This window comes from Ictalurus punctatus, chromosome 17, assembly GCF_001660625.3.
Source record: "Ictalurus punctatus breed USDA103 chromosome 17, Coco_2.0, whole genome shotgun sequence".
Classification (NCBI taxonomy): Eukaryota; Metazoa; Chordata; class Actinopteri; order Siluriformes; family Ictaluridae; genus Ictalurus; species Ictalurus punctatus.
Window position 1 is genome coordinate 13232965 of NC_030432.2, and position 59748 is coordinate 13292712.

General features: G+C 37.1%; 2 protein-coding genes across 3 annotated transcripts; both read left to right on the plus strand.

Moving 5' to 3' along the window:
* Window positions 1-5291: 5291 nt before the first annotated feature.
* Window positions 5292-26939, plus strand: eml2 (EMAP like 2). Of its 2 annotated transcripts, XM_017491102.3 has the most exons (22): window positions 5292-5497; window positions 9256-9441; window positions 11315-11441; window positions 14804-14908; window positions 17966-17994; window positions 19770-19899; window positions 20132-20281; window positions 20990-21059; window positions 21271-21381; window positions 21534-21629; window positions 22029-22163; window positions 22275-22374; window positions 23249-23403; window positions 24045-24170; window positions 24285-24416; window positions 24672-24739; window positions 24918-25006; window positions 25193-25290; window positions 25381-25468; window positions 25562-25657; window positions 26041-26171; window positions 26266-26939. In XM_017491102.3, the coding sequence occupies exons 1-22, from the start codon at window positions 5428-5430 to the stop codon at window positions 26389-26391; spliced, it is 2418 nt and encodes an 805-aa protein (XP_017346591.1). In that variant the 5' UTR covers window positions 5292-5427; the 3' UTR covers window positions 26392-26939. The 2 variants fall into 2 exon arrangements, with proteins under 2 accessions (XP_017346591.1, XP_017346593.1); XM_017491104.3 differs by lacking the exons at window positions 5292-5497; window positions 9256-9441; window positions 11315-11441; window positions 14804-14908 and adding an exon at window positions 15769-15918.
* Window positions 26940-33867: 6928 nt separating this feature from the next.
* On the plus strand, window positions 33868-55409 carry gpr4 (G protein-coupled receptor 4). Its single transcript, XM_017491763.3, has 2 exons — window positions 33868-34018; window positions 52210-55409. The coding sequence occupies exon 2, from the start codon at window positions 52641-52643 to the stop codon at window positions 53811-53813; it is 1173 nt and encodes a 390-aa protein (XP_017347252.2). The 5' UTR covers window positions 33868-34018; window positions 52210-52640; the 3' UTR covers window positions 53814-55409.
* Window positions 55410-59748: the final 4339 nt, after the last annotated feature.

Genomic DNA, 59748 nt, shown 5'->3' on the forward strand with positions numbered 1-59748 from the left:
TATATATATATATATATATATATATATATATATATATATATATATATATATATTTGTCTGATATATATAAATATATATCAAATAAAAGCATATAAATGATTATTACATGAATGAAGGCACCAGGATGACTATTATTTTGTATGCTGAGAAAGAATGGCTGACATTCCCAGTGCTTAATATCTCCTTTATACCACCCACATGAGAAAATCGACGACACTTCAATTTCTTACAATCTGAAGACAGTGTGGGGGAGGTCACCTCATAACAACGTTTATTTACCAGGCTTACACTGGTGATCTCATTACTGTGGGATTAATGTGAAGTAGATCAGGGTTTAAGGCCTATACTTACCCCCATATAATAGTGAATTTAAAGAAATTATTAAACACTTTAAATTCTATGTTCATCCAGGCATCCCATGGGCCGGTCTGTAAAAAAAAAAGGAAATGGTGGGATGTGTCAGCCAGGGTGCTATGGAAAATATCATAGCTGTCAAAATGTGGCCTAAAATTATACTGTTATTCTTTGAATGTTTTTCAAAGCACAGGAACATATTTAAGTTCACTGGTGTTTGTACAGACTTCAAGTGAATCACATTATCCCTAACACAGATGAAATGCACACACTGTCCATCATTCATGCAGCATCTGTTACTATATTTTCTTACATGATTGGTATTATGTGAAGCATTAATAACGTGAGAAATGACTCATGAATGACCCAGTAATGTGAATTTTTTGGTTTATTCATAATCAAGTGAGGCATTTCCTATAGGACAGCCACTTTACTTCTGTCTACTGTCTAAATACAGCCATACGGCTACTTTGAACTTGAATAGCTTGCTAGTTATTACATTTCATTCCAGCATCTACACACTTACACTGGGTCATAACAGTGATATTGTTTTGCTATTTGATTTTCAAATACAAGGCAACATTATTTTTATGTAAATGAAAACACACTGGGAAACCTTCATAAGTAAACACTGCCATGGTATCTTCCAAATATACACACTCTGACATAAGTCATTTATTCTCATAATAGATGTACACTCAGATGTGGAGAGGTGCATAAATCATCTACAAAATCAACACACACATATCATTCCAGTGAAACTGACTATAGGATACTAATTATGTCAAGGTTTCAAAGCAGCCTTGCTGAATTAAATTACGTGGTGTAGAGCACTGAATTTCAAATAAAATGCTATTTTCAACAGAACTAAATATAAAAGTTAAACATGTTCTGACAGCTTAGAGGCTACAGTGGGAGATGCCAGCTGCAGTATATACTGTCATGAAGCCACAAAAGTTCTTGAAAAAAAGTCTGATAAGCCTGACATTTGATATGAATTTCAACTTTTGTTTCTAGATGTGTTAAACAACTGAGAACATGGCACCTTTGATGGCAGATCATTTCATTTTTAAGTGAGCAAAACTACTGGAATAGATTGTCTTAATGTAAATTAAAGTAAACAGCACTTAATATTTGATTGTAAATCCCACTAAGTCAGTGACCCAATAACATCACCAAACTGTTGCATTCTTCTTTTGTGATGCTTTTTTTTTGGTGGGTGTTCTCCCTTCAGCCTCCTCTTCAGGAAAAGAAGTGCTGCTCAATTTGGTTAAGGTCTGGTAATTGACTTGGCCAGTCTTCCACTTTCACCTCTGATGAAGTCTTCTATTGTTTTGGCAATGTGTTTTGGGTCATTGTCTTGCTGCATGATAAAGTTCCTCCCAATTAAATTAGATGCATTTCTCTGTAAATTGGAAGACAGCTTGTTTCTGTAGACTTCTGAATTCGTTCTGCAGCTAACCATCATGTGTTACATCATCAGTAAAGATTAGTGAGTCCATTCCACAAGAAGCCATGCAAGCCCAAGCCAGGACACTACCTCCACCATGCTTGACCCATGAGCTTGTATGTTTTGGATCAAGAGCAGGTCTTGTCTTTCTCCAAACTTTGGTCTTTCCATCACTTGGTTTCAGAACTTTTGTGGCTCATTTCTATATCTCTTTATCTCTGACTATTCTCACTGCTGATAAGTGGTTTGCATCTTGTGGCATAGCCTCTATATTTCTGCTCTCAAAGTCAAATGGTGGATTGTGATACATTCACCCCTGGCCTGTGGAGGTTGTTAGTGATGGCACTGACTGTTGTTTTGGTTTTTTTTATTCACAGCTCTCAAAATGTTCTTTTCATCCACTGCTGTTGTTTTCCTTGGCTGACCTGTTCAGTGTCTGGTTGTTAGTTGTTAGTGGTTTCTTTCTTTTTCAGGACATTCCAAAGTGCTATATCGACTATGCCCAAAGTTTGTGCAATGGCTCTGGTTGGTTTTCCCTCTTTTTACGGCTTCAAAATGGCTTGCTTTTCTCCCATAGACAGTTCTCTGATCTTTATGTTGGTTTATCCTTTTTAACAACAAATGCAGTCTTCACAGGTTAAGCCCAGGCCTCAAAACAAGAATAGACATTTAGCGATATTAATTGTTTAAATAATCACTCTAACAGGGCACACCTGGATAACACAAAATACCTGACTGTCACATGTTCCGCTATTTCTGAACACTTGAAAAAATGTGTGGGTTCAAACAAAATGAACCATCCTAAGTTGTTTAACACATCTATATGTAAATATCAGGAAATTAATGCTGAAATTCTGATCTATCATCTCATATCCATCTTTTGAGGTCAAACCCAAATGTCTTTAGTCTATCGCAAAAACATCAGAATTGGCCTTGCCAATACTTTCTAAAGGGACTGTAATTGGTTTATATGTTATGGAGCTGTAATTAATTGCAGTTACGTTTGTGTTGATTTTAATATTTGTCATCATAACGTTTCTCTCAACCCCAGAGTGAAATCAGGTATTTGCTATTCATAGTCCTGTACAGTGCTGGCACACAATTCACATTAGTACTCACATAAACTGATAACACAACAAGGTAAGATTTATAAAGTTTCCCATACACATACATAACGGTCTTACCTCAGAGAACTAGTGGCATTATGAACCAGAATCTATTTCCAGCTTGGCTCTGGAAGTATGACTCACAACACTGTCATAATGTCTGTCGCGCCTAGAAATAGAAGAAAAAATAGAATTTGTATTTTTTTATTTTTCCAGTCATCAGACTTTAATTATATTTCTCATTTTTTACTGCCTAATTTCTTGATGCACAATTGTTCTTCCCTTTATTGTGTAAATTCTGCATAAAATAGAGTCTTAAATGAATACTTCACATTGTAAATAAATTAGCAATTTGAAATTAAAGCTTGACTCTAGTCTATTGACAGAAGTCATCAAAACTTGAAGAGGAAGTGAAAATCAGCACATAAAGACAAACACATTCCTCTTTTGTCTTCCTTTCTTCCACCCTCCCTTTTTAAGCAACATGTCAGCTTGTGAAAGTGTCATGAGATTAATGATCCATTTGCCTGCAATGGGGCCATAAATATCCCATTAATCTATTACTCATATGAATCCATCCCACCATAAAAACCTGAACACATAATGTGTAGTCCAGGTCAATAATACAAGCATTCAAATTATACACAAAGATATAGCTGCTTTTGTTCATTCATTCATTCATCCTCATTTAACATTACATTATATTACATTACATACATTATATATATATATATATATATATATATATATATATATATATATATATATATATATACACACACACACACACATATACATACATACATACATACATATATATATATATATATATATATATATATATATATATATATATATATATATATATATATATACATATAACATTACATATATTAACAAAACATCTTAGGGAGTTTTTCCTTGCCATCGTCGCCATTCAGTGGCTTGCTCAGTTGGGATAAATTCGCACCTTTAATATCTGTATACCATGTTGATATTTCTGTAAAGCTGCTTTGAGACAATGTCTACTGTAAAAAGTGCTATACAAATAAAAAAAAAATTGAATTAAAATTGAATTAAAATTCATTCAGATACCACACAGTGGAGTATCTGATGTGACTTTATTTAAGAATGCTGTGAATGGATCAGTTTACTTGTTTGTTTATCTATAGAGTTATTAAATTAATATCATAGAGTGATAATGTGTATCATTGGCGTATGTATGTAGCTTATTTGAGAGGATTTGTGGTTTGGTAGCTTTAACAAGCACAACACTGCCTTTTAGTGTTTATTTGGCGGTTAAACAATTCCTCCGTTTTGCTCTGTCCTGCCCCCTAGTGGATAATTCACAACAATACCTTATTTTCACACATTTAAAAGTTAAATTATCACGTTGGCTGGAAAACGAGACACTCAATTTTTATTATAATTATTTAAAATTATAATTAATAGAATTACAGGTTGCACATGTTATTCACTGATGACCAATTTATATAGCTTTTTAAAATAATAATATATGTTAATAATAATGATAATAACAATATATTAAGCTAATAAAAATATTGATTTATTTTATTTTACTTTATTTTTTACAATGACTGTAGATACAAGCCCAGTTTTACCCACTGTTTCATTTATCTTAACAAAAATAGAGCACAGAAACGTATCTATAATACAGAAATATAGACCTTAAATAAGAAATGTAAGCTTAAATAATTCTGATTTTATATTACAATTGTCTTCATACGAGAGAAAAAGGAACAGACATAACACACGATAATAACTGAAGACATGATAATAACTTAAGTAAAATCTGTGACATTCCTGTCAAATCTTGTGAGATTCTTTGTATATTCTCATCTGCTAATGGCCATAGATTAAATTTAGATTTGAAATCAATAAACAAAAATAAAATCAAAATAATTGCCTATAGGTTAAGTTGGCTAGGCATAAGGATATAGCCAAAGCGATAGCAAGAACCATACAAGTTTGCGTCCTAAAGAAGATGTTTACCGTTAGTGTCCTCCTGTTAAAGGTGAACCATACAGTGTGTGTGCACGTTATAAAAATATCAACATCGATTTTTCATTTAAAGGCAACACATGAATAATCTAGCCTATAACAGCATTATTTACCGGCGAACATATGCTAGTCTACTTGCGTGCCAAACAACTAAATTATCATGTGTGGAGCAATCCTGCAGGTAATTTCACTATATATATATATATATATATATATATATATATATATATATATATATATATATATTAACTAGACATTCTTAGATTATAAACTGGAGACATGTAACAGGAAGCGCGTGCCTGCGCTCCTTCCGCACGCACATCCAGGCGGTGCGGCTGTTGCCATAGTAACGCTGAGCAGGTAGTCGCGAGCGTTGCCAGGGAAGGTGTTGAAGGTTCCCGCGGAAAGTGACAGACACTCGGAGCTAAGAGACTGGTTATTGTACGGGAGGTATTTGTCGGTATTTGTTTTTTGGGTGGAGAATAAGAGAAAGAAATGTCTGAAAGAATAGCCTCGTGTGGCAACCTGTGCGATAAGAGCTCCCTTCTTCTTCGGTATTGTAACGGTAAGTTTTGGCACGAGAGAGAGAGTGTGTGAGTGTGTGTGTGTGTGTGCGCGCGCGCGCGCGCGCGCATTCATAGTGAAGGTGCCCAGCTAGCTCGTTCGATAGCACACACTGACTGTTCTTTGTTACACTGTTTCACTTAGTGTCCTAATACAGCATGAGCTTGCATTTCCCCCTATGTTTAATCACTTGATTAGGCAAAGCGAAATGCACAGGGCGTGCAAGCCATTATTTCATATCTGATATAGTTTAAATAGCATATAGGCTATAGGAAATATGGAGCCATTCGGATTGTGTCTACATGATACAGCAGTAGAGATTATTTATTAATAGAAACATTTGTTTAAATGACTGGTATTTCGCGTAGGCTAAATGCAAACGACAGAATCATCCCGTATGATATATTTACATATTATGGCTTTGTGTTGAGATGGTTGTTGTTAGCCTGCTCAGTTGCTACAACATGAAGATTTCGATCACTGCTTTAAAATAAAGTGATTATGTGGCTTATGACAGCTGTGTAGGTTTTAAAACGAGCACGAGTAGCCTAATATGAGACAAAATGATGCAAATGCTATAAGTCAAGGGGTTATCCTATATGTTATGAAACATGCACCCAAGAGCAGTTTGACGCGGTAGCTTAGTACTGTTTTGTTTTGTTTACACTTTATACAATAGTCCCTATCCACCTCAACAGATCACCTACAGCACACATACTTACAGTATACAGCCTCCAAAATGAAAAAAAAAAGGTTAGCTCTTTTATTACTATGTTCAGCTTTGATATAGTGTACTTGAGATATTTGAGTATGATGTTATGCATGCAGAATGTAGCCCTGGAATATTTAGACAGTTGAAGCAAATCCTTCATAATATCAACAATGTTCAATGAATGCATGATTTCAGTTGTTTTCCTTGTACAGTCACATTCCTGAATCCAATGTGTGTCCCAAACCAGTCTGGAGATATAAGAAATTGGCCTTATGGTAAAATATTGTGTCATAATACTTGAAGGCATTTTCATGATACACAGTATGTACTTTGATAGTCAGGTTTGCTCACAAAGTGCCTGCAATCCAGTCTGCCACAAAAATTCAAAAATAAAAATATTGGCTTGACTGATATTATTGCTTAACATCTACAAAAAGAAATGATTTAATACAAAAAGCATGATGGTGGCTTAGTGGTTAGTATGTTTGCCTCGCACCTCCAGGGTTGCGGGGTTCGAATCCCGCCTTGACCCTGTGTGCACAGAGTTTGCATGTTCTCCCCGGGCTTCAGGGGTTTCCTCTGGGTATTTTGGTTGCCTCCACCGGTCCAAAGACATGCGTTGTAGGCTGATTGGCATCTCCCAATTGTCTGTAGTGTGTGAGTGTGTGTGATTATGCTCTGTGTTGGGTTGGCACCCCATCCAGGGAAGGGTGTCCCCCACTTTGTGCCCTGAGTCCCCTGAGATAGGCTCCCCGTGACCCTGTGTAGGATAAGCAGTACAGAAAATGGATGGAATAGGTCAATGTTATAAGAGTATTGACACTACTTATTCTCTCAGAATTTACTCATGATTATTATATTATATTGTCATACTGCTGGGCTCTAGTAGATCCATATCTTTTGTTAGGTGAATAAACCACCTGTCCTGGACATACATTTGGTGCAAACCAAAGTATCATCTACATACACATGGATGTTAAATATATTGTAATTAATTTTTACTCTTGATACCTACAATTATACTCATTGGTCATTTTATCAAACAGACCTCCAATATAATCCATCTGCTGCTATGCATATTTTCTCAGCCCCCCACTACCTTTTCCACCGGGGTGTAAGAAATGGGTAACCACTGCCCGCTGACCAGATATTATTTGGGGAGGGCCATTCTTAACATAGCAGTGAAACTGAAATGGTATAAGTTTATTAGTTGGAGCAGTGTTGCTGGGGTTTTAATCACTGCTCGTTTGAGAATAGTCTACCAAACAAAAAATATGAAACATCCATCAGAACAGTCATCTTGTGGTCAGGATGATTAAGACAAGCTATGCAAAGAAAAAGATGAGCTATAATCTCTAACTGCACTGCTAACAGGTGCACCAAGCTATGTAAGCACATAATAAAGTGATCATAGTGTGTACACACCTTACTATGTCAGTTTCACTGCTGTGCTAAGAGTGGTCCATCACACAAATAATCTTTGGTCAGTAGTGGTCTGTTTCTATCAGTGGGTTTCATTGTTTACAGATTGTGCAGCAGATGGGCTACAGACATTGATTACTTAGGTACAAAGTGCATATTTGTGGTAGAATTCTTTGCTAAAATGATTAATGAGTGTAGCTCCAAGGTAGGTATACCTAATAAAGCGGCCACTGAATGTACTTAACACGGTGACCAGTTTTTATGTATTTTGTCACTGTGACAGATGGTTAGAATGAATGACAGATGGGATGCTCGGATTAACAGTAAGCCTATAAAGTGAAACTAATGTAATGCAAGCAAGAACACAAGGCTTTATATCAGTCAGTTATTTGCATAATGGCCAAGGAAATATTACATAACAAATCCCCTACATGACTTATATTTCATAAATAAATACTACATCATACATTCTTTACATTGAAATTGAGACAAATAAACCTCCCCAAGTATTGATGAATAAGCCTGTTTTTTGTTATCAAAAATGTTATATATGGATGAAAGCTGCTGCTCAGTGCACTTCCTGGTAGTGCCTGGTCACTGCATCATTCAAGTCTGGAACTTTTCCAAGCCTCTCCACTTCAGACAGGAGCAGTTATATAGTCTGCTGCATAGGGAATGGCAGCAAAGAGCAGTATCCTGTTACAAGCAGCTTTGCAGTGGGCAGAGAGTGGTTGAAGGAGGGGGTGGAGGGGACGTTGTTAGGGCGAGGAGCAGGGAAGGTCCAGACACAGAATCAGCTATCTAGAAACAGGAAAGGAGGGAGCAAGAAGCTGCTGGCAAAGACCCCCAGAGAATCCGTAAAGAAAGCAAGCTAGAGCACGATCGGCTGTACCACTGACTGACTGTCTGACACATTTTAGCCCTGAGTGGAATGGCAGGTAGGAGGGGACCAGTCACCTTTTAATGAATATTTCAACAAGCTTGCTCACTGAGCCTTGACTTTCCTCTTGTTCTATTTTGTGCTCTTGCATTTCTCTTTCCTCTTCTCTGAGCCGCCCCTCCTCTCCATCGCATTGTATCCTCTGTCCTGGTGTCCTTGCATTTGATGTACTTACCACATGCTTAAAGTACATTTCAGCTGTGTGCTCTGTGTGTTAGCAGGTGCAGGCACCAAACAGAGCTTTATTAGGCATGTAGGCTGCAGATCATAAAATTTTCCTTGCAAACAAGCAAGCCTTGTTTTCGCTCTAAGAATATAGAGCTGGCTATTGTTTTGTTTTATTTTGTTTTTAGCAAATTGGCATAATTGTGAAATGACTAGAATACATTCTAAGTGTTACTCTTTGCAGTAACTGTTTTCTTTTAAATATTATTTGCTTATTGTTTGCATTTTCCTTTAAATCGGTCCCTTGTTTTGTTGGACAAATCAGCTTTGTTGTAGTTCTCACTTGCCATTGTTATAGACATTCGCCATGTTGCCCACTGCTTCTTGTCTCATATTTGAATAAGTAATCACTATGTTGTCTACATTTGTAGGATACAATATCCACACATGAAAATGTATTATCTACTTCCCAGTAACACCAATTATATGTTACAATTATGTATCTCTCTGCCTTTTTTAGATGATATCCTGTCCGCAGGGAGTGGCATGGAGATGGATGACCGTCTGTCTCACCTGGAGCAGAGGGTGCAGCTGCAGGAGGATGAGATCCAGCTATTGAAGGCTGCTCTAGCTGATGCACTACGTAGACTGGGTTACTGCGAGGAGCTCACACAAGCCAGCAGCAGGAAAGGAGCACCCACCAAAGGTCAGCACTCATCATGACACTTGCTTTTAGCTTTACCTGTCTGGGGCATGGTCCTACCTGCTAGCCAGACACAGTGACAGCAATAATAATGTATCTTAGACCAAAAGGAACATTTCTTAATTTTTCTGGTACTAGTTGCAGGAGTGGAAAATACTTGATTAATTGTAATCATTACTATATTTAAGTATTATTTTGGGGGTATTTAAACTTTACTTGGGTATTATGGAAATTGAATGCTTGTACTCATACTGAATTACATTTGCAATAGAAAATAAACGTACTTTTTGCTCCTTTAATTTTTATTTCGACCTTCAAAATACTCGTACAAATCTCAAAGTTCTCTTATTTTCTCATCTAGCCAACAACCGCATACTATCAATCAAATCTCCTGCATACACTGATCAGCCATAGCATTGGAATGTGTTGGAAGCAGGAAAAATGACAAGGGCCAAACTGTGCTGGCTAGACAACTGGGTCAGATCATCTCCAAAACGCCAGGTCTTGTGGGGTATTTTCGGTATGCAGTGGTTAGTACCTACCAAATATGGTCCAAGGAAAGACAACTAGTAAACTGACGACAGGGTCATGGGCTCCTTTTCCATCTTGTCTGATGCCACAGAACTACTGTAGCACAAATTGCTGAAAATGTTAATGCTGGCTATAATAAAAAGGTGTCAGAACACACAGTGAATATTCTTTAAAAATCAGTTTAGCATTTAATCAAATTTATCAATGTAGAAAAAACTATCAAGAATCATGCCAGTTTGTTATCTGTGTTGACCTTGTTATGCTACAAACGATAGTTACCGCTTTAGCTCTCTGTGTGCTTCTGAAGATGGTTAATCCACTAGACTGCAATGTCGACTGGGGCCATTTACACGGCAACGTTTTCAACTAAAACGGAAGACTTTTTATGGCGTTTGGCTGTTCAATTACACAACAACAGCGTTTTGGGGCCTGAAAACGTAAAACTTTTGAAAACAGGTTTCAAAGTGCAAGTTTTTGAAAATGATGCCGTTATCGTCTTCATGTAAACATACAAAAACTAGAATCTGTGAAAATGATGATGTCATGCACACACGTATTGCGTGTTCAGTCTAGAGGCATGCATGCTTGTACTTAAAAACAACGCTAAAAAAGTAGACGCTGCTGAAACTCCTGCTTCACTGCTGCAGCGTCCGGTGTAAACTTTTAGCAGTGCAGAGCTTACAGAGCTTACAAACTGCAGTTTTGTCGTCATTGTCACCCAATTCAAAGTAATTCCACACAAGAGACATCTTCTTTACACACAGCCCGAATTCGATGTGTTTTCCCACCCTCTTTTGATTGACAGGATATAATCGGCCCTGATCATCGGATGTTTTTAAACTAGTGTGAAAAACTGCCTTCATCAGCTGATGCCGATTATTGGCTGATTACATCAGTGCATCTCTAATTGAAATCCTTTTCAAAACACTTTTCAAAAATGCAAAAAAAGGAAAAACTTTCCCGTTTTTAGTAAATCCTTGTCATGTAAACGTACCCAAGATAAGTAATAAAGTTACTTCACGTGAAAACAATGTTATAACTTAAAAAAGTTTATACGTTTCTGTATGTTTTAAACATGATATTTTAACAGTCTCAACAGTTAAAAACATTTAAACAGTAGGAGTTTCACACTGTCTATACATTCACTCAAGTATAATTCCTCATTACTTTTCCACCCCTGAATAGTTGCCTGTAATTTTTTCTTAGCATGATTAAGGGCATGGTTTTAAACCTGCATTTATTGTTATGTCTACAACTGTTGTATGTAAAACAGACTTATATCATCAGGTTTGTTCATTTACTTATCTTACATGCTTTTACCTCTGTTGCTGCTTCCTGGTTTCAGTTCGTCAGATTCTACAAGCCCTTCCATCCAAGCCTTTAGCCAATGGTTATATTGATCAGAAAAGGATGGGGGGCTTCCCATCCTCACCTTCCTCTCCTAAAAAGGAGGTCCTAATGTCTATCAAAAGGTAAAATAATTTAAAAATGTAAAATAATTTTCAGTGCAATATTATTGTTTTTGTTTTTTTGTTTTTTTTAATAAAAAGAACACAGAATTTTGGACACACCTGATTAAATCCTGTGTTGAACTGAACTGGAGATTAAAGCAAAAAAAGCAAACAAGTGCTCAGTATACTGTACAGTATGTGAAAACGTCTTTGAGACTGTTCAAAAGGTGATTATATTATGAAGCTGGTGTGGAGGATGCCAGGAGTTTACAAAGCTGTCATCAAGGCAAATGGTGGCTATTTTGAAGGATTCAAAATATAAGATGGTTTTGATTTGTTTAATAAGTGTTCATTCATTCATAATCGGTAACCATTTTGTCCTGGTCAGAGTCGTGTTGAGTCTGGAGCCTATTCTGGGAACACTGGGCACAAGGCAGTAGTTCACCCTGGATGGCACAGCAGTTCACCACAAGGCACCATGCGCGCGCGCACACACACACACACACACACTCACACACTTGTTCACATCTAGGGTCAACTTTAGCGTCACAAATCCACCTACTGGCATGACTTTGGGAGGTGCGAGGAAACCAGAAGAAACCCACACAGACATGAGGGGAACATTTGAAACTCCACACAGACAGTAACCTGATCTCATGTTTGAACTGGGTAACCTAGAGCTGTGAGGTAGTAACAGGGAATGTAAGGGGAAAAGAGAATTCTGTGATTAGGTGTGTCCAAACTTTCGATTGGTTTGGTCAAACTGTGTGTTTCTGTTGTTATTGAGTCTCTATGTATTGTTGATTTGTTAGAAATTGGCAGTTTGCATAAATTGCTATGATGATCGTGATGATGATTGTGATTGTGATGATGATGATGATTATTAACGGTAGCAGCAGTAGTAGTAGTAGTAGTAGTAGTAGTAGTATTAGCAGCAGCAGCAGTAGTAGTAGTAGTATTAGCAGCAGCAGCAGCAGTAGTAGTAGTAGTAGTAGTAGTATTAGCAGCAGCAGCAGTAGTAGTAGTAGTAGTGGTAGTGGTAGCAGTAGTAGTAGTAGTGGTAGCAGTAGTAGTAGTAGTGGTAGCAGTAGTAGTAGTAGTGGTAGCAGTAGTAGTAGTAGTAGTAGTAGTAGTAGCAGTAGTAGTAGTAGTAGCAACAGCAGTAGTAGTAGTAGCAGGAGTAGTAGTAGTAGTAGTAGCAGGAGTAGTAGTAGTAGTAGTAGCAGCAGCAGTAGTAGTAGTAGTGGTAGCGGTAGTAGTAGTTTTAGTAGTAGCAGTAATAGTAGTAGTAGCAGCAGCAGCAGTAGTAGTAGTAGTAGTGTTAGTAATAGCAGTAGTAGTAGTAGTAGAAGCAGCAGCAGCAGCAGTAGTAGTAGTAGTAGTAGTAGTTTTAGTAGTAGTAGTGGTAGTAGTAGTGGTAGCTGTAGTAGCAGCAGCAGTAGTAGTTTTGGTGGTAGTAGTAGTAGTAGTAGTGGTAGCGGTGGTAGTAGTAGTAGTAGTAGTAGTAGTAGTAGTAGTGGTATTAGCAGCAGTAGTTGTGGTAGAAATAGTGGTAGTAGTAGTAGTAGAAGTAGTAGTAGTAGAAGAAGTAGTAGAAGTAGTACTAGTAATAGTGGTAGCCGTAGTAGTAGTAGTAGTGGTAGCAGTATTGGTAGTAGTGGTAGCAGTAGTAGTAGTAGTAGTAGTAGTGGTGGTAGTGGTAGTAGTAGTTTTAGTAGTAGTAGTGGTAGTAGTAGTAGCAGTAGTAGTAGTAGTAGTAGTAGTGGTGGTAGTGGTAGTAGTAGTTTTAGTAGTAGTAGTGGTAGTAGTAGTAGCAGTAGTAGTAGCAGCAGCAGCAGTAGTAGTAGTAGTAGTGGTAGCAGACGTAGTAGTAGCAGCAGCAGGAGCAGCAGTAGTAGCAGTAGTAGTAGAAGTAGTAATAGAAGTAGTAGTAGCAGTAGTAGTAGTAGTGGAAGCGGTAGTAGTAGTAGTTGTAGTAGAAGTAGAATTAGTAGTATAAGTAGTAGTAGTAGTGGTAGTAGTAGCGGTAGTAGTAGTTTTAGTAGTAGTAGTAGTAGTAGTAGTAGCAGTAGTAGTAGCAGCAGCAGTAGTAGCAGCAGTAGTAGTAGTAGTAGCGGTAGTAGTAGTTTTAGTAGTAGTAGTAGTAGTAGTAGTAGTGGTAGCAGTAGTAGTAGTAGTAGCGGTAGTAGTAGTAGTAGTAGTAGTGGTAGCAGTAGTTTTAATAGTTTTAGTAGTAGTAGCAGTAGTAGTAGTAGTAGTAGTAGTAGCAGCAGCAGCAGTAGTAGTAGTAGCAGCAGCAGTAGTGGTGGTAGCAGTAGTAGTAGTAGTAGCAGCAGTAGTAGTAGCGGTAGTAGTAGTAGTAGTAGTAGTGGTAGCAGTAGTTTTAATAGTTTTAGTAGTAGTAGCAGTAGTAGTAGTAGTAGTAGCAGCAGCAGCAGCAGCAGTAGTAGTAGTAGCAGCAGCAGTAGTGGTGGTAGCAGTAGTAGTAGTAGTAGCAGCAGTAGTAGTAGTAGTAGTAGTAGCGGTAGTAGTAGTAGTGGTAGCAGTAGTATTAATAGTTTTAGTAGTATTAGCAGTAGTAGCAGCAGTAGTAGTAGTAGTAGCGGTAGTAGTAGTAGTAGTAGTAGTGGTAGCAGTAGTTTTAATAGTTTTAGTAGTAGTAGCAGTAGTAGTAGTAGTAGCAGCAGCAGTAGTAGTAGTAGTAGTAGCAGCAGCAGTAGTAGTAGTAGTAGCAGCAGCAGTAGTGGTAGTAGTAGCAGTAGTAGTTGTAGTAGCAGCAGCAGTAGTGGTAGCAGTAGTAGTAGTAGTGGTGGTAGTGGTGATAATAGTAGTAGTAGTGGTAGCGGTAGTAGTAGTTTTTGTAGTAATGGCAGTAGTAATCCTCCTCATCATCAGAATCATCATTGTTGGTCTTGTGTTGTATGACATAAGTGCAGTGATTTTCAGTACCACCTAAAGGTGGCAGTATTGAGCAATAAAACCTGAATGTGTTGACAGGCCTGTATGCATACTCCAACCTGCAGGATCTTTTTTTTTTCTTATTCAAATAAAGCATACAACAGCCTCTCTTTTCAGTCAAAATGATCTATTTAGTACAATTTTAAAAATTGTTTTTTCAGTTCATAATACATCTGATCAAGTTTAAGTGTGTCCGGACTTTCAGATACTAGATAACTGTATGTAACTATACTATATAACAGATACTATATAAAAGTGACTGCAGTGTTTTAACCCCTCCCTCCTCCTTTTTCAACTGTCAGTGTGTTTTCCTTTCTTGCATACTCACTTCTGCTCTTTTTAAGCCCCTATGAATTATATATATGTGCTGTGTATAATACCATGCCTGTGCTTTTGTGTCCCTGTTCTCACTTCTCATCTGTCAGGAAAAGCATGTCCACAGAGCGTCTGTCCACAGCCAGGAAAGAGATGGCAGACACACGCAGCAGAACCACCTCATCCAGCAGCTCTACGTGTGGCAAAAGAGACAGGTAAATAGTTAGCCCATTTTGTGTGGCAAGTAACTTTTGTTTCCTTTTTGTTTTTCATTTCGGATAATAAGAAAATGTATCTGAGCACATCATCCTGTCATTATATGAATTGAAATGTGGGGCTTTTTGTAGAGCATCTGATGTCAAAAGCATCTCTGTGATAATACCTGTGACAAGAAGATTGCATACTCTTTTTTTATATACAGTGCTATAAAAAGTACTTTTTGAAGTACTATATTGTTCTGTAGAAGTATGTTATACTTTTGTCAGAAAGGTAGTATCAAATATAGAAGGATTTTTGTTACATTAATGTTAGCAAAATAAAACTGATGATAAAATTATAGTGCTGCATAAATTAACTTTGTTGGCTTAGTATTTAATACTGACATATCTTCTTACATTTGTCTGTCTTCTCACAAGCTGTAACTTAATTATGCATTTTAAACATGTATCCTGGATACACTGGGGCAAGTTGTTTGGCTAAATCAGGATTAGTTACACAGTTTCTTATTATAAACATGTTTGCAATCATTGTTCTGGTTTTATTTCACTTAGTTCTGCGGTGGGGGGAAAAACAATGGTTTGGCTCTTGGTAACAGAAACCACAGGCAGTTGATCAAATTTCACAAGGTGTGTATGAGATAGGCAGCTAAAGAGTTAACTCTCACTAAAGAATACGTCAGGACACCTGCACATTGTTTGAGCAGTGAATAATCCAGCTGGATCATAGGGAAGCTCTGTGAAATCGTTTTTTCCCTGGCCAGCACCCTCTTTGAGAGGTTCTCCTACCAACACAAAATTCAGCATAACACTGCACCGAATTAACAGAGGGTGTGTTTATGGGCGGTCATTCAGAAAGAGGAAGTGCACTGCTATTGGCTGGATAGAGTCATAGTCCAACACGGTTTAAGTTGTCTCACACCAGGAACTTGTTTGTTGCCCGTTGGTTTTTACGGTCCTGTTATCCGCATTACCACTCAAAAGAAAATTACTATGAAGAAATCATCCAGGTAAACATTTTTTTTTCTGTTTTGGTTTTGACATTTTCAAGGATTTCAACTTTACATTCTCTCCAAATTTTGGCAGATTTAGCAGATACACAAGCCAAAGTGGTGTGTTTTAATTTTGGTACTGTCTGTTAACATGGCTTAAAGTTATTGGAACATTACTGAAGTTACTGTTATTGGAAAGTGACTTAAATATACCCTTAAAATAAAAAGAAGCTGTAAAACGTCCATTGAACATTTTGAAAGAGTTACTCTTGTAGACTAACAGTGGCATAAACAAAAATGGCTGCATAATTCCTTGACTGTGTATTTGAGGGAGCCAATCTTTTAATATCTAGTTGTTATTCAGACACGGCTGTACGTCCTACAGTAGCATGTTAAAACCAGGGATTGAACTGTTTGATTTTTCAGTTCATGTCTGAGTAAAGATGTGAGACTAAATATCAAAAGAGTGGCTTCCTCAAATTCACAGATAGATAATTGTGCAGCCATTTTTGTTTATCTTCAGTGTGGAGCCAAATGTTCGCTTTGATTACCAGTTGACCTCTTTCCTCTGCTATATAAAAGTAGAACATTATGGGTTAAGATGTTGCTTCAGGAACCCAATGTTTTGTTTGTATTTGTAGGTAAATAAAATATTCCTAACATTTTTAGATAACATTTTAGGAAATGCAGTGTTGAAGTTTCCACTTTGGTTCTAAAAGCCCTGCTTGTGGTTGTAAAGAGACTTCTGATGTAAACACACTTAATGATGGGTGATTCACTGGGGAAAAACCTCTGCATGTTACCATCTGGTATTATTTGTTTATTTGTAACGTCAGGCGCATGCAGAAACCTTGTTGCATGCAATACGCTGTGTGCAGTTCCTTCAGTGTACTGCTAGTATTGCATTCTGTGCAGATTGATCCTTCTCCACCCCCACATATCCAAATGCATTAAGCATATTGATTTCCTCCAACACACCCAAGCTGATGGGAATTCTGCCAGAACAAATAAACCTCAAAATGGCTGAATAGAATCCTGCTCGCATCTTCTCTTTCAATGTTTTTGTGTCAGTAGCTTACCATGTTGGTGGATTAAAGTCAGTTTTTCTCTTTTATCTTCTTTGTACTGCAGACCACCTCTGTTCACTTAGGATGCATATGTCACATTTAATATTTAAAAAAAACTTTTTTCACTTTTACTCTATATTCAGTTGGATTTACTTTACTGTATTGTAAGAGCAATGTTTTAGTCAGCAGCATGTCAAAATTTGCTTTGGAAGAATACTGGCTTCAGTGCTGCCTGATTTGATTAAAGCCCTGCCTTAATTAAAGGTTTCCATGGAGTCCTAGACAGAATGGGCCTGCATTTAGAAAGGGCTGTAGTAAATCTACATTGTAAGACACTGCCAATAGCCACACTCTACTTTATTTGCTGATTTCTTAAAATATATCTTGCATTTTTTTAATGCATCATCTTATACTAAATAATTTGTAGTTCTTCTAAAACTGAAAACATTGGCTTCAAGTTCTTTTGCTCACTGCTGCTGTGTCTTATTGATTTTGATGCTAGCTGTTAGAAGCAGCCTGGCAATCAAACCAGCATTTAACTGCAGTTTTACTGACAAGGGGGAACAGACACTGGGACATTGCTTGTGAAGATGACTTCCTCTACACACGCACGCACAACCACGCACTCACAACCACGCACGCACACAGAGAAGCATGTTTTGCTACAGCAAGTAGGGCCAGGGGTTCAATCCTACATACATTACCTTTTAAAAATAAGCAAAAGAAAAGAAGCTGTACAAAAACCTTCATATATTGATAATGATATGGGCTGTATGTATAGACGTATGTATATTTTCTTTGTGTGTAATCAGCTGCTCACCACATCAGTGCATTAATGGATACTTGTGATTTAACAATAAAGGATGAGCTTAATAAAATATTCAAGCTCCACATTTAATGATATTTAATGAAGCTGCTAGTAAGAAGTTGAATATACAAGAAAATATCATTCATGATGTATAGATAGCTAAAGTTTTTTTGCTTTTGTTGTCTTTCAGTAAATCCAAAGAGTGCACCCTCAATGCTGGTAAGTCTACAACCAGTAGGAGTTTAATTCCACTTTGATGCTATACACTAGAAGTTGTCAGACTGGTTCTAGACCCTACTGCTTTCATATATTGACACTGCTCTCTGAAACCACCACACAAATAATAGTGAGAATCAGATGCAGCTGCTTAACTAACAGACATTTATATGATGTTCAGTCAGCAAAGTAAGAAAAAAGGATTGTAGATGTCCTGTAATTAGGTGCGTGTATCATATATATATATATATATATATATATATATATATATATATATATATATATAAAAATAATGTGTGTGTGAGAGAGAGAGAGATAGTGTGTATATATGAGAGAGAGAGTGTGTGTGTATAAAATAACACACAGTATCTCACAAAAGTGAGTACATCCCTCACATTTTTGTAAATATTTGATTATACCTTTTTTATGTGACAACACTGAAGAAATGACACTTTGCTACAATGTAAAGTGGTGAGTGTACAGCTTGTGTAACAGTGTAAATTTGCTGTCCCCTCAAAATAACTCACCACGCAGCCATTAATGTCTAACCCGCTGGCAACAAAAGTGAGTACAACCCTACGTGAAAATGTCCAAATTGGGCCCAATTAGCCATTTCCCCTCCCCGGTGTCATGTGACTTGTTAGTGTTACAAGGTCTCAGGTGTGAATGGGGAGCAGGTGTGTTAAATTTGGTGTCATCGCTCTCTCTCTCCCTCATACTGGTCACTGGAAGTTCAACATGGCACTTCATGGCAAAGAACTCTCTGAGGATCTGAAAAAAATTATTTTTGCTCTTCATAAAGATGGTCTAGGCTATAAGAAGATTGCGAAGACCCTGACACTGAGCTGCAGCACGTTGGCCAAGACCATACAGCAGCATGATCCCAGCATGTATTCCAGCAGGATAATGACCCCAAACACACCTCCAAGACGACCACTGCCTTGCTAAAGAAGCTGAGGGTGAAGATGATGGACTGGCCAAGCATGTCTCCAGACCTAAACCCTATTGAGCATCTGTGGAGCATCTTCAAACGGAAGGTGGAGGAGCACAGGGTCTCTTGCATCCACCAGCTCCGTGAGGTCGTCATGGAGTAGTGGAAGAGTACTCCAGTGGCAACCTGTGAAGCTCTGGTGAACTCCATGAGCAAGCGGGTTAAGGCATTGCTGGAAAATAATGGTGGCCACACAAAATATTGGCCCTTTGGGCCCAATTTGGACATTTTCACTTAGGGGTGTACTCACTTTTGTTGCCAGCGGTTTAGACATTAATGGCTGTGTGTTGAGTTGTTTTGAGGGGACAACAAATTTACACTGTTACACAAGCTGTACACTCGCTACTTTACATTATAGCAAAGTGTCATTTCTTCAGTCATATGAAAAGATATAATCAAATATTTACAAAAATGTGAGGGGTGTACTCACTTTTGTGAGATACTGCGTGTATGTATATGTATGTATTTGTGTGTGTGTGTGTAAAATATATATATATATATATATATATATATATATATATATATATATATATATATATATATATATATATATATATATATATATATATATATTATAATGTGTATGTATTTATGTGTGTATGTATTTTTTATATATATATATTATGTCGTTAGCCAATTACAGTAAATTCTAATGAAATGAAAATGCTATCAAAGAATTTTTTTATATTAAGGCCTACAGCAGTAGTCTACATAAATGTAAATGATTAAAGAAAAAAAAAAAAGTTAATCTGTTCACTTGAGCAGCTCTTTGCTCTCTATTGAACAGAGGATGGGTACGTGAGGATGTTCCTGCGTGGCCGGCCAGTTACCATGCACATTCCTGACCAGTTGAGGGAGAGCTACAGCCTTGACCAAAAGGCAGCACTGACAGACCGCAAGCTTAAGCTTCAGTGGGTGTATCCTTGATCTGTAGCTCATTACTTGTTACATATTAATATGCTGCCAAGTGTGGCTAATGTAACTTCTTTTTTTTTTTTTAAAGGTATTTTCAACCTTTTTTATGCTCATCCTTTTTATTATATTTTTCAGATCGGCCACATTGATTAAACATCATTTTAGAAATGTTTTAATGCATGTAGTGTTCCTATGGTACACTTCTCATTTATGTTCCTTAACACAGTCTGTCAGTTATGGCTACAGGGGCAGAGACTGCCGCTGTAACCTCTACTTGTTGCCTACGGGAGAGATTGTCTACTTCAATGCTTCCGTTGTTGTGCTGTATAATGTGGAGGAGCAGCAGCAGAGACACTACCTGGGCCACAACGATGATGTAAAATGGTAAATATCTACAATAAATGCAGAGATTGGCCTTCATTGTACCAAAGGATACACTAAATATGTTTGATCATGGAACAGTTTTGTCAGTAAATCGCAATCTGTTACCAAACAAATCCACCTTCCATAGCCAATACAAATTAACTGCTGCTGTTATCGCTGACAGTGCTGATATCTTGATCAAAATTGTAGATCATGTAAGCTCTACTTTTTAATCTACTTTTATCCATATACATGGAGGAAGGAAGTGAAAATGCCTTCGGATATAATTTGCATCCAAATGAGCCCTGTGAATTTTTCCCTTTTACTCATGACATCTTTCAGTAGGCTCCTATCTGTCAGATAAGTTAAATCAAACAATATCAGTACTGTATTCAAATGGGCTTAGACAGAACATATGACTTCTATAAGAAATGTCTGTTGTGCCTAGCAAAGTTGATAGCATTTTATTTAATGCGGATGAGGTGGATATCTTGCTTTTTATTTATTTACTTCCTTTTTTTTTGTAGTTTAGATGTTTGAATCAAATTCAAAACTGTGCACATTTTAAGTATATTATGGATATCTCTCACTATATTTATGTCCTTGAGCATTGATTGTTAGTGGGTTTGTCTCAAAGTTGAATGTTATAGCTCATGCTTTTATCCTCTTGGAGATGGAGCTATATATATTAACTGCCTGTCTGTGACCAACTCAATGTTCTCTTTGTAGCTTAGCCATCCATCCTGACATGGTCACCATAGCAACAGGACAAGTTGCTGGAACAGAGAAAGATGGCAAAGTAAGACTTTGGGTTTTTTTTTTTTGTTTGTTTTTTTAAACCAGAATTGTGGTGAGTAGGCTCATTGAAGGAAACATTTTCCTACTTACTGAAGAAAAATAAAACTTTAAGCTATGTTTAAATAAATTACTCATCAATGCTTAATACAAACCTGTATAAAATTTAGGTATGTGTATGCCACTAACTAGTTTTTCTTACTTTCTCTGATAAGCTGTTAGCTCCTCATGTTCGTGTCTGGGACTCTGTTAGTCTGAACACACTACATGTGATCGGGTCTGGTGTATTTGACCGTGCTGTCACCTGTGTGGCCTTCTCCAAATCAGTATGTTGAATTTACACTAGTTTATCCCAGCTGTAAATCACTGTTTTAAATATGACTTGAATCATACATGTAAAGGTGCATTACAGATTGCGATAAGTAATTTGTTTATAAGTGCAAATGTGAATGAATTATGTATCTCTCTACAAATCCAGAATGGTGGTGCCTATCTGTGTGCAGTTGATGATGCAAATGACCACATCCTATCTGTGTGGGACTGGCAGAAAGAAAAGCAAATTGCCGAAGTGAAGGTGAGATGAGGATGATAAACTACAATGAGGAGCATAGAGAACAATAAACTATTGCTTATTTAAAAGTTCAAATCATACTGGTTTGACATTTTGAAGTAAAAATGGGGGAATATGAGCTGTAATAAGTTGGCATAACTGAAATAATAAATATAAAGTGGAGGATAATTTCCTGCACTAGGTCCTATGGATTGTTGTGATCATGGGGGAGCCATGTCATGCTCATTTGAGTAGAAACCAGTGCATTTATGGCTGTTTGGCCTGTTTTATCTATGTAAACCAAATTTGATTTTGATTATGAGCCTGCATTTAGAAGGGAAAGGCCTTTAAATATGATCAGTCTCCTGAATGGAAGCTCAAGAATTGCCACAATGCATCCAATGTTTGCTCTTTATGGTTCAGTGCTCAAATGATTCTGTGCTGGGAGCAGTCTTCCATCCCATGGAGGCCAACCTGATTGTCACCTGTGGGAAGTCTCATATCAATTTTTGGACTATAGAGGGGAGCACTCTAACTAAGCGCCAGGGACTGTTTGAGGTTTGTGAACTTCTCCGTATTTGATGGATATTACGGTTTCCTATCCTGCGTATGTTGCATCTGTTTTTAAGGAATTTCCATTAATTGACTTATTGATATTTTTTTTTTCAGAAACATGAGAAACCCAAGTATGTGCTGTGTGTCACCTTTGCTGAAAATGGTGATGCAATAACAGGGGACTCCAGTGGAAACATCTTTATTTGGGCTAAAGGTTGGGAAACCATTTTTGCATGCCAAAGGAATTTCTAACCCTGGCTTTAGTTTTTTTTTTGTTTTTTTTTTTCTTTTTTTTTTCTTTTTTAAATAAATGAAGCGCAGTGCATGTCCTTCAAAATGCTGTATGAAAAAACAAATAGAGTATTGTCAGTATTCTATAGTATTATTGAGAGAGACATCAAACAAAGTAAATACTCGGGTTGAATAATAAAACTTTAAACATCAAACAATGCAAACTGACATTCCGCATTAAAGTTCAATACATAAGTCACTAAACATGGGTCATTGAAGTTCAAAATAAACTGTTAAAGTTACAGTGCAGGAGGGATAGAAGAACTCATGGCTTAGATGTCTCCTTTGGGCTGCAGGTACCAGAAGGCAGTGATGTGAAGAGTTATTGGCTAAGATGTGTGTTTCCTTAGATCCTCTCACAATGTTTGGTGTAGTTTTAGGTGATGTTCATGATGACCCACCTCCTTCTGAGATACTCTGTAGTTTGATACTGTATTGTAGCCTGTAATGGTAGTGGTCAAACTGGACAATTGAAGATTTTAAAAAAAAAGGTCTTAGATGAATCTGTGTGTATTGTAGCCTCAGATTCCTGTTGTTGGTTAACAGGAGAGGAATCATTTTGTCCCTAGTTAATAAAATTAGTGATCCTCTCAGTGGTAGATCTACTTTATCTGCCCCCCATTTAGGAGGTAAGCTTCTCTGTATGTTGGATCATGATCATGAAAGAGAATGACCACGAAGTATTTCAGTTTATGCAAAAACGGGGCATATGCAAATCGTATTTGAATAACAAATACTGTTGGTGGAGAAGCTGCTTCTTCATGATCTTTCATTTGATGGTGGATTTTGACGGACAGGTGGTAATAGAATCAGCCAGGTGGTGGCAGGAGCTCATGAAGGCGGGATCTTCTCCCTATGTGTGCTGAAGGATGGCACACTGGTGTCAGGAGGAGGGAAGGATCGCAAGGTGGTGCTGTGGGATCATGAATACCACAAACAGAATGAGATGGTGGTAAGGCAAACTTAATGTGTATAGTTTATATCCAAAAGCCTCCATGTCCCAGAACTTCTTCGCTTAAATAATCATAGCTGTAGTCCTAAAATAGTTTAAATAAATAAATAAAGACAAATGTACTCCAGATATTATTGTACATATATATTTTATTTATAATAAACAATCCCAAAATTTTTGGGAAAAAACCCAAAAGTGGCTGGAGAAATAGTGAGTCCCAACTTTTTTGAGACGTGTTGTGGCCATCAAATTCAAAATTACTTTTTCCTTAAAATGGTACATTTCCTAAGTTTAAATATTTTATGTTTTCTATGTTCTATTGTGAATAAGGGTTTGAGATTGCAGATCATTGCATTCTGTTTTTATTTACATTTTACACAGCATTCCAACTTTTTTGTAATTGGAGTTGTACTACTATTGAAAGTCCTAAAGCATTCAATTTAACTTGAGCATGCATGCAAACCTTTTTTTTAATTATTATTTCTTTTCTTCTCCATTTTTTCCCTTCACAATATTTTAGATTCCATTTAGATTTTCATGAGCATGCATTCCATAATACACCTGGTTACTGTGGACATTCATTGGATTAGAGATTAAACTCATAAAAGACCGCAAAAGATGATATTTATGCTTTTATACAGGTTCCTGAGACTTTTGGGCCTGTTCGCACTTTGACTGAGGGAAAACAAGAGGAATTATTTGTGGGAACCACCAGAAATGCCATCCTGCAAGGCTCCTTCTCTGGTGCTCTCTCACCCATCGTTCAGGTTCAGTTGAAATATATGTATAATATATACAGAAGCAAATATTTGAATAATTGAGAAACATAGCATTATCCTTCCCCATACACTGTTTTCTGTCTCTTAACGCTTGCCTGATAGGGTCACACAGATGAGTTGTGGGGACTGGACGTGCACCCCGGCACTAAACAGTTTGTGACATGTGGTCAAGACAAGCAGGTCTACCTGTGGGATGTTACCTCCCACCAACCTCTGTGGAGCAAGACCATTGAGGTTTTATTCTTATACGAACAAATATATTCACTGAATCACTGTGATCTTTCCAGTACATCTGCGTTTTAGAGTAGATCTGTATTTGCTGGGCAGAAGAACTACTACAGTGTTTGTGATGCATGTGTATCTATATGAAAAGACATGATTCCTACTGGACCACTACCATGTGTTATCTTTGCATAAAGTGTATTGTCTCTGTTGCTGTTCCCTGCTATATTTATCATATCTTTGTTGTTGATGTCCCCTGACCTCCAGGATCCTGGTCGTTCTGCTGGCTTTCACTCTAGCGGCACTGTGCTTGCTGTGGGCACCATGACTGGAAGGTATGACTGCACATGAGGGTTTCATCATGCAGCCAAAACAAGCACAATCTGAAGTGTTTCTTAAAAAAATTAAATAAAAGATATATATAATATAATATATTTATTTTCTTCTTTTTTTAAATAAACATCTGGTGTCAAAAGAGTCAGTATGAACAGTGTATCTTTGTTCATGCTATAGGTGGATGGTTCTGGACACTGAAACCAGGGATCTTATTTCTATGCACACAGATGGGAATGAAATCATCTCCACTGTCAAGTACTCTCCAGGTCTGCAATATTTAGTTAGTTAATAGTTAGCCCACACAACAATGAATGCTTAATACAGCATATGCATTGTGTATTGAATAAAAACAAAGCAGTGAATATAAGCAAAGACCTCATACTGCATTTACACTGACAGTCAAAAGAATGTACAGTATGTTCTGTGTTCAAATCAAAGTTTCTCTCTCCTAGATGGAGCATACCTAGCTGTAGGATCTCATGATAACTTTATTTACATCTATGCTGTGACTGAGAATGGAAGAAAGTATAGTCGAGTTAGCAAATGCACCGTGAGTTTTATTTGAGTCATATTTAAAAAAATCTGCATGATTCCTCCAGTTTTAATGCCAACCAGTACTCACTGCTGTATGTCTCTTCAGGGGCATTCCAGCTATGTTACGCACCTAGACTGGTCCACCAACAGCCAATATATTGTCACAAACTCAGGAGATTATGAGATCTTGTACTGTGAGTTGCTTTGTCAATCTGTGGTCTTCATATAGTAATATGTAATGTGGGTTACATTTGATCTTCTACTTCTAATTAATCTCTGTTTAAAAGGGGAGGCCTCCAGTGGGAAACATATTACAAGCGCAGAGGTAGTACGCAACCTGGAATGGGCCACTTCGACTTGTGTGCTCGGATTCAGTGTGTTTGGTGAGTCAGATCACTCGATAATAAGTTATGATCCCATTACATCAGTGGTTTCTCACATTTTTGGAAAACAGTATATAGCAACTAGTAAATAAAATTAACTTTCTTATTGTGAGATTGCCTGTATTAGAAGAATTACATGTTAACAAGGGTTAAAGTAGTTAGCTACTTGTTACCTATTCTTGTCTGGAGACTTTTCCTGAAAATTATTTAGATATGACCCTGTAAAACTGTCTTCATAAATGTATAATGTTGAGATTGCATTGTTAGGCCTTTTTTTTTTTTTTTTTTTTTTTTTTTTTCTCCTCCTTTAAATTTAAAGAAACTGATTAATTTAAGACCCTTTCTGTATCATGAAAATATTTTCCTCTGTCTCATGTTGCTAGGCATCTGGCCAGACGGCGCTGATGGCACAGACATCAATGCTGTTTGCAGGTCAAATAACCGTGGTGTCCTGGCTTCGGGAGATGATTTCGGCAAAGTGCGTTTGTTCTCTAACCCCTGTTCTCAGCCAAGGGTAAGCTTCCTGCACTCATCTGTGCAAACACATTAACACATGCTCTAGAAATGTAATTCGGTTTGTAAAATTTGCTTTCTTCCTTTGCTTTCAGGCACCTAGTCATGTATACGGTGGGCACAGCAGCCATGTAACCAATGTTGCCTTTCTCCATGATGACAGTCAGCTCATCTCTACTGGAGGGAAAGACACCAGCATTCTTCAGTGGGCACTTGTCTAATTATGCCTGTGCAACCCTGCTACTTATTTACTGTAGCTTCCTGCCCACCAGAGGGCAGCACTGCTGTGCCTACCCTGCATCCATAATGTCCTGTCAATCTTTAGTCTACTGTGTGTGTGGTGTATGGGTGTGTAATGTTCACCTTAAGTGCTGGTCTGTGTCTGGGACCAGGTTTTTTTTTTTTTTTTCTTTTCTTTTTTTTTTTGAAAGCAACTACTTAAACAGGTAAAACTGGTGATAATATTCAAGGATCAGTTGTTCCCAGCAGCTCTTGGCCTAAACTGTATTGCGTATCCTGCTAATGCATGACTGAAGTGAGCTGTAGTGAAGCAGAAGAGGCATGACCTAACTGTTCAGCCATATATAAGCCTAGTAAGAAAGATTTGACCCCTTATAGAACCATTGTATATTATCCAGTTACTGAGTGGATATGATTTGGAAACTACATGGTGATCAGTGGCAGTTAGTGCTTCATATTTATCTAGGAGTGAACCTAAGATGTGCTTTGCCTTCATTTTGTTAATAAAGTTTATACTGTACTCACATTACCTTACTTCTCTTAAAAAGTGACTGGTACATCTTTTGTAATCATCCTTCAGTTATTCAGCTTTGTAATGCTGTTAGTAGAAACATTTTCAGGGATTTGAAGAGGAATGTGTAAGTGTAGTTTCCTCTATCAAAATAGATGTATGGAAAACCTATTTCAAATGCAAAAAAAAATAAATAATTTTCAATAAAACTTTATGGCACAGTATGCAAGACACATTCTTTACATCCATAAATTTAAAACTATAATCATGATACAGATACTGTGCTATCTGTGTAACTTGGTCCACTTCTCCAGGACCATTGAGCAACATCTCTCATATTTACAGACAACATGTAAAGGCAGCCAGAATCATCATAAGGTAAGTCTGAACAACAAACATCCACCCTCAAATTTTCCAGTCAAATTTCCTTTCCTCCTGTTTTCATAAGGGTGCTCAAAATATTGTCCAAACAGGTGTGTATTTTACTGGAATTTACAATAACAGACCTTATTACTTGCACATTTTTGCATTTGCCACTCAAATCTTTTCAGTTATTTTCAATCAGAGAGCCATAAATAGGTTCATAAACTTCTCGGAGACTTGCAAAGGCTTCAGAATTCCCGTTTAATAAATGACTGTTTGAAAATGTGAACATCTTACTTTCTCTTGTTCTTTCACCTACACTCATTATTAAGTGGTTGCTAATGTGAGTGGGGACAGAGGTGAGATTTCATCAAATTGCTTAATGGCTATTTTAGTGAGTATATTATGCAATATGTAAAGTTCATTCTTAGAACTCACCGGCATCTTCACTGTACTATAAAGGCCACAGCATTCATCTAGATCAAGAAACAATCTATACAAAGTGCTAAATAGCAGGTAGCTGCTGCAATGCTTTTAGTCTTCAAAGGAAAAAAAAAAGCACATCTCCAATGATGGGTTGCTGAGCAACACTGCAGTGAATGTTGGTGTCTCGAAGCATCTGTGTGTGGGAACGCTAATCCTCTACAGTTTACAGACTGTAATCATGATGCATGCTTTTTTTGGGGAAATAAACATTTGATATCTTTTTACAACAAAAATGTTAGAAATGAGATAGGATAGATGGTGCTTCCTAAACACCTCTGTGGATCGTCCACTTTGTAAAGTGTTTAGAGCAAGATAAAAGGAAAACCTAATCTTAAAAATAGACCTGCTTTTAAAGCACACTACGGAAGAGCTGTAATAATTTTCCTGCCCAGCTTCCTTGCTTCGTCTGTTCGCTTCTCTTTGAAATCAAAATAGAATAAAGCTACAAACAGGCATGCACTTGGATATTCATTTTTGGCGATACATTGTTTTCATTTGCTCTTTGTGCATGTCTTTGTCTGAGATGAAATGGGGACCAGCAAAGAAAGCAAATCTTAAAAAAAAAAAAAAAAACCCTCTCCAGTTACCTTTCATGACAACATTACCATTTTATTTTAGAATTATTTTCATGGGACACCAAATTCTTAAAACAATCTCAAATTTCTTGTGTGCTTCTCCTCTTGTATTGGGATTGCCCTGTGATTCAGTGGCAGTTGACATAAATGGAAAGAAAAGCAATCATTTGTATAATGGACTCAAAGCAAAGTCCCCAGCCATGTTTCACTCGTCCACTGTAGTAAGCTCTATTTTGCTATAAAGATGGACCAAGATGTGCCTATGAGATGTGAGACATTAATTTCCTAGAGAAACATTTCTGGCAAATGGGTAGCACTAGCTCTGAGTTAGTCATCAGTCAATTGTTAATTCAAAACCTAGGACCACTAGAGAGCCGCTGTTGTTTAGATTGTGTTCTCTCTAAATTATAGGTTAGCTTGGACGAAAGTGTTTACCAATTTAATAATAATAATAATAAAAATAAGCACAATGAAATTCTTTTTATTCACATATCCCAGATTGTTAGGAAGTTGTGGTCAGAGTGCAGGGTCAGCCATGATACAGCACCCATGGAGCAGAGAGGGTTAAGGTGGTATGCCCAATGGTAGCTTGGTGATTCTGGGGCTTGAACCCCTGACCTTCTGGTCAGCAATTCAGCACTTTAACCCACTTAAGCCACCACTGCCCCCAAGTGTAAATGTAAATGATTTTCCTATCTTTTGACTACCATAAATGATGAGATGAAAATAGATTTGCCTTTTTTTCTGTTTGCGTTGACCTCTGTATCAATCTTTGGCAAAAAGACAACTCTATCCTATCCTGGCATGTACATAAATTGTAAAGTCCTCCTCCTATAAACATCTCAGGCACTTTATGGGACTGACATTGGTGCAGATAATGGCATAATTGGATTTTTCACTGACACTCTGGGGCAGAACACTGGTACTGATGGATATCACATTGCCTGGGTTTATCAGGACTGAATTTCACTCTAAGGGGGTGAGTGAGTGCTGAGGATTCATTCCCAAATCAAGAATAAATTACCACTTACGTTTAAAAAAAAAAAAAAGGAAAAAAAAGGAGAGTGGAACAGGAGCTGTCCACTGCAAAGCTGGTATGCCTTCCCTTTGTTTACCACAACTCTGGGTAAAATAGCAAATGGCAACAGAGAGTTGATATTTAAAAAATATTTTAAACTCATTCAGTTCTGGATAAATACTTTGGAATGTTTGGCATAGTGTAGATTCAGCTAATCTCTGATTGGTTAGTCTTGCTTAAATGTAATTTAATGTTTCCCTCAACCCTTTTCTGATCATTTGCTATTGAAATTTGAATAAGCATTCTGTGGAATATACACGTATAAAAGATATAAGATAAATTGTTATTATTGTTATCCAGAAGGTACAGTTGATTGTGCTAAAGGTGAATACTGAGCATGAGATGGCACTAGTGATGAGTCTGTGATTACCAATGTGAACAGTAGGCTAACTCATCCCAGCCTGTCCCTCAATTTATCCAGCCTGTACCTCAATCAACCACAACCTCACTGTACAGCTCGGCTCAACCACACTCAAGCCAACCAGGATGGCCAGGAACCTTGGGGTGATTCTCGATGACAGCTTGACCTTTACAGACCACATCTCAACAACTGCACGGTCCTGTAGGGTCATCCTTTACAGCATCAAGAAAATCAGACCCTATCTCACCGAACAGGCTACACTAATACTAGTCCAGGCTCTTGTTATCTCAAAACTGCACTACTGCAATTCAATACCCTCGGGTCTCCCGGCCAGCTCCATCAAACCCCTTCAAATGATTCAAAATGCAGCAGCACGACTTGTCTTCAACCAGCCAAAGAGAACCCATGTCACACCCCTCTTCATCTCCCTCCACTGGCTTCCTGTAACCGCCCGCATCAAATCCAAGGCCTTGATGCTCTCCTACAAGACCTTGCTGGAACAGCACCCCCTACCTCAACTCTCTCCTGAAGGCTTACGTTCCCTCACGCAATCTGCGATCGATTAGCGACTGACACTTAGTAGTACCTACTCAGCATGGCTCAAGGTCCCTTTCAAGAACATTCAAACTAACTGTTCCTCAGTGGTGGAATGAACTTCCAACCTCAATCCGGACCGCACAATCTCTCACCATCTTCAAAAAACAGCTAAAGACCCACCTCTTCCGTGACCACCTAACCAACCCATTAAAAAAAAAAAAAAAATATATATATATATATATATATATATATATATATATATATATATATATATATATATATATATATTACTCTGGCACTTACACCTCTACTCTGTGCACTTTGCTTCTTCTGGAACTCAATTAATGGATCTTATATGGTAGCACTGCTTGTTTTGTTCTCTGCTTGATATATTGCTTTGCTTGTATTTTCTCATTTGTAAGTCACTTTGGATAAAAGTGTCTGCTAAATGAATAAATGTAAATGTAACTGCATTTTTAAAGTTTGAGCTGCTGCAGGACTTAACTAGAGGCCATGGGAACTTTTTTTGGTCAGTCACGTGGGTTGCGAGATGTTAAAGTTTTGACCTATTTATGACCAATAAATATTTTTGTAATGTTTAATTAATATTGTAGTATAATAACACCAAATTTGTGATATAAAAAATAAGGCTGATGGCTGATAGTTGATAAGCCTGGCTATTCTTATTATACATGGCAAGATATTTCACTGTACCATATTCGTGTCATAAATACTTCCTAACAAACATAAAAGTTCCTAACATATCCCCAATTCTAAGAAGGTCATAATATTATAATCCTTTTATTACTCCTGTTGCTTTGCATTAAAAGATATGGTGTAATCTTTTACTAATGTTTACTGAAAGAGATGGAGCAGTGCAGAGAGAGGTTGGCATGATTTTATCTGACACTAATGGCCATTTAATCCCATGGGAGAATCATTTCAGGACAGTTTTGTAAAACACTGATATAGGGGGATGGGACCATGTTGGTTCTTATAGTTACAAAGTGCTCTAAATGTGAGACTTGAATGCCAGGAAGAGGAAGAATTACAACCCAGTTTATGTGGATTTTGTGGATTTGGAGAAACCCTATGATTGCAGGAGTATGGGGTAGCTGGTTCAGGACTGCATAAGTATTCAGAAGTCACATAATTAGTTGAATAATTAGTTGGTTGTCCACCTGTGTGCAACGTGTCACATGATCTCAATATAAATACACCTATTCCTAGAAATCCCCAGAGTTTGTTTGCTTTATCTTTGAACATTCTTCAGAGCATGATAACATAAATTAAATATGGAAAGTATATGACACAATCACAGCTCTGCCTAGAGAGAGTTGTCCACCAAAATTTAGTATAAGGATAAGGTAGTCATTTGTCAGAGAAGAACCCAAAAGCAAGAATCTGAGGCTATCATGGGCACTGGCTCACCAAAACTGGACAGATGAAGATTAGACAAAAAAAATCACCTGGTCTTTTTCCAGTTCTTCAACTGTTCAGTTTTAGTCTGTGCCCATGATAGCTTCAGATTCCTGTTCTTAGCTTATTTAAATATTGATTGACTGAAGCCTCCAAGTAAATCTGTCTTGCATTACCTTAGATAAATACTTGCACATTAAACATAAGGCTGAACATGCTGGCCATCTGCTTGTTCATCTGTAAAGTAGTCTAATGTAGATATATTTGTGCTCTTTTTTGTTAAGTGCATTCTGTATCATCTTCCTGATGATAAGAGGATATACTGGATATACAGTCCATACAGGGTTTTTTGTGATTGTTGCGGCCAAAAATTCTTGATTTTGCTGCGGCTTTTTAAAAAATGTGTGTTTTACTTGAATTGTCTAAATTGCAATTGCATGAAATTGTTTCACACGGTCTTTTGCAGTGATTTTTGTTGGTAAATGAGACCTTTTAGCTGTACTCATGTTCGACGCACGTGAATTGAAGAGGGCTTTAGCTGAATATGCATTGTGATGATGTCACATGATGCATCTTGGCCCAAATCTGCAGAAAACCTGGGGTAAAAAAATTGCAAGCTCATCCAAATATAAGTTTCCTTGCTTTTGCGTTAATTTATGTGATTGCAAAATTGCAAATTCCTGGATATACTGGTGGGTGAAATGGGTCATCCAAAATCTTCCTTGCCACGCCAAGTGCATGTTGTGTGTTGTAAGCATATGAAGCCTAAATCAGCACTGCTCTTTCCCCCCAGTGCATTTGACTTTGCTGAGCATATTCAAAATGTTCATGTTAGAGACTCTTCACAACACTGTATGCAGAAAGTAAGAACACTCAAAATAATAATCTTTAAAAAAAAAAGCACTAATATTGTTGTATCACTATTAAAATTAACCAGCATATGAATTTATTAGAGGTCACAGCAAGGTCACATGTCTGAAATAGTTTTTCTTCAGTAGCTTCATTCATGTTTGAAGTATATTCTAAGGGCAGTTCTGGCATACAAATTAGAAACAAAGTACTAGACATATTGGTGGTTGAGGCATTCCCATCAGAGTTGCTGACAGCGAGTTCACTAGTTGTGCTTTAGTATACCTTGAATTAGCATAGACGAAAATGATGGCACATAAAATGTTTTTCAAAAATCCTTTACAAAACGTTTCTGTCAAATTATGCTTAAATTGCTGTGATTTGCAGTATTGTATTCACTACAAGTTGCGAAGCAAATTTGTTTTTCAATATAGAAGCCTGTAAAAATGTTTGTATATGTTGAGTGGTTTTTGTATAGTTACCTGCCATTCTGTCTTTACATTGTTCGAAGAGTTGGCTAGCCTTGTTTGGTACAGCCTACATATTTTACAGTTCGCTTGCAAAAGTGTTCTCACACAACTTTAATCAAGTCCCTGCTGAAAGAAAAACCAATAGAAACCATTGCAGAAATTCTAATGGTTTACACTACAAATGTCATTACAAACCGTCAGCTAACCATTAAAACCATTACCATTTTTGGACCTTAATGGTATCCACTAGACATAACATGTCACCAATAGAAGGCAACAAATTACCAGCAGAGACCCACAGAGACCATTACAGTTTCCATTAAAACCAATACAATTCCTATTATAAGCATTAAAGCCATTACAAATTGTAAGAGGGGCTGTAATTGTTCATTTTCAGCAGGGGTGAAAGGTGAGCTTGTCGTGTGTTTATGACCTTCCCCAGTACATTTGAATGCACCATAAGGTCAGTGCAACATTAGATGAGTGATCAGTTGAACAGCTGTTGGTGGGCAAGGCTTTTTGTGGGGGTTTTTTGTATAAAAGGTAATAAACGTTTATTTTCATTTTTTAGGGTAAAGACTCTACAAAAAATGCCTAAGAAACAAACATAATAATAAACAATCACTGACGTAATTCCACACGTTTGAAACCTTTCTTTTTACTCTACCTTGCCTATTGGCTACATGTATAGGGTGAAGTGATGAGGAGGGAGGCCGCACGCTTTGGCGCCATCATGTGAGGGCCATGATGCGCGCGCGAGGGAGGGAGGGAGGGAGGGACGACGTCACTGCTGTAGTTCTGTTTTGAACATCGCGTGCACCACACTCGTTCTCTATCGCGCGCGCACGCTTAATCTCGCTGTCTTTCTTTGGGAAGTACAGAGGCACCGCGCTTAATGACAGGAAAACCAAGACTGTCCCACATATCCTCCCGAAACATCTATCGCAACATGAAAGAAAGTGAGTACTCAGTTTTATTTCCCAGTCTCCTTTCTCTTCAGACTTTGTTGGGAAGTGTTGAAGTTCAGAGCGTGGTTTTTAAGGCAGTCTGCAGTGAAATGCTTCCGCAGAAACACCTTCAGTCTCGTGCGGTGCTGTGCGGTGCGGTGTTTAAATATTAAGAACGGTTTATACTAAAGTGTCCTTTCCTGTTTTGTTGCACGCGTTCCAAACGTTATGTTTTAAACTGTTACCTCATGTAAAAGCTGTAACTTCATGTAGACTGTGATATGCTCCTCTCACTCACTGTGCTGATGTAGAAACATGACACATTCACACTGATACTCTTAAAACATTTTAAACACTCAAAGTCTTAAATACAAACATCCTTTCGACTTAAAATGCAATGTTCTGCAATGCAATGTTTGTTTTGTTGTTTCTTCAACCAGAATTCAACTTCTGATTGTATGTACAGGAGGATGTTACTACATTATGCACAATCTGATCACATCTTTGATTCCAAGCAAATCAAGATAATTAAGTATATTTCTGTCGTTGTTTCTTTATCATTTTATTGCAAAAATTTTTTAAAGAAAAAATAAAAATGTAGACTATTAAGGGTAGTGCACTGGAGTGAGATGATAACTATGAGAACAGGTAGTTGATGCTCCTTGTTAGCGAACATGTTATGTTAATGAAAGTCCAGACAGACCTCTTGATCTTTAGTCTTTTAAGCAGAGAGTAAGCAATTAAAGCCTCCAGTTCAGATGTTCTGTCATGTAATGGATTGTTGACTTTTATTTTCATGACGTCTTAGAAAATTGTCTCTGTGGTCCAGTGTGCTGGCTTGAACTTTTTGAGGAGAACAGCAATTTGAGTCAAGTCTGATTTACTACACATACCTGTCATGATCTCTCGCTTGGCTTTGTGAGAAAAGCCTTCAAGACGTTTAATCAATCCTTTGGAAGAAGCTGTAATTGCCCACTTGAGGATGGGAGATAAGAGTGAACATTAAAAGAGTGACGAGGAAAAGAGAGTAATGGCCTGGAGGACCAATGACATGTTTCAACCACTGCCACCCGCCTGCTTAATGACAGTGTTATGGCAAGCTAATGTCTGTTTTGTACACCAGGCTGTGTAAGGGAAACTCTTTACCACAGCAGTATTGAGGCACTGTAAGGGATTTTTGTCAAACGTAACGTTAAGCTCACACCAGCTGATAATTTGTATTTTGATACATGAATGCACAGCCTGTTTTGCTGCTCAGGGTACTCAGAAATAATAATAATAATAATAATAATAATAATAATAATAAACAATCCTGAAATGTTGCTTTTCATTGCACTATTGCCTAAATTAGGCCTCACTGATCTGGCGCCTATATTTATTACAGTTTGTTCCTTAAAGTGCTTAGTTTACTAATGACTCACATAACATTAACATAGATGACATGGAATAACATTTGATATCTAGTTCACACCACAGTAATATGTAAACACTACAGCCTCAGCAAAGCAGTTGTCGATTAGACAAATACAGCTGACATTCCAAATAGCTGGACAGGCAGCACACACTATAAATATTCCTCTCTTCTCTGTATTTTGTCTTGCTTAATACAATCACTCACGATTAATGATGTTAGAAGATAAAGCAGACTATTGTATTTCTCTCAATTTGCCTGTGTAACTCAACACCTTCTTTGCTGGAGCGTAATCTGTAATCTCTTCTGGGGCCCAGAAAAAGCTAAACCTTTTGTCATGATGGCATCTTTTGGAAAATGTGTAAAGAGCAGATTTAGTTTATTGCAGGTCACAATCAACTGGTCAGAATTTGTGGAAAACAGGCTACCATTATAAACTGTTGCTTGAATGGTTATTACAAAGTGTAAGGTTTCCTTCAGATTTTGATTTTGATTCAGAGTGGCTCTGGTACGAGAAGCACAGGAAATGCTGCACTTAAGAACAGGATTTCCTCGACAAGCAATTACAACAGGCAATGGTCTCTGCCCAGGTGTCAAAAAATGCTTTCAGTCTGTGTGCTTAGACAGTTCAGTGTTTAGCTATCCTTCTCACTTAATAAATTGTTTTGAAAGCCTTTTGTTTTCAGCTTTCTAAGAAAAGTTTATTCTATGTTGAAATATAAGAGCATTTGGATATCTGCTCTTTTCAAACTTGCACCTGTCCTGACATCTCTCACACTGACATGCTCAGTCTGTCCCTTCATCTCTCTCTCTCTCTCTCTCTGTGTGTGTCTGTCTGTCTGTCTGTCTGTCTGTGTCCCTCTCTCTCTCTCTCTCTCTCTCTCACACACACACACACAGTGTAAATGTCAACCATACAATGGCAAAGCCGAAATAGCTTTTTAAATGTTTGCTGCTTTAATGGATTATTTTAAGAAATTGTGCCGGTTATAGTTTTTTTTTATCTGTAATGAAAATATCAGATTTTTTTTGTTTAAAACAACTATATTTGTGTTTATTCGAGCTTTACTCGTATGGTTTTCTGCAAACATATTAAAAATTCACAGCATTTGCTGAAATTGTGTAAAAAGGAAACCCTGTCCATGTGTGGTCATATTCACAGCTGTCATAAATTGTTCGATTAGTATAAAAGTAAGAAATTAATTTGCTAATTTGCAAGTCACATAAGAAGATATGCAAACTTTTTCATTGATATCAAGCTTGTACAAGCTTGTACACTTCATGAGTGTATGTGAATCACTTCCCAAACAGGAATTGCACATAACTGTATTGTTATCATTAAGCCTTGGGACAATTCCAGGACTTTGAATGTGTCATCTGGCCTCACAGTGATTCATATAAAATAAAAATTCCAATACCCTCCAGCCCAACTCCAACAGTTTACTCACTTGTAACATTAAAGTTGCTTTAGGCAAAAGATTAGTCTTTTTTTTTTTCAAGATTAGGTCTCTAACCTTTAGGTAGATTAGACATTTGAATGATTCCTGGCCATTTTCACGTAACTCCGACCCCAGGATCTTCAGAAGTCTGTATAGTTTCTATAAAATGACTGACAGGAGGCGCATCCAAATACAAACCAGCATTCCAAATCATTTTCCAAACAGGTTTTTAGTACCTTTTGCTAGGCCCACAGCTTAATGCAAGGTTTATTATCATGTTCTACATATCTTCCATGATTATTTGTACAACTATGGAATAAAAACAAAATGATTATTGCACCTTTAAGCATACAAATATGGGTCTGTTTATTCCTTTGTTGAAGCAGTGTGGTATGACTGGTTTTAAAATGTTCTTCTGAGAACTCCTCTTATATTTGATGGAGAAATAATAAAACTTCCTAAAACGAGAACAGCAGAAAAGTGTGCCTTTTTGTGTTCACTTCTTTATTTTTCTGTGGTACGTTGACATTTAGATACAATTCACCTATTATAGCCTGACCTTAACCTTCAATGAAACTTAACTCTAATCATGAACAAAACTATAAGGGGAAGCTTATTCTATACATTACTATAATCAAAGACACAGAAATTAGAACTTGATCTGCTTATCACAAGAAAATACACACACACACAAACAAAGGCACAAATACACACATGCTAACATTATTTTTGTACTATTATTGAATATTATAAGGTTACATCTTGACGAAAACCTTTCATAAGTTTCATGTGTTTCATTATGGCAATGTTTGACTCAGTGATATTGATCAGTGATATTGATCAGTGATATTGTGATCTTCTGTATCACACTGTGAATGACATTTCTGGACTGTTTTTATTTCTCCTGAACATATGATGTCACCTCTTGCTTGAAATAATTTTTACAGTATGTGTCAGCACCTTGCTGTGTTTGTGACAGGAGACGGAGTGGCCTGACTGTGTGGTTCTCCAAATATGTATTCTAGAACTGAACTCCTGACATAACAGTGTGTTCCAGAAGTCTCCATACATAGGGGACTATGTTTGCCAGCACCATGTTGGTTGTGCCTTCTTCAGTGGATGTTCGTGGACATCCTCTTCTTGGTTGGTCCACAACACTTCCTGTCTTTTTGAATTTGTTAATAAGTTTGGCAACAGTGACATGTGAAACGTGCTTGTTATGTCACGTCCATTGCAACCTTGCGACAGCTTCCTGATCCAGCCATGAGAATGATTTCTATATGTTCTGATTTCAGTAGGCATTCTTACAGGCTATCTGAAAAATATATATAATATAAAATAAATACGAAAAATTTTGGAATACATTTAGCTAAAAATGTATTAATTTCCCCTATGTATGGAGACTTTTGGTATACCCTGTAGCTTGTCAGCTTTTCAAACTGGTAGCAAACATGTCTTGTTTCCTTCTTTGTGCACTCAGATCACTCACTCTACTGCACAGGTCTTCAGCATCCATTATAATGTTGAGACCTGTTCTGACCTCAGTGTATAGCTAAAGGGCTTGGCGTTAATGCCTATATACAGATAACAAGGGCTCATCTGCATTAAGCCTTGCCACTATAGCTACGGATTTGCATAGAAAATGCAACGCTTTTATTGAAATCATTAATTCTCCCAGCAGGACGCCAGCCCTGGGCTTTGTAGACACTCTGCCGCCTCGCCACCGAGGCATGAAACAAGCAGCCACATAAGTCAGTATTAAATATCTGACTTGTGTTAATGCCAAGAGACTGCGACAGGTTCTGGTCCTCTTGCAGTGAGTACCATCTGAACAGAGAGGACCAAGCACAGACATTTTTTGTGCCAGCCTCACTTGACACCTTAAGCCTATAAAATCTGAACCAAATTCAGTTTTATTTTATTTATGTTTATGTTTGTGTTACACAGACAAGGAATTTGTCTTGGTGGGTTTAAATGTAACACACTAACAGACAACAATTTAGCATTTACAACTCCTTAAGGAGAATAAGGAATTGAACAAACATTAAACAAATAGGATAAATAATATTTTCTAACTGGGGAGAGTAATGTAATAGAGTTTAAAAGGAATTCTGTACAGTGGTGCTTGAAAGTTTGTGAACCCTTTAGAATTTTCTATATTTCTGTACAAATATGACCTAAAACATCTTCAGATTTTAAACTTAAGTCATTAAAGTAGACAATGAGATCCCAATTAACCAAACAAGACTAAAATATTATACTTGGTCATTTATTTATTGAGGAAAATGATCCAATATTATATATCTGTGAGTGGCAAATGTATGTGAACCTTTGCGTTCAGTATCTGGTGTGACCCCCTTGTGCAGCAATAACTGCAACTAAACGTTCCTTGTAACTGCTTGGAGGAATTTTTTCATTGACTTGACCATTCCAAAACATTAACGTTATTCTTCTTTAACCATTCTTTGATAGAACGACTTGTGTGCGTAGGGTCTTTGTCTTGCTGCATGACCCACTTTCTCTTGAGATTCAATTCATGGACAGACATTTTCCTTTAGAATTCACTGGTATAATTCAGAATTCATTGTTCCATCATTGATGGCAAGTTGTCCAGGCCCAAACCCTGATACTACCACCACCATGTTTCATAGATGGGATAAGGACCTTATGCTGCAATGTAGTGTTTTCCTTTATCCAAACATAACACTTCTCATTTAAATCAAAAACTCTATTTTGGCCTCATCTATGCACAAAACATTTTTCCAATAGCCTTCAAGCTTATACACGTGATCTTCAGCAAACTGCAGACAGGCAGCAATGTTCTTTTTGGAGAGCAGTGCCTTTCTCCATGCAACCCTGCCATGCACACCATTGTTGTTCAATGTTTTCTTGATGGTGGACTCATAAACATTAACATTAGCCAATGTGAGAGAGGAGTTTAGTTGCTTAGAAGCTACCCTGGGTTCCTTTGTGACCTTGTGGACATGTCTTGCTCTTGGAGTGATCCTTGTTGGACCCACTCCTGGGGAGGGTAACAATGGTCTTAAATTTCCTCCATTTGCACACAATCTGTCTGACTCTGGATTGGTGGAGTCCAAATTCTTTAAGATGGTTCTGTAACCTTTTCCAGTCTGATGAACATCAACAACTCTTTTTCTGAGGTCCTCAGAAATCTCTGTTGTCCGTGCCCTGATACACTTCCACAAACGTGTGTTGTGAAGATCAGACTTTGATAGAGCCCTGTTCTTTAAGTCAAATAGGGAGCTCACTCACACATGATTATCATCCCATTGATTGAAAACACCTAAATACACTTTCAAATTAAACTGCTAATCCTAGAGGTTCACATACTTTTGCCACCCACATATGTGTAATATTGGATCATTTTCCTCAATAAATGAATTACCAAGTATAATATTTTTGTCTCATTTGTTTAATTGTGTTCTCTTTCTCTACTTTTAGGACTTGTGTGAAAATCTGAAGATGTTTTAGGTCATATTTATGCAGAAATCTAGAAAATTCTAAACTTTCAAGCACCACTGTATATAAAGTTTGGCAGCTTGTCAATGACCATGGTCATCTTTTATATGCTATAACAAAGATTTCTAGATTTCTGCCTGAAAACAAGATGTCGCTTGAATGTCTGTACAGTTGTCTTGTAAACATATCTAAGTTTGCAAGACAACTAAGTTCACCCTGCAGTGGGTTTACTTTTGGATACAGTGCACAGATATATTGCACTGTTCATTTGTGCATCATGATTTGTATGATGTTTAAATCTCCAGACCTGTGTACAGTGCAGATGATAAAAGTTAAGAGTATCAAATGTTACTAGGTTAAAAGTTGCACATTGAGCAATTTCATAGACCATTTTAAACGCAGCTCAGCATAAGAATTTGCACAGTGTAGCACGTAAAAGAGCTTGCATAATACTTGCTAAATTTAAATCTTTTAGTCTGTGTTATTTGGTTCTTCTTTTTCAGTAGCCCTTTTCTAATTTGTTAAGTGAGTACTGAAATCATTTACTGTGGGGGATTACTGTATACCATCACATGATTTGCTCTAAGAATAAAGTGTTTAGTTATAGTGAAATTGGACCCTTTTTGTTATGTAGTGAATGTTCATACAGATAAAACCTTCACTATAATAATACAGCTCTGTTCCTCGTGGCCCAGTTTCAACATATTTGTGCCACAAGGCCTATAAATAATGCAAGGTGATACAAGGTGAAATCATTGTTAGGGTACTGTTGGGCTACTTACACATGCATGTTGAGTAGGTTCCAGCCCAATTGAATTAGTTTCCTTCCAGTTGCTTAATATTATCATTTTAAAGCTTCTGCTGTTTGAGCAGATCAGTATCTGCATTAGCTTATTGGTAATAATGACAGTTTGGACAAGTGAAAACACTCTACCATCCCCAGAACATAGTCAACACATTATATTAAAAGCAGTTGTGTATGTCCACTGGAGAATTATGGTAGTATTTGTCAAAGTTGTTGATGCAGCTATTATCTGTTTTGTTATGTGCTGAGTAACTGCACAGTAATTATGGTGCAAGAGCACTTCAGTTTTGTTTGGGATTACATTTGTGTTCTGTGACTATTTTTAAAACTCAGTTTTAACTGCACATCTCAGAATGAAGTTAATATATATTTGTGTAATAGAGGCCACACATTTTAAACCAGTAATGGGTAATGACTTACAATATGATTATGACTGGTATTACTAGCAGTAGTATGGGTGGTGTAAATAAAAAAAATTCTTTCCCTTTGTGACTTGCTTGACATGACTGTGCCGTTATACAAAATCATCCACGCCTGGGTGGTATGACATGGCCTGACATGAAGCCAAAATGGATTCTTTTCATATAACAGCAAGGCCCAAAGTATGTTATTCCTCTTATACCACAGTGATTCAGCAACAATTAAAATGCTTAATTTATTAATGATTGACACGTCATGCTTTTTAATTATTTATAGTTACTTGAACATTTAATGTGGAATGTCTGCGAGGCAAGCTTAGTTCCTGTTATCACTTATGTTATGGCACTTATAAACAGTTTTTTCGTCGCCAACCTTTCTTTTTTCTGTCCTCTTGAAGTTAATGATGACAAAAAATGCAGCTTGTCATGCAACTGAGAAACCGGAAAGCTCATACTTCTCTGTCCTGAAGACTGTCTTTTGTGTCAGGAAACGTACTGACTGTTCCAAAGCGCTGACACGCAAAACTCCTTTGTTAAATGTAACTAAATGTCTCCTAACAGATAGCTTTTCAAACTCATTGATTATACACTTTTCATTTTAAACAACACAGAATTTTTTTTAAATCCATTTATTATAACCCTTAGGATTTTTTGGAGCTATACAAGTCCCTGTGCATGAGCTGTTCCTATAGGAATAATAATACAATAACATGATAACGTGTGCTGTTGTGGAAAATTAATCAACATCTTCTGATTTGAGAATTCAGTAGCACTGTGGTATAATATCAAATAAATGCCTGTGGGTTTAGACTTGCTTCGAATGTGTCAGTTATGCTGTGGAATGCATTTTATTGTACACAGGTAAATTTGTATTACAGTCAATCCTACTTCATTCTATAATGTTTCAAAATATGATGGCTATTTTTTCCTCAGAAATGTAATAGTAAAAGTGGAGCATTAATAGGTAGGTAAGATAATATAAATAAGAATAGGTTCTTGCTGAAAGGTTTTTGATAGAAAGGAAATTATATGTGCTTGATGAGATTATTGAGGAGACCTTTCTATAAGGTCTGTGTCATGGAAATTGATCATGAAATGAGATGAGATGTAAGGAATCGTTAAACCCATCTATGATTTGACTGTTCTGTACTTCTACACTGGTGCTGATAGACTGACAGCCAAGTGAGATGCATACCTGTGATTATTATTACCCTGTCATGACCTGCTCTCAACACAATGCAATAACAGTTATATGGAGAGGGACAGTCTTAAAATAGTCAACCAGACAATCAAAGTCATAGTCATAAAAGTGTCTGAAAATGTCAATATTACATGATTGACCAAAGATATAAGGCCCATAATGCAAGCCTGAACTGAAACTAACTGCAGTAGAGCATTACCAAGACAGATATTCAGCATCTGGAGATGTCTTTAATATCACAGTACAGCAGCAGCACAGGACTGACATAACCTGAGGCCCTTTAATGCTGTGAAGCTGTTTTATAACTAGAATGCAAAAACTGAATGAAATATGTAGACTACCGGACCTGTTGCCTGAATTCCTGGGTGTTAGTAACTGGCTTTCTAAGTAATAGTGTCATTTGAATCAGATGTATTTTAACATTGTTTAATAGGTCATGTTCATGCAAATTATATTACAAACATTTTCTCAAATGCAAATATAATGATAATTTTGGCCTGCCATTCTTGTCTGAGACGATCCCTTTTTTGCATCTAGTTTCCTGGACATTCAGAGGGGAAGCTCTGAATGTATATTATGACGGTACATGAATACCAAACAAAAGTTTTTCTAGTATCTATATTTTTCTATTTTACACACATAAACAAGAAAAGTCTGAAGCACATTTTCACTCCTGAAAACTATACTCAGATGCAGATGGTCTGTTGGCTTTCTTAATACTGATTCTGCCCAGTGTACAGTGTGTTCCAGTAACACAAATTACATGCAGATTGCACAGATCTTCAGATACTGTTTGCTAAAAATTCTGAACAAACTCTTTCCGATCGTAATATAATTCCAACAATATTGTGCTTCAGTTAATTACGTACATATACTCAGCTTAAATCTAAAATGTCACACATATCACTGTTATTAAAGAATCCATGTTTTTTGACAGAATATTTTAAAACGTAATCTTGATCCTTGGCTCGTCCCTGTAGTTCGTGAGTTAGCCTGTTATCGGTGTGCAGGTGTTATAGAGAATACTTAAGTTTGTCCTTTTGTCCTTCATCTGTAAGCTATACGTGAAAATAAACCTCAGATGACATTCTTGCTGAAGGCCTGCCAGGCTGGGCGATAGTATTCCTGCACTAACGTATGAGGTTTGATAACGCCTAATGAACAAATGAAAAATCAAGGGCTTTATTTAGACTGATCTCCTTGTTGATCTTTTTCCCCATCTCTCTCTCTCTCTCTCTCTCTCTCTCTCTCTCTCTCTCTCTCACACTTACTCCCACTCCCTCCTCAGATGGAAGAGGAGAAGTCGATCTTTCAGCTCTCGTTGATTAAAAAGCCGGCTGTGTGTTTACTGTTGTGAGGCTGATGTGCGAACATGGGGTCTTTCCCACCAGGCTGAGGAACACAGGCTCAGAGGGCAGCGAGCATGCTGTGTCGTCAGGAAGTGGCATGTTTACGTTCATCATTTAGCATGTCTGAATGGAATGATCTACAGGGATGCCTGTCACAAACACAAAGTTGCTGATGGTCTAACACAATCCATCTGCCAGAATCTGAGCAAAATGTGTAATGGTTCAGTTGAACTATGTAAGAGACACTTTCAAATGGCTTCTGTAGGCCACCGTAGATATTTCTGATATTGTAGTGCCATTCGGTTACATGGGTTTTTTTTCTCCACGCAATATGAATAAAGCTTGTAATTGGATCAGTATAAGATAAAGTAATCATTATAGATGAGGTGATTAGTGAGTCCTATCTCTGTGTCGTTTTTTGCTGCAATCACTTTGTTTAATGATGATACATACAGGGCGCTTTATTCACAGTAGATCATAAGAATTAATTAGCAAGGCTGACATTTCTAATTCATGCAACATGACCTTTATCTGATTTAAATGAATTGATCGGAACTGTTCTTGGTAAATATGGTGTGTAAACATGCAACAATGTTGTTTGTTATCAGCAATATAGCTCAGTATGTCTCAATAATGGCTGCACTTTTTGATAAGCTTGATAAGTATGTGAGGAGTGCATGATCTTTTATTTAATCTTTTTTCTCAGTACCTAATCCCAGGCTTATTTTAAAGTTTATAGTAAGCAAGTTGCTTTCACTGTAGACACTGTGGACTCTTTAATGGGTTGGTCTTTTAAAAGGTCCATAGTCCATTGTTTAATCCTACAAGTGAACTTGGTTGTTAAATCTGGAACTGGGTTATTAAAGCTGCGCCATGCTGTTAAATGCCAGTTTAAACAAAATTATAGTAACTGTTTTACATACAGTGGATATAAAACTTCGACACACCCCGTATACAAATAAAGTGAAAAACAATAAAGGGGAAAATAAGAAAACTAAAAAACTTACACTAACCTAGCTGCATAAGTGGGCATACCTAACTAATACTTTGTTGAAGCATCTTTTGATTTTATTTCACTACTCTTACTTTTTGGTTAAGAGCCTATCAGCATGGCACATCTTGACCTGGCAATAGTTTCCCAGTGTTTCTTGTAAAAACATCATCAAATTGTAAGGGCATCTCCTATGGGTCAGTGGTAGCTTAATGGTTAAGATGTTGGGCCTCTGAGCTGAAGGTTGTGAGTTCAAATCCCAGTACTGCCCAGATGCCACTCATGGGCCCTTGAGCAAGGCCCTTAAACCTCAAATGTTCAGTTGTGTAGATTAGATAAATGTAAGTTGCTCTGTAGAAGGATGCTGGACTCAGGCTCGGCCTTTTATAAACATTGATTTTCTTTTGGTTAAGCCATTTCTTCGTTGATTTGGATGTATGCTTTGGGTCATTGTTGTGCTGAATGGTTTTCATCTTCAGCTTACTAGCAGATACCTGAATGTTTTGCACTAAAATCGGTTGGTATTTGTGGACATTCATGATTCCGTCCACCTTGATAAACCTGCCTGAAAATATGAGAAATTGTTGTCACATGCAGAGAGTAATCAGTACTTGTCAGATTTTCCTGCAGCTCCCTGGTAAGATTTGTCTTGTATTTTTGTAAATTTTGGTGGGATGTCCTGTGCTTGGTAATGTCATTGTGGTGCTCCATTTTCTCTAATCAGAATAATTTCATTGATGAGAGCTATAGGATAATTATTTTTGAACATGAGATTGATTGTGATTGGTTTGGTCTGAACACAGCCACATCCCCAATTGTAAAAGCATGTGCACACTTATGCAACCAGGTTACTATAATTTTTTTTTTAAAATTCTATTTTTCCCTAAAATGTTTCTGACTGTTTTGCACTTCATTTTTATACATTGTAATTTCATACTGAGGGTGAAAAAAGACCTGACATGATTAATCTTTTGTTTTGTTTTTTTACGTCACAAAAACCTGCCATCTTAACAGGGGTGTGTAGACTTAGTCTTAGTCATATCTATTGTACATAATTTTCACCGATCTGAGTCAAACCTTGGCATTGGTAGGCTGTGAATTTCAAGATAAATAAAAAATTTCAAAAATCACAGACTCCCTGTCTATGCTTTACACTTTGAGAACCTCTTTGCTAGACCATACACAGACATTTTCTCATTGCCTGTCAGCAAACACACGAAGTCTCATTTGCTCAGTATTAAGTACTTCGCATAAAACTCTCTAATATCTGGTGTTCTGTGAACATAGTGTTCAGAAAAGGTTTCTTTTCACTGAAATTCAGGGCATAGAGGTGCGTGCACATGGAAATGTGAAGAGCCAATCAGATTACAACTTTCAACAGACGCTATGCGTTACGTGTGAAGAGCGTTTGAGGCTGACACTACAACAAGCCAAGCTGTGCCTTCCATATTTCAGACACTTATATATTTCAGGATAAAAAAAATAGCTATTTGCATGTAAAGTTTGAGTCATTCACATATTCATTTGCAGTTTAAATAAGACTACATTCACATTACCAGTTTGAAGTGACACAAATCCAAATGTTCTGTGTTAATGTAATACAGATCTGAATTTTTTCTGGATCTGGTCTTTTCAAATCAGACCTGGACTGTTGTTGTAGTTGGTCCTTGTTTGATTAAATATCCAGTATGTAACCATGAGACATGAATGAGAACGGTCTGATCAGAATTCATGTGGCATTTAGCCCAACATATAATATATGCACACATCACTGTTGTTGTTATCATCCAGTGTCTGCGATCAGTGAAAGGATGTGGAAATTTAGTTAATTACTTAATATTTGGGGAATCACTTTAAGCAGAATTGTAAGGAACCTATAGAAATCGAATAATGTTGTGAAACAGTTTCCCAAGAAATCAATGTGTCCATACATGGTGTTTCAGGGACAGGTGCATTCATATTGAAGACAGCTATGGGTCACATTGAGTTAGAAATGTTAACTGTCAAGATAGACCAATCTAATCTGAGTGAAAATCTGATAATATATAACAAAAGGGTGGACATGCATAGAAAATAACACTGAGAGATGGAACAGTGTATGGTAAGTCAATGGAAATGCATTGTGTGTATGCTGGCTGTAAGATTCAGCAGAGCCTTTGTCTTAAGAGGTAAGCTAATCCTTTTTGGCAGCCTAGCAAACTGTGTTCTGTACAACATTTGTCAAGTTTTTAGGGCAGCTCCATATTTGTATCAATGTCCATAATCATTACTCATTTATCCCATACAGACAAGTGAGTATGTCTTTCAGAAGGCTACAGTGCTCACGCAGAGGATTCTTTGAATGCTTTGAGTACGTCTTGGGTTATTTTAAGTGCATCTTCACCAGTAGGTTGTGAATGAAGTAGGTACATGAAGTGTATCCATTCATTTTGGTCATGCAATGAGGGGAAATAGGTATTTGGACAATTTTGATTATTATACTTGCAGTGCAAATACATTTATCCTTCAAATTTACACAATACCTTTTTATTTTGTACTTATAAATATGAACAAAAAAGTATGTATTCATAGGCATAAATAATTTGATTGGGAAAAAGTATTGGAAAACCGCAAATTAAATTGTGCCCTATTTCTCTTGGCAAATTAGCTTCAGTTGCCCAAGGTTACAAGGGTCTCTCTGATAGGCTTACTGTTTCAAAATCCTCCATAAATGTTTGAAAGGGATTAAAGTCAGGAGATTGGCTCGGCCATGAGTACGTTTGGCTTCCTGAGTACGTTTTGCTGTATGTTTTCAGTTATGTTCTTCTTGAAACGTGCATCTTCTCAACAGATTCAGTTTATTACCCGATGAGATTAAATTCTCCTGTAATCTGTCCTGGTACATTGCTCCATTCACGTTTTGCTTTGTCTAAGTGCTTTTAGATGTGTGTCTCTGTGCTTCTTTTTTAGCAGAGGGGTGTAGAAATGGAGGTGATTGTGGTGCAGTTAATTGCTTATTGTTCTCTGTGTAACTGTTATTCCTGCTGTTTCAGGTCATCCTGCAACTCTTTTTGAGTGGCTATTGGCTTCTCTCTTACCTTCCATATCATTAGTCTGGGAGCACATTGTGAAGCCTTCTGTGGCCCACCTTTCCTGGCACAGTTAGTTGTGGGTTCATAAACTTTCCACATGCATATTATCAAACCAGTTGTACTGACAGGGTTGTGTAAGGTCTTTGTAGTTTTTTTCCATTCGAGTGTTATTTAATAATGTTAGACACCTAAGAACTTTAGAAAGCTCCTTCACCTTCAGCCTGAATGTTATTTGCTGCATGAAATCTTCACAGTCAATGGCAACATCTTTTATATCCAGAACTTTATTTATATATAGATTTATTTTTATGTAACCTTTACATGTGCAAATTTAAAGAATATATACACTGGAAGTATATATATTAAAAAGTGTCCAAACATTTATTTCCCTTCACTCTATATATTGGGCTCTTGTTTGATCTCTGCCCTGTGTCAGTCTGTCTTTGTTTGCAATTCCAAGCGTATTATGCTGCTGTGATCAGTTTCTCCATTTTTGATGTGACTGTCAGGGTCCCTGTACAGTAGAGTTTGTTGCTGCAATGAGTGTCCTTCCTTGATGTTTTGCAGATTACCTACTGTTGAATGTCAGAAAAATTAGGAGCAAGTTAATTTAAATCTGAATCCAAGTAGTAATGAAAATTTTATTTCAGTATACATCAATATCTGTAGAGCACAACATATTTCAAAGGCAAACTCAGATGTAATGATTTAATGCAAGTAGTGATAGTTACTGGCTCGGCACATACTGTACATCTTTGATTATTTATGTACAGTTGATTGTGAATTGTTACATACCCTTAAGACAAAATGAAGAAGACAAAGATACTAGAGTTATACAGTATCAGAAAGGCAAAAAGATATTCATGGGGAAATGTTAATAGAAAAAAGCCATGAACAGCAGGAACACTGAAGCTAACTCTGGTTTGTTAACAGAAGGTGCAGGACAGTCTTTATTTTGTTTTTGATTTAATTTAAACAATACTTGATATCAGTGATATCAGTTACAAAGCTCACATCTCATTTTCTGATTGTGGTATAATCATTCTCTAAAAACTTGTATACCCACTATTTGCGTTTAGAAATGCTCCTCACCTTTTTTGTATCGTCTGAACAGCTTTAGGATTCCCTCAGTGGTGCTATTCACCCTCCCCATTTTCCATGCCAGGTTGCTTCACCAGTCATTGCTAAGTCTGCTTGTGTCTCTTGTAACTCTGCCAGATGTCATACACGGCCTTCTTCAAATGAGGTCTGGAGTACAAGCCAGTCATGGTATTTTTTTGTTTTGTTTGTTTTGTAGATAAATTACAAACATTTGCACACAACTGTACTGTTCTCATCTGAAGGAATGTGTGAAGTGGGATACATTGTGTTGAACCTGTGTTTGCTATACTGATTAGAACCAGAGAGCTTTTCAGCAGTGATTGATTTGCGCATCCTCAAATTATACAAGCAATAATAATATCTTTCAATAAAGATTGAAAATGCACACAAACTGCATTTTACATTTTGGGTCTAAGGTTTTGTTTTGGGTCTGAGATTTTCTCGTCATTTGTTAAATGAAAACGCAATATTGTTGTTGTTTTTTTTTAAATCAAAAACCTACAGCATTAAACAGAAAAGTTTAACAGTTCTGTTAAACTTGTCATTTTTGTGTTTGCTGTTCTTGTTTGTCTGTGTGTGCTGTAGTACTGTCAGGAGATGCCAAACTAGAATAATTAATAACAAGAATTAATAAGTCAGTCCTCAGCTGGTTTATTGGATCACTGAATATAAAAGAAATTCTTTTGACCATTCTTCTGTTTGTCCTAGTTTGAGTGGCATCTGGCATAAAAGCTTCGTAAGGACACAGTGATACCAGGAAGCTAAGTGCTCACAAAGCAAAAGCTAACCTGTTGGTTTTGCTATTTTTGATATTACTGTTGATAAAATGGTTGCTGATAAGGTCTGCTGTTCGTCACATGACCATATTCCAACATTGTAATCTATAACATATAAGTAGTGCCTACTCAGCATGGCTCAAGGTCCCTTTCCAGAACCTTCAAACTAACTGTTCCTCAGTGGTGGAATGAACTTCCAACCTCAATCCGGACCACAGAATCTGTCACTATTAAAAAAACAAACAGCTAAAGACCCACCTCTTCCGTGAGCACTTAACTAACCCCTAAAATGCCAACCCACATTATTAAAAAAAAACAAAAAAAAAAAACTTACTCTGGCTCTTACATCTCTATGTCTGTGCACTTTGCTTCTCTAGAACTCAATTATAAATCTTGTATTGTAGCATTACTTGTATTCTTCTCTGCTTGCTATATCGCTTTCTTGGATTTCCTCATTTGTAAGTTGCTTTGTATAAAAGCATCTGCTAAATGAATAAATTTAAATGTAAATAACAGGCCTTTTCGGTGGAGCTGACTAGGAGAATGTGAACTTCTGTTGGTCATTTCATAATAATACACATAATTTTAGCCAATGTAAAGCTAAACATGGTTTGTTGGTGATAATCAATCTTGTTTATGTGCATCTTTAAGATTAGTGAAAAATATGGATCATTATTTTGAAAATCTTCCCTCCCCTCTACTGTAAGTCCTATATTTACACATTTACTATAAGTCATAGTCTCTATATTTCATGATAATTAATTAATACCACATTCTGAGCAAGGAAACAGTATACTGTTTAAAATGTTGTTGGCTGTTCTAAATCCCAAATTTGACTAAATTTAAATCAAATGTACCATATAAAACTCTGTTCTCATGGATATATAAAAATGTTAGCACATTTGCCTTGCACCACCAGGGTTGGGGATTCGATTCCCGCCTCCACCCTGTGCGCGCAGAGTTTGCATGTTATCCCTATGCTTTGGGGTTTCCTCCGGGTACTCTGGTTTCCTCCCCCAGTCCAAAGACATGCGTTGTAGGCCGATCGGCTTTTCCAAATTGTCCATAGTGTGTGAGTGTGTGCACGATTGTGGAGTGGATTGGCACTCTGTCCAGGGTGTCCCCACCTCATGCCCCGAGTCCCATGGAATACAGACCAGGCTCCCTGCGACCCTGTGTCGTATAACTGGTACAGAAGATGGATGGATGGTTTGTGTCAACAGATTCTGTCTTTCCTGGAAATCTCTCATTGTTTTGAGAAAGCTGTGTAAACAGTATCATCAATATTACCAATTCCTTATCACACAATTATGTTAAAACAGTTATTGTTATAAACAAGTAGCATAATTAATCCTTGATTGTAAGCTTTAATTGAATTTTGGGAAATAGTCCAATCTTTGTACTGAATATTTGCTATATTTGCATGAGTGATTAATGGATCGTCTCTGTCTCAGGCTTTTGTTAGTGAGTGTGTATGTACAAAAGGATGAGCCTGAGCTGGTTCTTGCATGCCATGTTGAACATTTGTTAATCTCCACAATTCATTTTATCACCTTTGCTCCACCATTGGTCATTTGAGCTTATGTCCCTAGGAAGATAATATAAACTGTCCCATGCAAACAGAGAACTTGACTTCCCTCCACATAGCATTGTTACAACACTGTACTTCAATAGCAACACTTCTGTCAACATTGCTTCTTATCTCTGGCAGTGCACAATGACTAAAAGTGTTAGTGATAGTCCAGTACTAACGGGAAGAGGAAAATAATGTATTTGAAACATTATGTAGCTTTATATGTAAGATTGCTCTAAATACTCTAAATAAGAGTATTTTCAGCCTTTGACCATGTGGTCATCTTTACAGTGACTTTCATAAATATTAATAACTTACATAAAGGCTCCAAATCCACTGCTATCCCGCACTTGATAAAATGGATAATGAAGATAAATGAATTAAGTTTAGACAATAAATAGTGAGTGTTATGGGTTAAAAATTATTATATCTGAGTTTAGTTTATATTGTCCGGCATACATTCTGCTATAATGCCATCTGGCTGATCCAGTTAAACCTAAACGTGACAGAAAGTGCATTTTGCCCTAATATTTTACCATTTGATTTTCAACCCTAACTTATCCAAACCTTTTCTTTTTGTTTTGCAGATGGTCACAGCTGATGGGGCCAAAGAAAATAAATCAGAAAGCAGTGTTCAGTGAAAGAAGAGAAGGAGACCATGCTATGAAGTCCAGCTGTTACGGGCCGCTGCAGGAGCACACCCTTTTTATGACCCATTTGAGCTCATCTTTCTTGTTCAACGATTAATAGCATTTCCAATGTTTAATACCATTGAGGCTGGTGATTCCAGAATTATTGTACGTTCGCTTTGGTCTCCTTTCAAAAATATTTATAACAAAGGTTTAACGGCCCGCCATGAAGTGTGATAGAGATATGAAACCTTAAGCTCAACATGCTTGAGCTTTGGGCACAAGATTTGTGTTTGTGCCTCAATCACAAGCTGAAGATCTATGAAGAAGAACATTAAGGAATGTATCACAGAACTTCCTGTAGATTTGGATTGTAATGTTTTCTTTTCATGACAAAATATGACTTGATTTGGGACCTTAGACAGCGCAACTATATCTTGATTATGATATCAAGTCTCATAAAAGGTGAAGAGATGTGTAACGTCTCCTGTAATGTTGATTCAAACATCGATCAGTTCTTTCAGCCAGTACTATACATTATTGTTATCATCCTTGGCTTTCCAACAAACTGTATGGCTCTGTGGGCTGCCTACCTGCAGGTGAAGCAAAAAAATGAGCTGGGTATCTATTTGATCAACCTTTCTGTGGCTGACCTCCTTTATATAGCCACATTGCCACTTTGGATTGATTATTTCCTCCAACACGATAACTGGATCCATGGGCCAGGGGCTTGCAAGCTGTTCGGCTTCATTTTCTATACCAATATATATGTCAGCATTGCTTTCCTCTGCTGCATTTCTGTGGATCGTTATTTGGCGGTGGCTCATCCACTCAAGTTTGCCAAAGTGCGTCGGGTCAAAACAGCTGTTTTGGTCAGTGCCATAGTGTGGATTATAGAAGTTGTGGCCAACTCGGCACCACTCTTTCACGATGAACTGTTTGCAGCACGCTTCAACCGCACCTTCTGCTTTGAGAAGTATCCTATGCAAGACTGGGTGGCAGGGATGAACCTCTACCGCATATTTCTGGGCTTCTTGGGTCCCTGGTGCTGCATGTTAGGAGCATACAAAGGAATCCTGAAAGCAGTGCGTGGCAATGTTTCCACTGAGCAGCAAGAGAAAGCTAAGATCAAGAGGCTAGCTCTTAGCCTCATCCTCATAGTGCTTCTTTGTTTTGGACCCTATCATATGCTCCTGCTGTGGCGCAGTGTGCTCTTTCTCATCAACCCCTGTGACTGTCGGGTGGAAGAGTATTTATTTACTGCCTACCACGTAGCCCTCGCTCTCACCAGCCTCAACTGTGTGGCAGATCCAATCCTCTACTGTTTTGTGAATGAAGGAGCTCGCAGCGATGTGGGCCGTGCCCTAGCCACCCTGATGGCAGCCTTTCACCGAGGACAAACCACAGACATGTTAATGGGGGGTTCCATCACTGTAGAAACACCCCTGGCCAGCAACAAACCAGAACTCTATGGAGAGGTCAAAACTAATTCCTATAAAAGTGAAATTGAAACTTTGAAAGAGGAGTGTCTTCAAATGACCAAACTTAGTGTTAAAAAGTGAAGCGATGCAGTATGTATGTAGGCATATGTCTGTCAAGAGATCTTCAGGGACCCTGAGCCTCAAGTTTCCTTACAGTTTATGTCAACAATGTTGGCGTTTAAGTAAATTGTTAGTGTAAAACCCAGCTCTTTGAATGTTATACCACATGCCTTGTTTATTACCGTTTGGAAATTGTCATTTACAAATGACAAAGATTTCCCTTCCAAAAATTATTTAACACCTTACTTACCCCTGCTAACATCAATTATAAACACATTCCTTTATTTATAGCTCATGCCACCTTGAAGCTCAAAGAAAGATCATGGCAGAGCTTTAGCTGTAACAAGTGTAAAACTTTTTGCAGTAAATTATTACTTCTTCCACGGTTAGACACAAGTTTTTAAGCATTAATTATATTTTTGAAACAGTTTATACTGCAAACACCAAAATGGTAGTGGCCTTTTGTGAGAAAAAAGTGATTTATTGTTTCAGACAAAATGCAATTATCTTGAGATGATTCTATCTTAATCTTGTCGATGAAATACACTGTAGTATATTCTTAAATCTGAAATTAGAAAATGGATTCTCATGAAGATATGAATTCATGTTTTCTACCAGTTATTCTTTGCTTTGAGACACAACTTTTTTTTTTTGAGTACTCGTGTTACATATACACTATACCATTGCTTTGAAAGCATGTAAATTATATTTATTTAATTTAAAACTACTAATTTAACAATTGTTTCAGTTGTTCAGGTCCTTAGAATCCCCGTCAGTCTGAGAATCATGTGTATATGGTTAGAGTTGTAATAAACCTTACAGTTTTAAAATGCAAATGATATATGAATATTATATAACATATTATATTTAATCATATATCTCTTCAAATGTTCCTTTTACAAAGTTCCGACCTATCAAACTTTTTGCTCTTTGAATTTTTTTCCCCCTAATCATTTTAATGAGGTAAAACAGCATTCCAGAGAGGAGAATAAAAATGTATGATCTATATACAGTATGACTGTCACAAGTACCTACATGTAATGCATCAGATGAGTCTTATTCGTTCTCGAGCTAAAAATGGTATTTATTGTGGATAAAGTTATAGTGAAAATAATATTTTAAGTTTTAATGAACAGTCGCAAAGCACTGCTTAACTGATGTTAAAAATTGGGATCAAGGTTTTGAATGTCAAGCTGTTTAGAGGGATTTTTTTATTTATTATTTTTTTTCCAGAAAAAAAGAAGAACGTGTTTGAAGTTTGCAGTAACTGTTTTGAAAACGTGAATATTCCAAAAGCTAAAGCACCTGAGGAAATCAAGAAGTGTTATATTATCAAGGCTGGAGTATGTTTGACATTTGATGTTAATCTACATGTTATGTAGATGTTAAAATACATGTGTCACTCAGTTGTCTATTGTTTGTTTATTTTCAGTCACCCACAGACATTCGTAATGAAAATGCATCCAAATAACAGACTTTGCACGTGTTTACATTCCTATTCAGATGAATTCTTGGAACTTTCCACCATAAATCATGAATGTCTTTTAAATCTTAGAGGTTTGCAACTGAACTGGGGGTGCCTGTTATGCCAAAACGGAATAAATTATGTCAGTTCAATCATTTCTTAGTTTGGTTTTGGCTTGACCTTATATGAAAAGGGCAAATAAGAGAGATGGTACCATAAAGCACTGTGTATGTAGTGTGTTTTTCATATTTAAATGCTGGAAGTTCAGTTAAAATCCATAGCAAAATCCCCAGATTTGAATAAACTACCTACAGAGTTGATATAATTGAGCAGGAAACAAATACAATCTATGAGAGTAAATACAACACTGGAGCTTTTCCTGTGTACTATAGATTATAAATAGCTGCTAATGGGAACATTATGTCTTTATTTTCTGTCTCCTTATTTAAGGTTTTTAAGCTTGTGCACTCAGAGCAAAATCCCCAGTGCTGAAATAACACCTAGAGTGTTTATTTAACACTTTCAGTGTTCATTTGTGTAAATTTGGACATATATAAGCACTGAAGGTGTTAATTCAACACTGGGGGTTTTGCTGCAGCACGTCAGTATGGCTCACATCATTATGTGGTATTGATCTGTGCTGTTCTTGAGGTGTCACCCTGAAGTAGTGTTTATCTGATCACCATTCTCCATGACACTTCTTCAATTTTCACTATTCATAGCAGTTCAGCCAGATCCAGGCTCTTAATCCATACACTGTGACTCCTGATCCATGTTTTCTTTGACATGGAGATGAGGAAGGTGGCCACCACTTCCCAATATAGTACATGGTAGTGTCAGATGTTAGTCACGGAGGACCACAGCACTGCAGGCTTTACCATTGTATCTCATTTAACACACCTGATTCAACACACCTAATGACCAAGGATTCGTGGGCTGAATTTAGTGTGTTAGAAGAAATAAATACTTATCTGTGAAGAGCTGTGGTCATTAGGGAAATTCATGTATATGAATAAGTCATGCTAGTGACTGTAAGGGTTTATCATTAACTTTCTGCTCTAAAAATTTACAAACCGCATGTGTGATTTGCATAGGTTTTATTTATTAACAATCTTTTCTTAGTTTGTCATGAAAATGTGTCTAATAATACATCATATTTTTTATCACTGAGCCATAAGTCTTAATGTCTGACGTAAACAAAAGCCAGTACTAACCAAGATACACCCATGGTGGTTAATCATTAAATGAGATTTACAGGAATGGCCAGAAAGTTGCCACAGCCACACTAGAATTACCTCTAATTTTACTAAAGGAGAGAAAGCTACGTTTACAGCTACATTTACATTTAAAGCTAGAGTCACATTTCCAAGAGCTTCATGTTTCTATTCCTCAATACATTTAGAGCTGTAGTCCTAAATCTTCCTAACTGAAGTTTTACTGATGGATTCTGGATTTGAAAATGCATCCAATTATAAAAATATATAATGGTAGAGTGATTATTAACTTGTATGCTGTTTATTATGATGATCTAAACTACACAAGTCTGTTTTTGGTTTCAGTGGTTTAAATTAAGGATGCACTTAGCCAAAGAAAGATATATAAATCATCCTGACATTTACTCTGGTGTTTATATACTCATATAATTCAGATAATACAGGGTATCCATGTGATTTTTTCCCCCACAATTCAACAGTCAACAGGATGCATCATTTTCCCACATCCTTATAAGAAGAAAACAAAAGGAATAAAAACAGTTGATTATATTTTTGTGTTGGACAAGACTGTATGACATAGACGTGCTTATACACACAGCTGTTATGACTCATGTCCTTCTCACAGTATTTGTAATAATGCTGTAATCCGGAGAAAATTAATCAAAGTGAAAATGTTTTCTTTTCCTTGTTTTGCTTCACAAGTCAAGAACCATAAATAGTCTCGGTGCATGCTGAACAATAGCTTAGATGGTGTTTTGGGAAGCTATGCTGTTACTGTGGTAGACCTTCAGCCTTGATGTGATTGGTTAAACTTGGTCAGCGCTTCCTGTGGAATGATCAGTTTTTTTAGCAACATAAAACTTTCAGTAAGGAAGTGAAAATGAGCTAGCTAATATACACACACAATAACATGAATATATATTAAGTAAGTGAAGTGAGGTGAAGCAATATGCAAGTGACAAGTGTATCTTTTATGTTTGTGCTGTAGACACTGAATATAAATAAATATACTACTGAATATAAATAATATCCTAAATAATATACTACGCATGCATACTCAGAATAAAATGGCAGCAGCACCTTGCAAACCTATTTGTACAAATCAGTAATTATAAAAAAATAGTCGTTTATTTTATTTATTTATTTATTTATTTGCAAAATATGTGTAATAATGTAGTTAGAAATATTTAATCCTAAAACAATTACGTTCTTCCCCACTACTTACCTAACCCACAATATAGAGGTAAAGGTTAGCCCATGCCATAAACTATACAACAAACTCGTATACTCACTGGCCATATTAATAGAAAAAGCTGTACACCTGCTTGTTCTAAAACTTAAAATTTAAAAATCAAAAATTTTAAATGACATTTTATTTGTATAGTGCTTTTAACACTGACCGTTGTCACAAACCAGCTTTAAAGAAATATCCAATAATATCCAATCAACCAATCACGTGGCAGCAAAGCAGTGCATAAAATCATGCAGATACAGGCCAAGAGCTTCAGTTAATGTTCACATCAAACTTCGGTATGGGGAAAAATGTGATCTCAGTGACTTTGACAGTTACAGTAACATATGGTTGTTGGTATCAGACTGTCTGTATTTTTTTTTTTTTTTCCATTCTGTCCAGAAGGACAGGATATCTTGGCAGACCCGAGTGCAGTGTGTGATATTGTTGAGACAAACATGAGAGACAAGAGACTCCCCTTTATTTCCATTTGATCTTATTTCTCTCTGGAAAAACTTAACAAGATACTGCCTATGAAAATATTCTCTTTGGCATGGTTATATTGCTGTGTTTACATGCATTAACATACAGTAGCATAGAAAAATGAGAGGAATTGTTGGGGTTCGACACAATCCATTTACTTCTGAGGATTAAGATGGCACCCTAAGAAGATAATTTTTTTGATGGGAAAACATTTTTTGAACTAAAAAGTTCTTATGTTGGAAGTTTGTTATTATACTAGCATTATTAACGGCTTCCTGCTGATATCAGGGATCGTCTGGCTTCCTGCTGGTGTCTGCTGGAGGGCCAGTGTGAGACTTTAGGTCATTGAAATGCTGTGCCCCCGGCTGACTGGCCTTATGTAGGCCTAGTGTGACAAGGGATATCGTTGAATTTCCCATGTTCCTATTTCCTTTTGTGAATAATCTCAGAGTGCTCCGACACTCATGATGAGGCCTCATGCAAGATGAGCGCATACAACAGATTGGGCCAAGCTAAGAACAGCCCCTTTATAACATCAATATGTCACATGTCCACGATGAATTAATGGTTAGCACGCTTGCCTCGCACCTCCAGGGCTGGGGGATCGATACCCGACTCCACCTTCTGCATGTGGAGTTTGCATGTTCTCCCTGTGCTTCTGGGGGTTCCAACAAGTATTCTAGTTTCCTCCCCCAGTCCAGAGACTTCCGTTGTAGGCTGAATGGTGTTTCCAAATTGTCTGTATTATCTGAATGTGCATGTGTGATTGTGCCCTGTGATGGGATGGCTGTGCCTTGTGCCCCGAGCTCCCTGGGATAGACTCCAGACTCCCCTCAACCCTGTGCAGGATACACAATGCAGAAAATGGATGTGTTTAACATTGTTATATTGCATATAACAGTTTCTAACAAGTCCCCCCCATTGAATTGTTCATGAATGTACACAAAATGTAAGCTACTGAACAATATATATCAACTACTCATATATACATATGGATTTTTAAAAATGAACCATAAACAATTTTTTCAACTTTAAACTTATCTGTAAACTGTAAACTTACAATCGGAAATACTAGATATATTTTACTATATTGAAAATATTAGCACTTGCTATAATGTCATTGTTTTGCAGTGCATGAGCTCTTTTATCAGTTTATCAGGTATAACTATAGTGCATGATGGAGATTCACTTTACAGGTATACAATAACTGACTGTTACATGGATGCACAATTTGTCAGACTGCATTCATTAGCTATAGTCTCTGATTGTACAGCTGCAGTCTTTGAAGAATTTTTTATTTTTTTTTTTAATCTAGAACCCTTAACAGGTATTTGTCACGAGAGGTAGGTGAAGACAGATGCAAATGCAGTTTGAAGTTTTATTAAAGATGCTGGCAAACAAATCCAAAACAGTTTTAAAAAAAATATGCTCCAAAAAACAGGCAAAAGGTCAGATGATCAGCAAACATCAATACTGGGAAAAATCCAAAATTACAAACTCAAAGTAGAGCAAAGTCAAAACTAGATTAACAACACACAAAAATAAAGGCTTGGCAAATTCAGA

What these genes read in the sequence shown, in the direction of transcription:
- gpr4 (XM_017491763.3), top strand. Translation starts at nt 52,641, where the DNA reads ATGACAAAATATGACTTGATTTGGGACCTTAGACAGCGCAACTATATC.
- eml2 (XM_017491102.3), top strand. Translation starts at nt 5,428, where the DNA reads ATGTCTGAAAGAATAGCCTCGTGTGGCAACCTGTGCGATAAGAGCTCC. An exon ending in GAACAGAGAAAGATGGCAAA is followed by an intron (nt 21,060 to 21,270) that starts GTAAGACTTTGG and finishes TTCTCTGATAAG; the next exon opens with CTGTTAGCTCCTCATGTTCG. An exon ending in ACCCCTGTTCTCAGCCAAGG is followed by an intron (nt 26,172 to 26,265) that starts GTAAGCTTCCTG and finishes CTTTGCTTTCAG; the next exon opens with GCACCTAGTCATGTATACGG.